Source organism: Theropithecus gelada, chromosome 5, assembly GCF_003255815.1.
Source record: "Theropithecus gelada isolate Dixy chromosome 5, Tgel_1.0, whole genome shotgun sequence".
Lineage (NCBI taxonomy): Eukaryota > Metazoa > Chordata > Mammalia > Primates > Cercopithecidae > Theropithecus > Theropithecus gelada.
Genome location: NC_037672.1, coordinates 68,695,788 through 68,767,876, shown reverse-complemented (window position 1 = coordinate 68,767,876; position 72,089 = coordinate 68,695,788). Strand labels below are relative to the sequence as shown.

General features: G+C 36.0%; 1 protein-coding gene across 1 annotated transcript; it reads left to right on the top strand.

Annotated features, from left to right (window-relative positions):
- Positions 1-52,710: 52,710 nt before the first annotated feature.
- Positions 52,711-70,815, top strand: ALB (albumin). Its single transcript, XM_025386817.1, has 15 exons — positions 52,711-52,878; positions 53,582-53,639; positions 54,776-54,908; positions 56,747-56,958; positions 57,513-57,645; positions 58,465-58,562; positions 60,151-60,280; positions 61,575-61,789; positions 63,212-63,344; positions 64,437-64,534; positions 65,724-65,862; positions 66,672-66,895; positions 68,092-68,224; positions 68,839-68,906; positions 70,650-70,815. Exons 1-14 carry the CDS (start codon positions 52,800-52,802, stop codon positions 68,878-68,880), a joined length of 1,827 nt encoding a protein of 608 aa, XP_025242602.1. The 5' UTR covers positions 52,711-52,799; the 3' UTR covers positions 68,881-68,906; positions 70,650-70,815.
- The last annotated feature ends 1,274 nt before the right edge of the window (positions 70,816-72,089 follow it).

The following is a 72,089-nucleotide window of genomic DNA, read 5'->3' as shown; positions in this document are numbered from 1 at the left end:
ACAAAATAAAAGAAGGATGAGTTTAGATCAGAGAGACAGTAACTTAAGAACTAACCAATATGATCCAAATGATACATTTTTGGAACTTAGCTTTTATTTTCCAAGGGAAAAATATTAAATTAATTTCTTCTTTCTTTCTTCCTATTCTTGCTCATTTTGTTCTTGTTTTTGTTTCTCTCCTCCCCTTCTTTCTTCTCCTTCTCCCACTTCTTCTTCAGTTATAGCTCTGAACACAGATAAAATAATGGTTATCTATAGAAGACTGAAGAAGCTATGGTATCCATGTCTTTGTCAGCATGTACTGCATTGTTGAAACACTGAATTTGCTGTAAGGTTTAATGAACTGCTCTTGCAATAACAGGATGTTGAATGTTGAAAGACAAGTGATTAAGTTAGATCTGGGTTTGAATTCTGGCTTATTTATTAACTAAGCCTATGGCCTTGGATAAGTTACCTAACCTCTCCAATGCTCAATTTTCTTTTTTGCTGTGAGGGTAAAATAAAATAGTACATGTGAAAGCTAGTGCTTGGCACATGATAAGTGCTTAGTAAATGCTAGCCGTTTATTATAATTTTCCATATTAAAGCACTATGGGATACTTTTTCTGTCACATAAAACATTGTTGAAATGCCTGCCATATATTAGTGCCTCGAAGTCCAAAGGTAGAGGAACTGAGTGTTTAAAAATTACTGTGGCTGTGGAGTCAACATGATATAAAAAAACAAACATTTGGATAAACACCAAGAAGCCAGATATGGTTGAAACGTTGACTGGCTGACAAAAATAATTTGGGTTGCTTAATGGTGCACAAAGGTAATGCAAAACACTCTCTTTAGATGTGTAATATCTTCACCTTTAATTTCTTTCTAAAGTACCTAAGAATTGGATTTTTTTCCCCAATAATAACTGTATGGGTTATACTCACTTTGAGACATTTCTGATTCCTACAAGTAGAAGAAAAAAAATTTTTACAGTGCTATTTTCTCTTTTATAGAAATTATATTACTTATAAATTTCTTGCCTTATTAGTTATATACCACTTAAAATGCATTCGATGTTTAAATAATTGTCTGCAAGAAGTAGCAGCAATTCTGCAGGACTTTTGGCCTGTATTAAAACTGGATAGCTTTCTATGCACAAGCTTCTGTACTAAGTGGTAGTCAAAGGTCTGTATAGTTAGCTCAATTCAGTTCCACGAACATAAATTGGGATCTTACAATGGGCTAACAGAATGGGCATCCATGAACAAAAGGCTGCATGTTTATGTGTGAATAAAAAAAGCAGACCATATCAACTTAAGCCACTGTTGGTGATACTGTCTTAGTAAAAGAATGACAGCAATATGCTAGATGCCTGTTTAGCCGCCAAAATCCCATTCTCAATCTGATTACAATTGCAACAACTTTTAACTTTTTTTTTTTTTTTTTTTTTTGAGACGGAGTCTCGCTCTGTCGCCCAGGCTGGAGTGCAGTGGCGCGATCTCGGCTCACTGCAAGCTCCGCCTCCCGGGCTTATGCCATTCTCCTGCCTCAGCCTCCCGAGTAGCTGGGACCACAGGCGCCCGCCACCTCGCCCGGCTAGTTTTTTTCTATTTTTTAGTAGAGACGGGGTTTCACCGTGTTCGCCAGGATGGTCTCGATCTCCTGACCTCGTGATCCGCCCGTCTCGGCCTCCCAAAGTGATGGGATTACAGGCTTGAGCCACCGCGCCCGGCCCAACTTTTAACTTTTTATAAGACTTTAAGTAATACTTAAAAAACTGTGGGCTGGGCGTGGTGGCTCACACCTGTAATCCCAGCACTTTGAGAGGCTAAGGCGGGCAGATCACCTGAGGTCAGGAGTTCGAGACATGCCTGACCAATATGGCGAAACCCTGTCTCTACTAAAAATACAAAAAATTAGCTGTGAGTGGTGGTGCGCGCCTATAATCGCAGCTACTCGGGAGGCTGAGGCAGGAGAATCGCTTGAACCTGGAAGGCAGAGGTTACAGTGAGCCAAGATCATGCCATTGCACTCCAGCCTGGGTAAGAAGAGTGAAACCCCCTCTCAAAACAAAACAAAACAAACAAAAAACCAACAAAAAAACCTGTGGCATTATTATTACTATTTTACAAAAGATTACTTATTTGAATACATGAATTTAAAAAAATTCTCTTGCAGATCCTTAGAAGGGGTAGACATTATCTGGATAAGCCTATTGCACTGCACAATTTCCTAACAGATAATTAGTATATACATTTTTTGGTTAATTAAAGCTAATATTTCTAAATAACTCCAAGCCTTTCTTTTGAATAGTCTGTGGTATTTTTCAACTTATTTTCTTCTTGTTATTACTTTCTTTGTAAACTTGTTGCTTTTCTCTAATTCTAATTTCCATGAAGCTTGTGCAAATGAATTAGGTCCTTTAAATATTGCTGCTAATAAGGCACATTTCAAATGAACATTCTAGTTCTCTTTGGATGGTTAGCTACTGATTCAAAGCCAATAATGTTAAAATAACATTAATTAATGCAGTCTTTAACTTTGCCTAACAACAATGTGACGTGAGAGAGAAACTGATGCTCCCAGGTTTTACATCAGACGACAGGCTCAGAGAGGTTAAGAAACTGTTCAAATTGCAGAGCAATTTAGAGCAGAAGAGAGATTAGAATTCAACTTCTCTTACTCCCTACTAAACTGCTTTTGTATACCCAACATAATTTTCTCGTCATTTAAATAGTGTTCCAGAGCGTTCCCACATACTGCAGAGAGGAATAAAGATTTACATATTCCAAAGTGTTAGGTCTCTCTGTCAAAATGTATTTGCATCATTTGTCTTTTAAATCCTTCATAAAATGTGTTTAGGAGAAACAATATTGCTTTAACTTTGTAAAAAGCCATCTGGAACTCTTGGTATACAGTTGTGTAACTAAGTAAACATTGGAAATAATTTGTAATTTGAGATCACCAAGTGGAAGAAAAAGATCAGAAAATTACATTAAGAAAATCTGTAGGATCTATTTTTGTTTTTTTTAAAAACACTATTTCTCTATAGGATTGCTATAGCTACATTATAGAATATCTGGTAACTTCAAGGGGGAAAATTTTTGGTTCAATTTTACAAATGTTATCACATTACAATTTTTTTTCTAGTTTATACTCAGAACCCATTATATCTATTTTTTTAAAGTATAATTATATATACAGTGAATATATAATTTCCATTCTGATTTTTTACTTACTATGATAACTATATTTTCAAATAGAAAATTCAAAAGAAAAAGTTAAATTTTGAAATACTTTTTAAAATAATAAAAATGTGAGTCAATTATAAATCTAAATAATGACAGTTTTAAATGTGAAAGACTTCAGTTTTTGAACTAAAGTACAAAAATAATTATAATATTTCCCTTTCCAAATGAAAAAAGTTTTTTTTAATGCAAAGCATTTAACAATGAAAACCATGGATCTTTAAATTTTATCTATGTGTATGTTTTAAAGACAAGGTCTCACTCCATCACCTAGGCTGGAATATAGTGGCTGGTCATAGTTCACTGAAGCCTCCAATTCCTGGGCTTAAGCAATCCTCTTGCCTCAAACTCCCAAGTAGCTGGGACCTACATAATGGGACAAAATATTCACAAACTATACATCAACAAAGGTCTAATATCCAGAATCTAGAAGGAGCTTAATTCAACAAGCACAAGAAGACACAGACAGACATTTCTCAAAAGAAGACATGCAAGTGGCCAACAAATGTATGAGAAAATACTCAACATCACTAATCACCAGAGACATGCAAATCAAAACCACAATGAAATACCATCTCACACCAGTCAAAATAGCTATTATTAAAAAGTCAAAAAATAACAGATACTGGCGAGACTGCAGAGAAAAGGGAATGTTTATACACTGTTGGTGGGAATGTCAATTAGTTCAGCCACTGTGGAAAACAGTTTGGAGACTTCTGATAGAACTAGAAATTGAACTACCATTTGACCCAGCAATCTCATTACTGGGTATATTCTCAAAGAAAAACAAATTATTCTACCAAAAAGACACATGTATTCATATGTTCGTCACAGCACTATTTACGATAGCAAAGAGATAGAATCAACCTAGGTGTCCATCAATGGTGGATTGGAAAAAGAAAATGTACATATACACCATGCAATACTATGCAGCCATGGAAAAGGACAAAATTATGTCTTTTGCAGGAACATGGATGCAGCTGGAGGCCACTATCCTAAATGAATTAATGTAGGAACAGAAAACCAAATAGTACATATTCTCAGTTCTAAATCGGAGCTAAACATTGGGTACTCATGGACATAAAGATGGCAACAATAGACACTGGAGACTACTAGAGGGGGGAATAAGAGAAAAGAGCAAGGGGCTGAAAAACTACCTATGGTAGCTTTGGGATTAATCATACTCTAAACCTCAGCATTATGCAATATACTCAGATAACAAACCTGCACATGTACCCCCTGAATCTAAAATAAAACTGGAAATTATTTTTTAAAAAGTCCAACAGAAGAAGGTGAGTTATAGATGAAACGATTATATGCATCTGTATGATGCACATTTAAAAAATTTTCTCTACTATTGTGTAGTTTTGCAATTTTTAAATAAAAAGTAGAAAAAAAAATCAATGCCACTTCCAACTACCAAAAAGGATTTCTTATAATAATCTTGAAATCTAGTCTTAGTGGAGAAAGAAAAAGAATTTCCAAATTGTGTAGCTCCCATTAACATACGAAGAATCAGGTCTGGGAGCTTAGGTTGTTGCAGTTCTTCCCAGCTTTGAAATGGTACTGCCTCTAACGATGATGGCTAGGCCATGAAGTTTGCTATTCTAGGAGAAAAGAGGGGTTGGAAGAAAGAGGAAAGCCTGAATCTGCCTGTTCTGTCCCCAGGTGAATGATAAGGAGAGATAGTAAGAAAGCAATGAGATATACATGTCTTGACTGCTTCTCTTCATGCTGAAATCCTGTGGGAAAGAAGTGCTAAATCAGTTGAGGACATGGGAACATTTATTCTGGTGAGTGGATGTTGAGGGCAGAGGATGTTTGTCCCATTCCTTTGGTGTGCTGGGTGTTCATCACTTTGCAGGGAGACATGTATGGAGCAGCCCCAACAAAATAAATGGGTGCAGCAATGTGAATGTGCAGAGACAGGGTGTCTTTCACGCTCCTGATCATTCTTCTCCAAAATCTGTCTGACAGAGAGTAAATTGTCTGACATGGGTCCTTGCCAACCACTCGTCAGGAGCAGTATGCATCTGAAGACAAGGACTAGTGCAGACCTACCACTTTCCAGAGTGCCATGAGAGCGTATGAGCCCTCGCCATCCATGCAGCTTCATGCCACTCAGCAAAAGTTTCTAGAGGTGGGAGTGACTTGAAAGTAGATACTTAAACAAAATAAAACAAAAAAGACTGAGTTTTCACACTCTTTTAAGAGTCTGAGAGATAAAGATACCACAATTCAAAAATTAAAATTTTATCCCTTTTGCTGCTACTCAGTGGGGAGATAATGCGTGACCATTTATGGTAACCAAAAAACTAAACTTTTATTTTGCATCTGACTGTGGTGAGAATAAATGTTTAATGCCACTAAAGTAATATTCCGCCTTAATGCATTTGTGTTGCTGTAAAGGAAAACCTGAGGCTGGGTGATTTATAAAGCAAAAAGGTTTATTTAGTTTATGACTCTGCTGGCTGTAAGGTTGGGCATCTGGTGAGAACCTCAGGCTGCTACTATTCATGGCAGAAGGTGAAGGGGAGAGATCACATGGTGAGAGAGAAAGCAAGGGGTGTGGGGAGGTGCCAAGCTGTTTTAAACAACCAACTCTTGGGAACTAACAGAACAAGAACTTACTCATTACTTCAAGAATGACATCAAGTCATTCAGAAGTGATCTGCCCTCCTGACCCGAACGTCTCTTATCGGCTCCCACCTCCAACACAGGAGACCACGTTTCAACATAAGGTTTGGAGGAGAAAACATCCAACTGTACCATGTACATACTCAGCAATTATTCCAAATAATACACAATGATTTACCAAACAAGTAAGCCATTCTCTAATCCAGACCTCTGGGAGTCCATTCTAACTTCCCAGAAATTCTTATTCTTCCAAAATTGTTCATGTTCAAGTATATTTATGTGTGAGAGAGACTGTTATTTACTCACCAATAACCATTCTCCGTTCTTCCTTTAATCATCGACTCCTTAGTTTTATCTAGGCACATCTGGTGAATGATTGCATTTCTAGGCTCCCTTGGATCTAGGTTTGGCTATGTGACTGTGTTCTACTCAATGGGATGAGTAAAAATAATGCTTGCCTTTTCTGGGTTATTTCTTTAAAAGGAATGGTCCTGGCTGGGTGCAGTGGCTCACGTCTGTAATCCCAGCATTTTGGGAGGCCGAGGAGGGTGGATCACGAGGTCAAGATCGAGACCATCCTGGCCAACATGGTGAAACCCCGTCTCTATGAAAAATACAAAAATTAGCTGGGTGTGGTGGCATGCACCTGTAGTTCCAGCCACTCAGGAGGCTGAGACAGGAGAATCCGTTGAACTTGGGAGGCAGAGGTTGCAGTGACCTGAGATCATGCCACCACACTCCAGCCAGGGTGACAGAACAGACTCCATCTCAAAAAAAAAAAAAAAAAATCAAAAGGAATGGACCTATTTTTTTTTTCTCCTAGAATTTTCCCCTCTTTTCACTAGCGACAGGATGGAGAGAGTGGAACAACTATTTTGAGTCTAGAGATAGGTATTATCATGTCAAGGATAGCTGCCCTATCAGTCTCAGACTGCTTGTATCTGAATGTAACATTAGAGGAAAATACGTTTGAATCTTATTTAAGCTACTGTATTTTGAAGTCTTTTTCGGACAGAGGATTAGTACTGTAAATAATATACATAAATATATTTACAAAAAACAAAAACAGAAGCACTCTATGGTACTATCTTCTATCTTATTTTCTCTCTCTTTTTTTTTTTTTAAAAAAAAACAGTCTCACTCTGTTGCCCAGGCTGGAGTACAGTGGTGTGATCGTAGCTCACAGCCTCAACTCCTGCGCTCAAGCAATCCTCCTGCCTCAGTCTCCTGAGTAGCTGGGGCTACAGGTGCGTGCCACCATGCCTGACTAACTTTCTAATTTTTTGGTAGATATAGAGTCTTGCTATGTTGCCAGGATTTGTTTTGAACTCCTGGCCTCTAGCAATCTTCCTGCCTCAACCTCCTAAACTTCTTGGATTACAGACGTGAGCCACTGTGCCCAGCTTGTTTTTGCTTGTTTTTTTACCATTAATTTCAGTTACTAAGTAGATAGTTTTTTAAATCAATAATATGCTTTAACATCTTTTTCTAGATTTCTTTTTTATACTTATTCTACCTGGTGTCTCCAGAAAATTCTCCACATTCCATTTATTATTTCAACAAATGTTTATTGGGAGCCTATTATGTTCTCTGCCTCCAGTACCAGCTCTGACAGCACATAGGCAGACTGGTGACTAATGTCCCCAGAAGCAATCTCTTCAACTAGTGAGAGATGGGGTTGGCGATAGTTCTTAAGTGTCTCCAGTGGTGTGAAGTCTCAGGTGCCCACAGTAATGACCCACTCATTAGCACACTCTTAATTTCTTCTCTTCCTTGCCTCATTTTCCTATTTCCTTACTCTGCTTTCAGGGATTGCCTTCCAAATAGACTCCTTCTACCCAATTCTGGTTTTGGAGTTGGTTTTGGAAGAAACCAAACCAAGACAATAGTCAAGGAAGTTTATATCTCCGTGAGAGTCTTTTGAATAGAAACCTAAATCTTGTGAGGCAGGAAGCCTCAGGAATATTTGAAGGAGGAGAAACTAGCAAATCCAAAGGACTTGAGGTGGGAACATGCTTGGCAATTTTAAAGAATATTAAGAAGGTCATGTGGCAGGAGTGGGGCATGTGAAGGCAGAGAGTTAGGAGATGCCTTCAGAGAGCTAGGCTGGGGCTGATCCTTGTGGGTGATGATAGAGATTTTGTATTTTATTCTCAGTGTCATGGGAAAACATTGGATGGTTGAGCTGGGCATTAATGTAATATGATTTAAGTTTTAAAGTATTCTGGAAAATAAGTGTAGCATATTGAGCATACACAATTTTCTTTTGCATAATAAACATATAAAGACAAAGATAACTAGAAAAGAAGTGACAACACGGAAGAAATATTCAACAAAGTTTTGAAATCTAGAAATATAGAAAAGACCTAACAGATTTAACAGACTAGAGATAGTTGAAACCTAAGAGAACTGGGGGAGAGAGGCTGTTATAGGTTGAATTGTGTCCCCTAAAAGAAGATGTGTTGTCACAACCTCTGCTATCTCAGAACATGACATTATTTAGAAACAAGAGTCTTTGCAGATTTAGTCATTTAACATGAAGTCATTAGGTTGGTCTTAATCCAATATAACTTATGTATTCATAGAAGGAAGAAATTTGGATACAGAGACAGACATGCACCAAGAGAAGATGATGTGAAGAAACACAGCAAGAAGACATGTGAAAATGGAGGGCTGGAATGAAGCATCTACAAGCCAGGAAATGTCTGAGGCTACCAGAAGCCAGGAGAGAGGCCTGGAACAGATCCTGCACTAGAGCCTTTAAAGAGAGCATGGTCCTGCTGACATGTTGATTTTGGACTTCTGGCCTCCAGAGCTGTGAGAATAAATTTCAGTTGTTTTAAGCCATCCAGTTTGTGGTATCTTATTATGGCAGCCCTAGCAAACTAATATAGACTCCAATAAAAATTCAACTCGTATATGCCATGGAATTTAGTATATCATCAGAAATGAGAGAAACTGGTAACTTTATAGGTGAATATGAAAGATGATAGGGATAACGGAAGGATTAAGTGATAATAAAAGAGCAGTTAGCTCTTCAGATCTCTGTTCGATTCTGTGCCTTTAGGTGATGACCCTTCCCTTACTACAGCAGGAAACAAGATTTATTCAATAAAGTTGTTGAACCAGAAAAATCTCTGGACTCAGGAGGAAGAAAAATGAGACACCATATTGAAAATAGGGAAAATAAATAAAGACAGTATTTTAAATAGTGAGATGTCAGTTCACTCTTCTCCACTGATCTCCAGAATGTTGGCTACCAGACTTACATATATCTAAGCAGCCAATCAGGGAAACTTATTGTCTGAGGAAACCAGTGGAACTCTGTAAAAAATAATAAAATATCTGAAATCTACTCATCTTGCAGCAAAGCCCACAGTCAATAAGTTTCACACAGCTTACACATTTTTCAAATAACATTTACTGTCTTATTTTTAAGTATGTATGCAAAACCAAGGATCACTAGACATTAGAGAGGAGTCCTTTATGCCAGAGATGGAGAACAAAACAACATAGAAACAAAATTCAAAAGAAACAGAAAATGCCAGTAGCAAAAGAAAACAAAACCAAAACAAAAATTTACGTTAATCTTAAATATCACAGAAGAATCTATGAATCAGAAACAGGAGGCTTTACAAACATGAATCGTTACCTAAGAAATAAAGAATAAACCAAAAATATGACAGAAGGAAAATTTTGACAGAATTTCAGCTGGAAGATAAGGAAATTGCCCAGGAAGTAGAACAAAAATACAAAGACGTAGAAAATAGGAGGGTAATGGGAGGAAAATTTTAAGAAAACTAGAGAATTCTACAAGAGCTTTAATATCCAGAATATAGGATTTGCAGGAAGAAAAAAAGGGAAGGAATTACCAGTGAAGCAATTCAAGAAAGTTTCTTAGTGTGGAAGGACATTTAATTACTCTTTGAAAAAGACCAATTTTGGATTCAGTACAATGATTGAAAAAGTCCCATAGTAAGGTACTTGATGAAATTCTAGTATGCTGATGACAGAGATTCAAAAGCTGCTAGCAGGAGTAGCTACATAATTTGTTCATTCCAGTACAAAATCAAAATATGGAGGCTGCATGTTCAAAAGTGATTAAGAACTTGAAACCGGAAACAGCAGAGCTCTAAACCAAGCATGGGCCGGTTATGGATGCAGAGCCCTCTGCTGTTGCACAGGTCACACAATCATGAAGTGACCCAGGCCCCCAGGGAGAAAAAGTATCTAGAAATCAGGATATTTCTCCCTTTCCCATCGCTCTAAGCTGTGATTCTTACTTTACTCAGTATATAGAAACAAACAGAAGAGGTACTTCCTCATCTTTCCAACCCCCAAATTACCAGCTCCCTGCCCTTATTTCTGCAATCTGGTTTCTTTCCTTAAATGATTGAACTGTCCTGGTTTCTGTCTAAACTCTATTCTTCAGTTTGTATGTGGGGATCCCATATCCTCTAGCCTATTCAAGATTTTTCTCCTTCATTTAGCCCTTCTCCTGCATCATCAATTTTGTTTTTCTTTTTGGATTATTTCCATCAGAATATAAATATCACCACCATCTTTGAAAGTACTCACTTTGCCCAAGACCTCTTTCTCTGTTTCCCTTTATAGCAAAATTTATTAAAAGAGCTGTCTCATTCATTCATTCATTCATTCATTCATGTAGAGCAGGGGGTCTTGCTGTGTTGCCCAGGCTGGTCTCAGATTCCCGGCCTCAAGCAGTTCTCCTGCCTTAGCTTCCCTAATAGCTGGGACTGCAGGTGTGCACCACCACAAAAAAGAGTCGTCTTTACCCACCTCCACTTCCTCTTCTTTGCCATTCTGTCCTCAATGCTTCAGTCAGGCTGAAACATGTGTCACTCCACTGAAACTACTGTTGTCAAAGCCAACAGTGACCCCCCATCTAATCAAAACCAATGATCAAATCTGAGGACTTATTTTCCTCAAACTTTCAGGAGAATTTGAGATTATTGATTATTCCTTTATCCTGAGTTTTTTAAACAGGACACCACATGCTTCTAGTTTTCCTTTGACTTCACCGCTCCTCTGTTTCCCTTGCTGACCCCTGCCTTATCCCAGAGCTTGGATTGTTGGTGTAATCCAGAGACCAGTCCTTAGTCTTCTTTGTTCTCTCTACTTTTTCCATCTAATCAATTAACTTTATCTCATGGTATAATCCCCATCAATACATTGCTGTTTCTTATATTTAGGCCTTTAGCTCCAGATACTCCCTTTAGTTTAAATCTATACGTTCAAATGCCTATTTGGAGTCTACTTGAATGTCTAATAGGTAACTCAGATATAACATATACAAAATACAACCCAATTTTCTCTTAGAAATCTCCAGTCTTACCAATCCAATCAAATGACTCCATCATTGACACGGTTGCTTCAGTCAAAACTCTAGTAGTTATCATTGATTCCGCTCTTTCCCTCGTATGCCACATGAAATTAACCACCACCCATTAGGTCATATTCGTTCCAATTCCCAAATATATCCTGATTACTGATTTCCCACCACTCCTGTCATGACCCTGGACTCTCCCAGTACTGTTGCAATAGCTCCCTAACTCTCCCTTCTTCGTTCCTGTGTTGCCTCATTACTATCCACTCCACATAATGACTAGAACAATCTTCAGAAAGCCCTATAGTATAAGGAGTGTGTTTATTATCCCCTTTTACAGATAAGATAACTGGAGCTGAAAATGCTTAGGAAACGTCCAATATCAGACAGCTAGTAAATAGTAATATAAAATTTAAATCTAGATGCTTTCCTAGAGTGCCCTTTCCCCTCCTGTGTTTTGACATTCTTTAATCTTTGTGTCTGCAGTGCCTATCTCTGCACACTGAGTAGCACCTGACACACAATATGCACTGAATAAATTGTTGAATTAATTAGTGAATAATACTTGGCCATAGGTGCTATTCAAAAACCATATTCAATAAATGGTTTTTATGTGAGTGTCTTAGAATATATGCTCCGTAGAAGGTAAGATTTTAGAGGAACCATTTTATTATACATCTCATTCACATTGAACCTTTTTTTTTTTGGACACAGAGTCTCACTCCATCCCCAGGCTGGAGTGGAGTAGTGCACTCTTGGCTTAGTGCAACCTCCGCCTCTCAGGTTCAAGTGATTCTCCTGCCTCAGCCTCCCGAGTAGCTGGGATTACAGCCGTGTGCTGCTATGCCCAGCTAATTTTTGTATTTTTAGTAGAGACTGGGTTTTGCTATGTTGGTCAAACTGGTCTCAAACTCGTGACTTCAAGTGATCCACCCGCCTTGGTCTCCTAAAGTACTGGCATTATAGGAATGAGCCACTGTGCCTGACTCCATATTGAACCTTGAATTTGCTATTGTGTTGGGAACAGGCCCTCAAATCTGGCCATAAACTAGCCCCAAAACTGGCCATAAGCAAAATCTCTGCAGCACTGTGACATGTTCGTGATGGCCATGACACCCACACTGAAGGTTATGGGTTTACTGGAATGAGGGCAAGGAACACCTGGTCCACCAAGGGTGGGAAACAGCTTAAAGGCATTCCTGAACCACAAACAATGGCATGAGCAATCTATGCCTTAAGGGCATGTTCCTGCTACAGATAACTAGCCAGAGCCCATCCCTTTATTTTAGCCCATTCCTTTGTTTCTTGTAAGAAATACTTTCAGTTAATCTACAATCTATAGAAGCAATGCTTATCACTGGCTTGCTGTCAATAAATATGTGGGTAAATCTCTGTTCGAAGCTCTCAGCTCTGAAGTCTGTGAGCTGATTTCCCAACCACATGCTGTATTTCTATGTGTGTGTCTTTAATTCCTCTAGCGCTGCTGGGTTAGGGTCTCCATGACCAAGCTGGTCTCAGCAAGAGGCACCCAACGTGGAGGCTCGAACCCAGGTCAAAGGGTCACCAAAGCAACAGTTGGAGAATGTGGAACTAAGCTGGAGGACACCCGAGTACTCTTAAGCAAACCCCATGGTGAGTAAGAAGGGGAGCTCGGAAGCATCAGGGTAACAATGGGACAAGTGTGGGCTCTGGTTCGTTCCACCTTGGAACCTTTTCACACTGATGATGAAGAAGAAGGAAAGTATAACAAAGTAACAGAAGAAGTAAGAGAGCAAGTTTGTTTGCCAGCTAAAGCTAAAGCAGCAAAGGAGTAAGAGGTTCATCCCTACTCTTCTGTACACCCTCATTATTTTGGGAAAAAAAAAAAAAAAAAAAAAAGAGTGGCCTGATCCTCCAGATATTTCTTTTCTGGAGGACACTGGGTGAAAAGTAGTTGCCCCAGTGACTGTTTGAGCAGCACCTTGAGTGACCGCTGTCAGTTCTATTCAGGCAGGAATTCAGCAAGCTAGAAGAGAGGGTGATTTAGAGGCTTGGCATTTCCCTGTTAGAATACATCCTATAGATCAATGCGGAAATATTATAGCTACATTTGAGTCTTTTCCTCTTAAATTACTCAAAGAATTTAAACAAGCTATTAATCAATATGGACCAGGTTCTCCTTTTGTCATGGGACTGTTAAAGAATGTTGCTGTTTCCAGCTGGATGATTCCTACTGACTGGGATGCTCTTACTCGAGCTTGTCTAACTCCTGCTCAGTTCTTACAATTTAAAACTTGGTGGGCAGATGAAGCTTCCATTCAGGCTTCTCACAACGCCCAGGCCTAACTTCAAATTAATGTAACTGCAGACCAGCTTTTGGGGGTCGGCAGCTGGGCTGGTTTAGATGCACAAGTAGTCATGCAGGATGATGCCATAGAACAGCTTAGAGGAGTGTGCATTAGAGCTTGGGAAAAAATCACTTCAGGTGGAGAACAATACCCTTCCCTTAGTGCTGTAAAACAGGGGTGAAGAGAACCATACACGGATTTTATAGCTCGATTACAGGAGTCTCTTAAAAAGGTGATTGCAGATTCAGCTGCTTAGGATGTAGTGTTGCAGTTATTAGCTTTCAACAATGCTAATCCAGATTGCCAAACTGCTCTGCTGCCTATTAGAGGGAAAGCACATTTAGTTGGTTATATCAAGGCCTGTGACGGTATCAGAGGTAATCTGCATAAGGCTACTCTGCTAGCCCAAGCAATGGCAGGACTGAGAGTGGATAAAGGAAATCCTCCATTTCCTGGAACTTGTTATAACTGTGGGAAGCATGGTCATACTTAAAAAGAATACAGAAAAAACCAGCGAGTCTGGCTGCCAGATAGGGCAAAAAAGAAAACTGCTGAGCCTGAAATATGTCCAAAATATAAAAAAGGAAAACATTGGGCTAATCAGTGTCACTCTAAGTTTGATGAAGTTGGGAACCTGATTTCAGGAAATGCCACAAGGGGCCCATCTCAGGCCCTGTTCCAAACCAGGGCATTTCTGGCTCAAGCCATTCCCTCACCCCTGAACAAGACAGATGTCCCCCGCCACAGCCGGTAGTGCCACAGTAGATTTGTGCTGCACAAAAGCTGTGAGCCTTCGGCATAGGGAACCCCCGCAAAAGGTCCCAACAGGAGTCTGTGGACCCTTCCAGCGGGGACGATAGGATTACTTCTAGGAAGGTCTAATTTAAATTTAAAAGGGTGCAAGTACAAACAGGAGTCATTGATTCAGATTACAGTGGGGAAATTCAAACTGTTGTATCCACTTCTGTTCCCTGGAAAGGAGAGCCAGTAGAGCATATAGCACAGCTCCTGATTGTGCCATATGTGGAAATGGGGAAAAGTGAAATTAAACGAACAGGAGGATTTGGAAGCACAAATAAACAAGGCAAAGCAGCTTATTGGGTGAATCAAATTACTGATAAACATCCTACCTGTGAAATAACTATTCAGGGAAAGAAATTTAAAGGTTTGGTAGACACAGGAGTGGACATTTCAATCATTTCTCTACAGTACTGGCCGTCCATGTGGCCAATTCAACCCACTAAATTTAACATAGTTGGAGTTGGTAAAGCCCCTGGAGTATGTCAAAGTAGTTGTATTTTGCATTGTGGAGGGCCTGATAGACAACCTGGGACTATTCAACCAATTGTAACTTCTGTACCTATAAATTTATGGGGAAGAGATTTATTACAATGAGGAGCACAAGTTCTAATTCCAGAACAATTATGTAGCCCTCAAAGTCAACATATATTGCATGAAATGGGTTATGTCCCTGGTATGGGACTGGGATAAAATTTGCAGGGTTTGAAGGAACCAGTGGAAGAGGAAAGACATAGTTCCTGCCAAGATTTAGGATATCATTTTTGATGGCAGCCATTGTTAAGCCTCCAGAACCTATACCTTTAAAATGGTTAACAGATAAGCCAATTTGGATAGAGCAATGGTAGTTAAGTAAACAGAAACTAGAGGCTTTAGAGGAATTACTTACTGAACAATTAGAAAACGGACACATAGCTCCAACATTTTCCCTTTGGAATTCTCTAGTTTTTGTAATGAAGAAAAAATAAGGTAAATGGAGAATGTTGACAGATCTTAGAGTCATTAATTCAGTTATACAACCTATGGGAGCATTATAGCCAGGATTGCCTTCTCTTGCTGTGATTCCAAAAAATTGGCCTTTAATAGATTTAAAAGACTGTTTCTTTACTATCCCCTTAATTGAGCAAGACTGTGAATGGTTTGCATTTATAATTCCTGCAGTAAACAACCTGCAGCCTGCTAAGCGTTTTCATTGAAAAGTATTGCCACAAGGCATGTTAAACAGTCCAACAATTTGCCAGACTTATGTAGGGCAAGCAATTGAACCTACTTGTAAAAAAATTTCACAGTGTTACATTACTTATATGGATGATATAGTTTGTGTTGCCCCCATTTGAAAACTGTTACTCCAATGTTATGATCACTTGCAAAATTTGATTTCTCATGCTGGTTTAATAATAGCTTCAGACAAAATTCAGAATACTACTCTTTAATACTACTTTGGGACCTTAGTAAATGACATTACCATTGTGCCACAGAAAGCAACCATACACTGGGATCAATTGAAAACATTAAATGACTTTTAAAAATTACTAGGGGACATTAATTGGATATGACCTGCTCTAGGCATTCCTACCTATGCCAGGAGTAATCTATTTTCTATCCTTAGAGGAGATCCTAGTCTAATTAGCCCTTGGCACTTAACAAAAGAAGCTGAGGCAGAGTTACAGCTGATTGAAAAGCAAGTCCATAAAGCTCAAATAAACAGAATAGATACAGAGAAGACTCTAGATTTGCTAATTTTTCCAACTCAGCATTCACCTACTTGTGTTATTGTTCAAGAGCAAGATCTTGTAGAGCAGCTTTTTCTTCTACATACTAATTCACAGACTCTAACTCCTTATTTGGATCAAATTGCTACTATGATAGGTAATGGGATAACTCGGATTGTTAAATTACATGGATATGATTCTGAAAAAATTATTGTCCCTCTCACAAAGGCACAAATACAGCACGCTTTTATAAATAGTCTTACTTGGCAAACCCATTTAGCTGACTTTGTGGGTATTCTGGATAACCATTTTCCTAAAACAAAACTCTTTGAATTTTTGAAATTAACTAATTAAATTCTCCCTAAAATAACTAACTTTAAACCAATTGAAGGTGCTGAAAATGTTTTCACAGATGGGTCTAGTAATGGTAAAGCTTCTTATTCTGGCTTGAAAGGTACAGTTTTTCAGAGACCCTATACTTCAGCTCAAAAAGTGGAGCTTATAGCTGTAATTGAGGTATTGACTGCTTTTAATATGCCTATTAATGTGATTCCTGATTCTTCATATGTGGCTTATTCCACACAATTAATTGAAAATGCTCAGTTATGATTTCATACAGATGAACAACTAGTGACTTTATTTATCCAATTGTAAACAGCAGTCAGGAGTAGAATGCATCCTGTTTACGTCACTCACATTAGGGCTCATACACCTCTTCCAGGACCTTTAACTGAAGGGAATCAAATGGCTGATCACCTAGTTGCTACTGCAATATCTAATGCTAGACACTTTCACAATTTAACCCATGTTAATGCCTCTGATCTCAAAGGTGGATACAGTATTACCTGGAAAGAAGCTAAAGCTATTATCCAGTGATGCCCAACTTGCTAAATGGTACATTCCTCATCTTTTACAGGTGGAGTTAATCCTCGAGGATTGGAACCTAATTCTCTTTAGCAAATGGATGTTATACGTGTTCCCTCATTTGGGAGACTAACTTATGTACATGTATGTGTGGACACCTTTTCTCGCTTTGTGTGGGCTACATGCCAATAGGAGAGTCTTCTGCCTATGTTAAACATCACCTTTTGCAGTGTGTTGCAGTGATGGGCATTCCAGCTTCTATTAAAACAGATAACGTCCCAGGCTATACTAGCCAAGCTCTAGCTACATTTTTCTCTATGTGGAATATTCAACACATTACTGGTATCCCATATAATTCTCAAGGACAAGCCATAGTGGAAAGAATGAATCTCTCCCTGAAACAGCAGTTACAAAAACAAAAAAAGGGGGAGAATAGAGACTACAGGATACCCCATGTGCAATTGAATCTAGCATTATTAACTTTAAATTTTTTGAGCCTGCCTAAAGGCCAGATGTTATCAGCAGTTGAACAGCATCTACAGAAACCAGCTGCAAAGACAGAAGCAGAACAACTGGTTTGGTGGAGAGTTCTTATAACAAAAATCGGGAAATAGGTAAAAATATCTTTGGTTAGAGGTTATGCTTGTGTTTCTCCAGGACCAAATCAGCAGCCTGTTTGGATACCATCAAGACACCTGAAACCTTATCATAAGCCAGATGCTGAGTAAGAGATTCCTGAAGGATACTGAAGACCCCCCGGTCGCAGCCATGTCGAGACTGACACTGAGGAGGACCCCAGCTGTCACGAGCAACACCTGTCAAACACAGACACCCACTTGGGGACAGATCAAGAAGCTGTCACAGATGGTGGAAGAAAGCCTGAGGAAAGTGGGACAACCAGTCACAATGAGTAATTTAACGGTAGCTATGATAGCGGTGATCACCATTGCCATGAGTATTCCTTCAACAAGGGCTGACACAGAGAACAATTATACTTATTGGGCATATTTATCAATTTTGGCTGGCAATAATGCCTGGATATAATCACTCTATGACACAGTTACATATGCTTTCGGGTCTCAGTATTTACCATAATAAATCTACTCCTGTAATTGAGGTATACCACCCTCGAAAACCTATTTGTAAACAAAATTGAACCTGGTCAGAAAAAATGAACGTCCTTGTTTAGGAAAATTGCATTGCAGAACAGACAGAGGTGCTGCACAGTGATTCCTATGGAATCATTATTAATTGGTCCCCTAAGGGGATGTTTAGCTTGAATTACACCTCTTGGTCTGCGTGCCACAGCTACACTATGTTCAGCTGGTCTGAACAAAGTGGTCAGATAGTAGAAATGATAAGAAATATGGCAAGAGTTCCTATTATCTGGAACCATGGCAGTATAGTGGCACCGCAACCTCAAGTGATATGGCCTGCTGTAGGAGCTAAACATAAGGATTTGTGGAAACTATTAATAGGTCTTAATAAGATCAATATTTGGGAAAAAATGTCCTCTAGAAGGACATTTTACAAACTTGTCTTTGGATAGTGCAAAATTAAAAGAACAAATATTTAAAGCATCCCAGGCACACCTGACCTTAATGCTAGGACCTGGAGTACTTGAAGGAGCTGCAGACAGATTAGCAGCTAGTAACCCATTAAAATGGATAAGAACACTTGGAAGCTCTGTGATTTCAATGATGATTGCTTGTCTTTGTAAAGAGTGCAGATGCAGATCCCGACTCCTGGGAGAAGTAGCTCACCATGACAAAGCTGCCTTTGCTTTTATCACCTTGCAAAACAAAGAAGGGGTATATATTGGAAACAGGCCCCCAAATCTGGCCGTAAACAGGCCCCAAAACTGGCCATAAACAAAATCTCTGCAGCACTGTGACATGTTCATGATGGCCATGATGCCCACATTGAAGGTGGTGGTTTTACCAGAATTAGGGCAAGGAACACCTGGCCCACCCAGGGTGGAAAACCACTTAAAGGCATTCCTGAACCACAAACAATAGCATGAGTGATCTGTGCCTTAAGGACATGCTCCTGCTGCAGATAACTAGCCAGAGCCCATCCATTTGGGCCCATCCCTTTGTTTCCTGTAAGAGATACTTTTAGTTAATCTACAATCTATAGAAACAATGCTTATCACTGGCTTGCTGTCAAAAATATGTGGGTAAATCTCTGTTTGAGGCTCTCAGCTCTGAAGGCTTTGAGACCCCTGATTTCCCACTCCACATGCTATATTTCTGTGTGTGTGTCTTTAATTCCATAGCGCTGCTGGGTTAGAGTCTCCATGACTAAGCTGATCTCAGCACTATTACATAATAGTATTTATTATGCAGTAGTATTGAATTTGCTACATTTTCTTTTTTTTTTTTTTTTTTTTTTTTGAGACGGAGTCTCGCGCTGTCGCCCAGGCTGGAGTGCAGTGGCGCGATCTTGGCTCACTGCAAGCTCCGCCTCCTGGGTTCACGCCATTCTCCTGCCTCAGCCTCCTGAGTAGCTGGGACTACAGGCGCCCACCACCACGCCCGGCTAATTTTTTGTATTTTTAGTAGAGACGGGGTTTCACTGTGGTCTCGATCTCCTGACCTTGTGATCCGCCCTCCTCGGCCTCCCAAAGTGCTGGGATTACAGGCATGAGCCACCGCGCCCGGCCGAATTTGCTACATTTTCTACTCATGACCTTACCTTGGCTTTCTGTCTCACCTGTGGAAAAAATCGAGATTCTGTCAGTCATCCATAGGACATGATATGGTCTGGTCTCCTTAACTCTGACTTTGTTTCCTACTACACTCCCCCTTGGTCACCCTGTTTCAGACATACTGACTTCCTCAATGTTGTTCCAATGCATTTGGCATGCTCCTATCGCAGAGCCTTTGCACTCATTCCCTTTGCTTTGAACACTCTTTCCCTACTATCTATGTGGCATCTACCTTGTCTCTTTCAAGTCTGCTGAAATACTGCATTCTCATTGAAATCTATGGCTTATTTAAAATTACAATGTCTCTGTTGCCTGTACTCCTAATCTCCTTTAACCTGCTCTAACTTTTTTCCATAGTACTATTCACCTTCTAAAATATTGTATAATTGACTTAACTGTTTACGTTAATGTTGTCTGTCTACCATGCTAGAATGTAAATTCCATGAAGGTAGGAGCTTGTGTCTTTTCTTAATAGGCAGTCAGTGCTGGTTGTGCATCCCTAATCAGAAAAGCCAAAATCTTATGTGCTCCAAAAGTTTTGAGTGCCACCAACATGATGCTACAAGTGGAAAATTCCATGCCTGACCTCATGTGATTTGTCACAGTCAAAACTTTGTGTAATCACACAATTACTTTTTAAAATTGCATAAAATTACCTTCAAGCTATGTGTATAAGGTGTATATGAAACATAAATGAGTTTCATGTGTAGACTTGGATCCTATTCTCAAGATTTCTCATTATACATATGCACATATTCCAAAATCTGAAAAAATCTGAAGTTTAAAATACTTCTGGTCCCAAGTATTAATATTTCAGATAAGGGATACTCTACTGGTATTATTTGTTGAATGAATGAATAAATAAATAAAGTTGTGAAACAACTTGAGAAAGGTATTTCATTTATGTAGTATTGAGAATTTGTATTTATAGTACTCAGATTATTAAGACTACATGTGAATACTTGCTCATTTATAGATAAATAACATATACTTTAAAATGATAAAATATGTTTATGAAGTTTGGAATAACATTAAAGGTTACTAAAAATAAATAGGACTATTATTGTGACTTGATTATCACAGTTAGCTCTTACATTATAAGAAAGTCCTTACTGTCCATACATGATTATTAAAACCAAGTTTTTGAAATTTTTTTTTTTTTTTACAAGGACTCTCTTCTTTAGTTTACCTCCTTATAGCGAGATAGAAGTGCTTGATGTTTTCAGGACTATTTTGCACACCATAAATTTCTCAAACTCTGTTTTGTTTGAGAACCTACATGGTTCTGTGAATTTCATTAAAGCTAAAGTGGTCATTACTTAGAAAGGGAAATTTTAAACTTATTTTGAACCTGTTCTTTGGTTATTGATCTAAGATGTTATTTTAAAAACATTTCTAACATCAGTATGTAAACATATTGTATTTTACAGATTTAGACCCTAATAGAGACACAGATAAAAGCAGTTTTCTATTGGTATATGTTTATTTTATAGATTCAAATTAAAATAATTAATAATATGGTTAATCATGAAGACCAATAAAGTCATGTGATTGAAATTCATGAATGACAGTTGCAGTGCTTTTCTCAGCCTGCTTCTCAGTTTATGTCTGGAAGGGCTTTGGTTGAAAGACAACAAGAAAAATAGTTGGAATGGTTCTATTAAAAATGACAATAGTTAAAAACAAAACAAAACTAAAGCAACCTGACTTGCAACCTGAGAATAACATGATTAATAGGAATAGTAGGATAATTTTATTTCATAACTACCTCACCAACAACATCTAACAACTATTTATATTATTATTATTTTTGAGACAGGGTCTTGCTCTATCACCCAGGCTGGAGTACAGTGGCACGATCACTGCTTACTGCAGCCTCAGTCTCACGGGCTCAAGTCATCCTCCCACCTCAACCCCCCAAGTAGCTGAGACTACAGATATGCACCACAATGCCCAGATAATTTCTAATTTTTTTGTAGAGATGGGGTCTCCCCATGTTGCCCAGGCTGGTCTCAAACTCCTGGGCTCAAAATCCTCCCACCTCGGCCTCCCAAAGTGCTGGGATTACAGGCATGAGCCACCACACCCAGCCCATTTATATCATTTATCATAAATATGTCAGACAAGAAACAATTCAAATATATAGTAAGTGATAAAACTATGATGGTTTCATGTGCTACTTGTTGGAAGTTCACTTGTCTTTGCACATATGGTTGTTATAATTTGATAAAAGCATGGACTAGGCAGATATGCTTAAAACTTGACTGACATTTACTAGAGTATGGCACATGCATTTTTCTGAGTACCAATTTATATCTTCCCTTTCCCCAAATCCCTCAACTAGGACTCACAAAATTCTTAAACTTGTAACTTGAGGATATTTTTTTTCCCACCCAGTATACTACTACTGGAAAGGGTGAGGGTGAGAGGGTGGTGTGGAAATATGATTTGGATCCATAATTGAGGAGCAAATTTCCCCACCTCTAGGAGGTGAACTACTCATGTCTGGAGAAGAGGGAAGAGTAGGAATGACACAAGTCACCACCTGCCCTTTCCTCACAACCGACCAAAGCAATGACTTCCATCCCCTGATGCAACACTAAGAAGCTGCATGGGACCTGAGTGAGTTTCAGTTTGAAATTGTCTACCCACCTGGGACAGCAGAAGAATAGAACAACTCTTTTATTTAATTATTTAATTTTTTTATTAGGAAAAGGGTACATATTTGGAGAGATTAAGGTAATGAACCCCTATGTACCTAGAACAAATATTTTAAATATAATTGTACATAGTTGGATATGCTCAGTTCAAAATTTTAGAAAAACACATTTTATGACGTTCAACTTTCCTAAGCACCGACATTTTCAAGAAATTCAAATGTATGTATAGATATTTTCCTAGATTTATTAAAAACTGAGCTTCCTTGGCCATAGAAGTTAATGTTTTCATCATCTCTGAAGTCTCCAACTTGGGTATGTATACACACACATGTTTATTATATGTGTATTATAATACATATAATTGAGGTGGAACATACATACGTATTTATACATGTGTATATATATGTATGCATACATGGAGTTTAAGCTATATATACTTTTAAAGAAGTAGAGCAAATCAAATATTTGCAGATATCTGAAGCACCCCAAGGTTCCACAGAACATAACTTGAAAAACACTATTCTAGGTACTGGGTGCTACGGCGATGAATAAGATATGATGTAGCCTCAGAGAACCACATGATCTCAGAGCCACTGTTCAATAAAATGTACATCAATGTAGCTCATTGGCTAGTTTCCAACTAGAATAAAAATTGTTGCTTGTGCAAGCAGCAAATTTTCTTTTGTTTTTCCTCAATTTCTTTAACATCATTTCTATCACTCTTCAGTGCTTGTAGAATGAAAAATATCATGTGCAATGATTGAGATTTAATGTTGAATTTTAAAAGTGCAAAGATAGAAGTAATTTGTGAAGGATGATGCTGAAGTTTCTTATTCTATTCAGTCACTGTAACCAGTGTGATTCAAGATTGGTTGATGTATGGACCATGGCCAGCAGCAGCTTTTTTCAAAAGTAGAAGACCAGAAATTTTCATCCCTGTCAATTATATAAGAAGGAATCTAAAGTATGTGATTTTGGACACCATCTTTCCTAATATGAGACATACTTTCCTAGGACTCATACAATGGTAAAATAAAACTTAACAGTTCTTAGATTCACAAAAACTACTTTATGTCTTAAATATTTGTTCAGTTTTAATTTCAATTATATTTGAATGAATAATACATTAACATGATTTGTATTATTAAACGAAAGGTATATATTGCATAGTCATCCATCTCTCCTTCCAGGAGTTAACCAGTATTGTATTTTCTTGTGCATACTTCCAGATACCTTTTTTTAAAAAATTGGGAACCAGTCAATATTTATATGTCCTTCCCAACATGCCTTCTTTTTTCTTCTTTTTTTTTTTTTCCTGAACAATATATCTTAGAGACTATTTCACATGAATTTATAAGGAGTATTCTCTCTCTCTCTCTCTCTTTTTTTTTTTTTTCCTACAGGGCATAGTATTACATTGAATTGATATATTGTGAATGACATTTAGATGATTGAAAGATCATTTTAAAATCAGGAGCAGGTAATTCTCAGTGTGGAATGTAGTAAGAATACAAAAAAGAAAAAACAAATACTAAGAGATGTCTCATTATCCCGCTGATGATTTTAGGCATAGGAAAGATTGAAATCTACTCCCCTAGAACAATAGGGGGATCAAATATGTGATCACATTCATCTGGTGGGTACAAAATGGCAAATAAATACTGGTTATTTTCCATTGGTACTCCCTGCCTGCCTGGCTAGATATTTTAAAATCCCACTGAATATCAAACTTAGAATTAAATAGGTCAGTGAGAAGAATTCTCTTCATGCAAGTGAGGAAAACATGCATATTAAAAAAGGGAAAGTTAGTAACTTTTGTAGTTTGTCTGGAAGTAAATGCCAGAGGTCTGTTTGAAATAAAGGAAATGTGGCAACTTTGTTGAGAGTACATGAAAATACTGGGACCAAGAGGGGAAAAGGCCGAAGGAAGGCATGCCTGTTCCAGATGAGTTCTTTTTTTTTTTTTTTAGTGAGCGGGAGCCGCTGGCATGAGCCCTTAAACTTGGTTATATGTGACCTCTACTCCCTGTGGTTAGAATTTCATGGCCAGAGTCAACAAGCTGTGGATGAGATTGTTAAAGTTTTGTAGTAGAGCAGAGTAGACAAACATGCCTGGGTGAGTTCTCTGGGATAAGACACGTTGTGACGATTCTAGATGATTTTTCCATGTGACATTGGACTTAGTGATTAAACTGTTGCCAAAGAGACTGTTACCTCCTCATAGGTTGGGCCGCTGTGCCTGAGACCTGTCCAGAACACTATGTTCTTGTCAGAAGGCAGTCCAAGAAGGACAGTAGGATGATCAAAATGAGAGTGACTCTGTAGGACTTCTTTTATTTTTTGATTTGGAGCTTACCTAAAGAGAAGTGATTAGCATTTAGCTTCTCCAATCTGCCAAGTATGTAAAGTTCTAAGTTTTACTGCTGTGGAGTACTTTCTTGTCTTTTTTCCAGTATTCTTGAATTTAATTTTATTATTCCATAGGATTCTATAGTGTACTATCCATATAGCATACTATCCTGTGTGGATATCTCAAATCTTGTGTGGTTAAACATGCAAAAATTCAACCTTCTGTATCTAATATAACATTCTATGAGGACCATACTTGGCTATACTCAGATATACTAGCAGATGAATTTACCAAATAGGGTTATCCTACCCCCACTTCAGACCCATAAGCTGGCATATGAGTTTAGTGCACAGGCCTCTCGTTCATTCAGTAAGATGTGATTATAAATTTTCAAGACACGATGCTATAGATCCTAAAAGAACTCTCTCATTACCATGCAATTGTTTGTTTCTGCTCCACAGGGGCCTCTGCATAATACTGATGATGGGTACTTTGTGAGGGAGTCTTCCTAAGAGTTCCAAATGGGGAGCAGTACAAAGCTGTTTTTGGTTTTCTCCTCAACCTATCTGATTTTCCATCTTACATCTTATTTCTCTGTTTGGGGATAATAGATCTCAGTGACATTAGCAATGTATTCATTCTATTGTCATTCCTTTTGATTTTCTCTTTTGCTTCTTCTATTCTTCCTCAGGAAAGGCTCTCCCATTTTATTCCTGGAAAGAACTGAATGGCCTCATTCTCATTCAGAGTTCTATCTGATTTATAAGGTCTGTAAAATTAAAAAAAAAAAAAGACACTTTCAGTTGAGACCATTTAAGTTATGCTTTGATATGTAGATGAACAAGATTAAGGAGTAAAACCTTTCAGCAAAAATTTATCAAGATTATTGTGTCACTTGAAAATTTGATAATGTTAGATGAATATTAACATTTCTTTCTCTTTGCATTTCTGCTATACCAATTTTATTCCTCCCCAAAGGATTGAATAGGGAGAAGATCATATACAAGGAATCAAAACAGAAAAAAAATTTTTTAATTATTCTTGTTAAATATATACATGTTTTAATGTTCATGTCTATTTATCTGCCTTTGCCTTCCTGCCTTCAGTAAATTGGCTTTCTTTCCTATCATTTACTTCTTTTGTATCATACTACTCTTCACCCAGTCTTTATGAATATTACTTCTTTTATCTCATCTAACTCATGCCATCTCTACATTCCCCATGTCATCGTATCTATTCCCTTTTCCCATTAGTATGATTGAATCCTCACTCTTCTCATTCCAAGCCTATTTCTTATCTATTTTATATGTTTCCTTGCCGTAAACAAAACCTGACTCTTCTGTTCATTACTGAGCACTTATTAAACATCAATTATGTATAATCGTCTCCTTTTGGAAACTTGTATTCCACCAATCTGCTGACTTTTCACTTCCTTAAAAGAGCCTGTCATGCAAGTTGATCGAGTGATTCAGATTACGAAAGACTCTCATTTCTAGGCTGCTTCCCTTTCTGTATTAAGCACAGGGTCCAGAACTTTATTAGAGTTTGGATTTTATTTTATATGCAATGGAGAACCATTATGAATTTTTGAGTGGAATGTGGGTGATGAATGCATATAATATTATAGGAAGATATTCTGGGAGTAACGTACAGAATTGCTTGTTTGAATTACATGTCTCCATTAATACATTACCACAGTAAAACAGAAATGAGAAAAAGAGGAGAGAAAATAGACCAAAAGAAAAAAACTACATGACTTTTTAAAAATATGGGTATAATTAACTTTATTTGCCTATTGATGTTGTATATTGACTGATAGTAATCATTAAAGACAAACTGACATCAAGCTCAATAAATTTAAACTTTTGGCAATTTTCTTCATTTAAACAGTACTACTATATCAACCAAATCAACACCAATTCAACCAACTAAATGATTTCTTGACTGAGTCAACAGGAGACAAAGCAGCCTTTGGGTAAAAGATAAAAATACGAGTTGTCAGCAAATAAGAAAGTGAACGGTTGGTTCAAGAAGATAAGGAACTAGAATAATGGAATTTTGTTCAGATCAACATAAAAGAGGCTAATCAAATACCATCAAATGTGTCCTTTCATATGCATGGAACATGTAGCAAATTCAATCCCCTATTGGGATTGAATATGGTGACTTGAAAAGTTTCAGTTTCAGAGTAGTGATGGGGATAGTAATAACGTGGAATGAATTGAAAAAGAAAGTGGTTGTCAAATGGATGTCAGCATCAGATAACTGTGTGTACTGTACCTGTGGATAAGACAGATTCTTTGTTTAAACCCTCATTAAAGGAAAAAAAGATAACTAAATGCTGTTAGAGTTTAACGTGCTATTTATTTTCTCTTTAGTATTCCTTTTTTAAAGTTTTTTTTTTTTTTTTTTTCTTCTTTAGAGATGGTGTCTCACTCTGTCACCAGGCTGGAATGCAGTGGCATAATCATAGCTCACTGCAGCCTCAGGCTCCTGGGCTCAAGTGATCCTCCTGCCTCAACTTCCTGAGTAGCTGGGACCACAGGTGTGTACCATCATACCCAGCTAATTTTCAAAATTATTATTTTCTGTAGAGATGGGGTCTTGCTATGATGTCCAGGCTTGTCTCAAACTGCTGGGGTCAATTGATCCTCCCACCTTGGCCTCTCAAAATGCTAAGATTACAGGTGGGAGCCACTGCATCTGGCCTCTCTTTAGGATTTTTATTCCAAGGTAAATAGTAGTGATCATAGCTCAATAATATTATTAATATTCTGAACATTATCAATGTTTATAGGAAATTAATTCTATTTAATTAACTGATTTAAACTTTATTTGCCTTAGTTTATTAAGGAGTTACATTTTCGTTATAAAAATATGCCTTCGATATTTTAATGAAATTTAACAGAAAAACAGAATTACACTACCAGAAATTTGTTTAAGTACTCCTCTGCATTTCAATCAAGGATATCATAAAGCAAAAATGAAGTTTTATTATATTTATGATATTATAATAAGATATTTTAACATTAATTTCAAATAGGTGTGACTCAAGGTCATATAGGACCATTCTTTTTAAGAATAAAATGGAAAGATATAAAACATGTCTTTTATATATAAGGTAGGTGAGAAAAAAGATAGAAAATATGAGGTTTTTTAGTCCAGAGATTATTTGGTTTGGTCTGTACTATTCCATTCAATTTTTTACCCGTCAGATTTTCCATTCATGGGCCAACACCTATTAAACAGCATTTGTGTATGTCCAAGGGTTTGTTTAACTTAAAGAGATACAAAATATACACGTTTTCCAAACAAAAATGGCTGGTTCAAAGTTCTATGACCAGTGACATGTAAACTGAAGCAATCAGTGCACGTCTGGATGCTCTGTTAAAATTTCAAAGGTTACCATGCGTGGGCTTTAGAATTTGTTTAGAGAAGCAGGGATAACCTTGACTCTCTTTCAGCAGAAGTACAAGTTTATTAATGTAAGACTCAGTACTACTATTCACAGTTTAATCATTTATGTTTTTACCTTAAGGTTCAAGTAGTTACATATTTCCACTATAGGTTACTTGATTCTTAAAACTAGGTGACTATATTTTTATGTTTGCTTTTACCCCATGCTCCATTATTTTAAGTTGTTCTTTTTGGAGTTTAATTTTAATTAAGCTTATTCAACTCAATGTGAGATGGTCGAATGCAGCTAATAGGATGTTTAACAGTCTCTGTAGAAAGAGGATTGGGCTTGTGACTTGATTGCCAAACTCAAGTTTAGGGTTTTTCTTGTTTAATTTCTTAATTGTTGAAAGACAAATAGACCTTAATTTTTTACATAAACCAGATACTTCCCTTTGAATTGAAGAAATCTCTTGTGCATTGGTTAAAGAAGTTTAATCTTTCAATGAAAACATATCAAAGATAATTGGTTGAGGTCGAATCTCATCAAAACTCATGTAACAGGTGCTTAATATGCAAGAACATTTACTCAATGAGCACCTCCTACTGCTTATTCAGATTTCCTCTTTCCCATTTTTAGTGTGATACGTTCTCAGTTTTCTTTTAAGGTTTCTAAAAGATAGATCTGCATTTCTACTTTATAATATATATAACCAAACCACAATTGTTACTATCTCTTGATTTAATCATCCTTTTACCTGCCATAAAAATAGTTTTGTTTTGTAGATGTTGCTCTGAAATATTTTGTTTGACATCTATATTTAACATACATATTTACTGGTTATTTTGTCAGAAGTTGGTAAATCTTCCTACTCTTCCATAGGTTATCTATTTTAGATATTTTAAATGAAGACTAGGATAATAGACAGCTAGTAATTCCCAACTCAGAAGAATTAGGTTTTTGTCCTGACTCTGCCACTCACTAGCATTTTAATCTAGGACAAGTTTGTTCTTGTCTCTGGACTTTCCTCATTGCCTTCCAGTGCTGTTAGAAGAATTATATTTGACATTATACAAGGAATATCGTTGCATTAACATATAGCAATATTATAATCATTGTAAGTTCCTGAAATAAAAGACTCGTGCCTGTTTAATTAAATTATGTGGATCCTGTTTTGAGCTAAAAATACTCATGATCTAACAAATGATTTATTTTTTGTTTGTGAGTTTAAATAGTAAGACTTAAAATGTAAAAAAAGAAATAATAATCAGTCATGTTTGTAACTAAAGATAATATTGAACAGAATAAAATTAAATAAAATATCAGTTTGTTTCAGATAATTCAGGTAGTGATTTGTCATGTAGAGGATCTAATAATTTGGTTCTGAAGGCAGCAAAATGACCAATAAAATAATAGGGGTAACCTTTCTCTTTATTAAGTATATTTATTTTGATTTAGGAAGACAAAGCAGAAGAAAATTGACTGTCTAAAAATGAATTTTATATATTTTATATTATTATTATTATTATTATTATTGCTTGAGACAGGGTCTTGCTCTGTCACCCAGATTGGAGTGCAGTGGCATGATCATGACTCATGGCAGCCTTGATCTCCTGAGTTCAAGTGATCCTCCTGCCTTAAACTCTTGAGTAGCTGGCCCTACAGACACACACCATCACGCTCAGCTAATTTTGTAATTTTTTTTTGAGACTGGCTCTTGCCATGTTATCCCAGCTGGTCATGAACTCCTGAGTTTAAGTTATCCTCCTGCCTCAGCCTCCCAAAGTGCTGGGATTACAGACATGAACCACCACACCTGGCCATGTTTTTTTTTTATATTATTAATTCAGCAAACACTTGTTGAATAATCTACTCACTCATTTAAAAAATACCTATTGTATACTCAGTATTCTACCCATTTGGGATACAGTGACAATCAAGACAGGCAAAGTACCAAACCACAAGAAGCCTACAGTCTAGAGTAAGAAGTGTTTTACAATTAAGGGCGGGGAGCTGGATCCATTGAAGGCCTTCAAAAGGTAGGGTGAAAATTTAAATAAAATTCAGACTCTAGTAAGAAGACGGGCCAAGAAGTCTGAATTCTTCATTGGACCTCCATTTTCAAGATATAATAGCAAATATTATAATGTTGAACAGAATTTCAGGGTTACAATGTTATTTTTTTCCAAAGATAGGTTACTTTTGATGACATTATCAATTAAATTAGCAATGCCAGGAGTCTTGGGTCACATTTGTTTATAGATCTTTGACAACAACATGTTTGTTCAGCCCTGCCCCATGCTCTTGTTTAATGTGTAGGGAAGCTGGAAGAGTTCTATGAGTCTAACATAATTAGTTGTCCATAATGAATAAACTACATGGACTTTGTGAATCTTATGCATGCAGCAGAGTAGAGTGGTTAAGAGCATGAATTTTAAAGCCAAACTGCCTGGGTTTGCATCCTGACCCTATTCATTACTTACTAGGTGTGCACCCTTGAACAAATTAAACTACTTAGCCTGATCCTTCAGGCTCCTCATCTGCTAAATAAACATAATAATAGTACCTACCTCGGTTGTGACGATTAAATACATGCATATGTGTAAAGTGCTAGAAACGGGCCTGTTCCATCATAAGTGCTATTTAGGTGTTTCTTTCAGGGACTAAGGCTCATTTTCCTTGCCTTATGTTACCCAGTTTTGACTCTTAGGAACTGGTTAGGATTTAGAGATGGAGGGGAAAATCCATACTTTACAATAGTTTCAGAGGAATCAAAATTGTGGAAAGCACCTTATAAATCATGTGGTCTAGTCCCTTCATTTTATACATGAGAAAATTGAGATCCAAGAAATTGAGTTACATGTCTAACATGAATTTAAATAGTCTCCCATTAGGCAGGTAAATTCAATGTAGCTTAACAGTGTTGGTCACCGTAATTCAGCTGCGATCATGAAATATCCAGATTATTTGAGCCACCTTGGATTATAAAGACCCACTAAATTAAACTGAGATCTACGATCTTCAGTGTACTCAAGGCTACAAATGGGATAAGAAAACTCAAGTAAAATTCAAGCTTCCTGATTTTAATTTATGATCATAATGTACTGTACTGAGGGAAGCACATATAAAAGATACGTGGTAACAGTTGTGTTGTATTAAGGGAGAGCATGTCTATAAAAGTATTTTTTCCTAAGGTTTTATTATCTGTTAGCTCTTTGTTGGTGTCGGCTGAGTTTCTTTTTGATCTCAGACAATGAGTTTACTCTTATGTCACTCTCTTATGTTCAATGACATATCTGTGATGACAGATAAAGACCTGTCTTTAAAGATGCATGCACAAGTGTGACTGTATGTTTTGTAAGTAAAGCAGTTATGCAAGAATGTAACTTTTCTTTTCTTTTTTTTATTTTTTGAGACAGGTTCTCACTCTGTTGCCTAGGCCAGAGTGCAGTGGTGCAATCTTGGCTCTCTGCAACCTCTGCCTCTTAGGTTCAAGTGAATCTCGTGCCTCAGCCTCCTGAGTATCTGGGATTACAGGCATGTGCTATCACACCCGGTTAATTTTTGTATTTTAATAGAGATGGGTTTCACCATGTTGGCCAGGCTGGTCTCGAACTTCTGATGTCATGTGATCTGCCTGCCTCTGCCTCCCAAAGTGCTGGAATTACAGGAATGAGCCATTGTAGATTAACAGCAAAATTAAGAGGCAGATACAGGGATTTCCCATATTCCCTAGCCCCTACTCCATTATCAACTCTCCCCACCAGAGTGATACATTTGTTACAGTTGATGAACCTGCATTGACACATCCTAATCACCCAGAGTCCGTAGTTTATTTTAATTAGGGTTCCCTCTTGGTATTGTGCATTTTATGTTTTGGGCAAATTTATGACATGCATCACCATTACAGTATCATGCAGAGTAGGTTCACTACCCTAAAAATCCTCTGTGCTCTGCCTCTTTATCCCTCCCTCCCTCCTAACATCTGGCAACTACTGATTTTTTTTTTTTGCTGTCTCCATTTTCTAGAATGTCACAGAGTTGGAATTATACAGCACATATGTAGCCTTTTCAAACTAGCTCATTACATTTAGTACTATGCATTTAAGTTTCTTCCATGTCTTTTTATGATTTGATAACTCATTTCTTTATTATTATTAATAATTTTTCATTGTCTAGATGAACTATAGTGTATCCATTCACCTACATCAGGACAATCTTGCCTCCAGGATTTGGCAATTATGAATAAAGCTGCTATAAATACACATGTGTAGATTTTGGTGTGAACATAGCTTTCGACTCCTTTGGGTAAATAACAAAAAGCATGATTGCTGGTTCATATGGCAAGAGTATGCTTAGTTTTGGAAAAAACTGCCAAACTGTCTTTCAAACAGGCCGTACCTGTACATTTTGCAGTCCACCAGCAACGAATGAGAGTTCCTGTTGCTCCACATCTTTGGCAACATTTGGTGTCAGTGTTCTGGATTCTGGCCATTCCAGTAGGTGTGTAGTGGTAACTCCTAGTTATTTCAATATGTATTTCCCTGATGACATATTATGCGGAGTGTCTTTTCATATTCTTGTTTGCCATCTGTGTGTCTTGTTTGGTGAAGTATCTGTTAAATCTTTGATCCATATTTTAATCAGGTTGTTTGCTTTCTTATTGTTGTGTTTTAAGAGTGTTGTATGTTTTGGATAACAGTCCTTTATCAGTTGTTTTTTGGAAATATTTTCTCTTAGCCTATGGCTTTTTCATTTCATTCTCTTGATAGTGTCTTTTGCAGAACAGAAAATTTTAATTTTAATGAAGTCCAGCTTATCATCTCTTAATTTATGTTACACCTTTGTTGTCATATCTAAGAAGTTGTTGCCAAAGCCAAGGTCATCTAGAATTTCTCCTATGTTATATTATAGGAGGTTTATAGTTTTGTGTTTACATTTAAGTCTGTAAAGTGTTTTGAGTTAGTTTTTATGAAGGGTGTAAGGCATGTACCTAGTCATTTTTTCTATATGAATGTCTACTTGTTCCAGCACCATTTGTTGAAAATCTCTTTTACTCATTGCATTACTTTTGCTCCTTTGTCAAATATCAGCTGATCATATTTCCATTCATGTGTATTTGCATGTATGTGACTCTTTTTGGGCTTTCTATTCTGTTCCGCTGATCTATTTGCTTAGTCTTTTGTCAATACCACATTGTCTTGATTACTGTCAATTATATTTAAGTCTTGAAGTTAGGTAGTGTCAGATCTCTGATTTTGTTCAGCCAACCCAGAGTTGGCTATTGTAGGTCTTTTGTCTGTCCATTTAAACTTTAGAATAAGTTTGTCAATATCAACAAAATAATTTGCTGGGATTTTGATTGTGATTCCTAACTTGATTCTATAAATCAAGTTTTGATTGTGATTCTTAAGAACTGACATCTTTACAATATTGAGTTTTCTTATCTATTAACATGGAATATCTTTTCATTTATTTAGTTATTCTTTGATTTCTTCAATCAGAGTTTTGTGGTTGTTCTCATATAAATCTTGTACATGTTTTATTAGATTTATATCTAAGTGTTTCATTTTTTGAAGTGCTACAGTAAACAATATTGTGTTTTTAATTTTAAATTCCACTTATTCGTTGCTGATATATATGAAAACAATTGACTTTTCCATATTAACCTCGTATCCTCCAACCTTGCTATAATTGCTTTTGTTTTCCTAATTCTTTTGGATTTTCTGCACAGATGATTATGTCATCTGCAAACAAAGACAGACATTTGCAACAATGTTGAAAAACATTGTTGAGGTGACATTCTTTCTTTGTTCCTGAAAACTTTCCTTAAACTTTTGTAAGTCAAATTCATTTCCATTTCGAACCTGCGTAAAGTGGAGAAATATTCACCATCAACAGTTTGGTGTCCCCTTGCTTTCCTTGAGTTGATTCATCTAATGCCAAGACATTGGGTGAGGGCTCATTGGTCCCTTGGTTGTTTGTCTATACAGTTCTCTGCTGAGATGTGAGTCATTGCCCATCTGGTTCTCTATTCTCTGTCTATGCAGTTCACCCCAGAGGTGTCCCTCCATCTTGTTGGGCAGTCGCTTTACTGCTGTTCAAACTCTCTATTCCTTTTATACCTAGCTTAAGGATGTTGAATCATTTGGTTACTTCTCCTGATTTTTGTGAATTTGCCTAAGGTTGGGACAGTTTAAGACATGAGACATGGTCATTTTCTTTGTGGGGTCTTGTCTTGCCCCTTTCCTGAGGGCTTTCCTAGAAAGGACTCTCTTTTTCTCTCAGAGGATACTATTGTTTTTCCTTGCCTTTCCTATGCTATTCCAGAAAAAGAGTCTTTCAAACAAGCCCCTTCTCTTCAACCACCATTATTGTTTTTAAAATAATGTCAACTTTTAGTTTAGATTCATGGGGTGTATGTGCAGGTTTGTTACATGGGTACATTGCCTGAGGTGTGGGATATGAATGATCTTGTCACTTAGGTTGTGAGCATAGTACCCAATAGTTAGTTTTCACCCCTTCCCTTCTTTTCCTCCCCTCTTTCTTTATCCCCAGTGTCATTGTTGCCATTTTTATGTCCACAAGTACCCAATGTGCTTCTCAGTGAGAATGTATGGTATTTGATTTTCTGTTTCTGCATTAATTCTCTTAGGATAATGGCCTCCAGCTGTGTTCATGTTGCTTCAAAGGACATGCATAATTTTATCCTTTTTTATGGCTGTGTAGTTTTCCATAGTGTATAAGTATCATATTTTCTATTTCTTTTTAAAAAATATTTTTTCTTTTTATTTAACTTTTATTTTGGTATATGCACAGGTTTTTTATATAGGTAAACTTGTGTCATGGGGATTTGTCATACAGATTATTTTATCATACAGGTAGTAAGCCTAGTACACATTAGTTATTTTTCCTTATCCTCTTGTTGCTTCCAACCTCCACCCTCCAATAGCTCCCAGCGTGTATTATTCTCCTCTATGTGTTCGTGTGTTTTTATCATTTAGCTCCCTCTTATAAGTGAGAACATGCACTATTGGTTTTTTGTTCCTGCATAAGTTTGCTAAGGATAATAGCCTCTGGCCTCCAGCTCCATCCATGTTTTTGCAAAGGATGTGATCTCATTTTTTATGGCTGCAGAGTATTTCATGGTGTTCTACATTTTCTGTATCCAACCTACCATTAATAGGCACCTAGGTTGCTTCCATGTCTTTGCTATTGTGAACAGAGCTGCAATGAACATACAAGTGCATGTGTCTTTTTGGTAGAATGATTTATTTTCCTTTGGATATATATCCAATAATGAGATTTCTGGGTTGACTGGTAGTTCTACTGTTAGTTCTCTGAGAAATCTCCAATCGCTTTCCAAAGTGGTTGAACTAATGTACATTCGCACCAACAGTGTAGGTGTTCCATTTACTCTGCAGCCTCACCAGCGTCTGTAATTTCTGACATTTTCTTAGTAGCCATTTTGACAGGTGTGAGATGGTGTCTTATTGTGGTTTTGAGTTACATTTTTCTGATGATTAGTGATGTTGAACAGTTTTTCATATGTTTGTTGGCTGCTTGTTTGTTTTCTTTTGAGAAGTGTCTGTTCATATGTTTTGCCTGCTTTTTAAAAGGGTTACTTGTTTTTTGCTGGATTTATTTATTTATTTATTTAGAGATGGAGTCTCAGTCTGTTGCCCAGGCTGGAGTGCAGTGGCATGATTTTGGCTCACTGCAAACCTCCGCCTCCCGGGTTCAAGCAATTCTCCTGCCTCAGCCTCCTGAGCAGCTGGGATTACAGGCGCCCACCACCACGCCTAGCTAATTTTTATATTTTTAGTAGAGATGGGGTTTCTCCATGTTGGTCAGGCTGGTCTCGAACTCCTGACCTCAGAGGATCCTCATGCCTCAGCCTCCCAAAGTGCTGGGATTACAGACATGAACCACCACGCCCGGCTTTTTTTGCTTGTCAAATTAAGTTCCTTCTTGATTTTGGATATTAGACTTTTGTTGGATGCATAGTTTGCAAGTATTTTGTCCCATTCTGTACATTGTGTTACTCCGTTGACAGTTTCTTTTGCTGAGCAGAAGCTCTTTAGTTTAATTAGGTCCCGTTTGTCAATTTTTATTTTTGTTGCAATTGCTTTTGAAGACTTTGTCACAAATTCTTTCCTAAGGCTGTTTCTTTCCTAAGGATTCTTTCCTAAGGATGTCCTGATTGGTGTTTCCTAGGTTTTCTTCTAGGATTCTAATAGTTAGAGGTCTTACATTTCAATCTTTAATCTATCCTGAGTTAGTTTTTCAGAGATCATATTCTTACTACTTTCCTCCACATCTGTTTTTCTCTCCCCATCCTGATAGGTTATTTCTAGCATCTTCTCAGATCCTTTTCTCTTTCTCAAATATTTCTCCCAAACATTCTGCTTATGTCAAGAATGCTTTCAGTTTCTCTAGGAGCTTAGGTTTTAGAAACTAACATAAAAAAAAAAAAAAAAAAACAACTTTTGTTCATGCTTTTCATGCTTTACCTCCCTTCTCCAAAGCATGTAGCACACACTGTCAACAGGTTGATGACAAAAATTAACATTTTCTGAAGAAAAAAAGAGAATGTATTGGATCAAGAAATGTTACCCCATCATATAGTTATTAATATTTATTTTACTTTGTGAGGTTGGGTTGGCTTCAGTTTGTGTGTTTTTGTAACTATCCAGATGACAGTGATGGCAGTGTCAACCCCAAAGATTTTTGGAATCCTATAAAGTAAGGGAATCCTGAGGGTTTGTATTGACTTTTTTTTCATTAATATGTCTTAGTTGTCCATATTTTTCAGGTACATGAAATATTTTGATATGTGTGTACAATGTATAATCATCATATCAGGATAATTGGGATATCTAACACCTCAAACATTTATCTTTTCTTTGTGTTGGCAATATTACAATTTTTCTCTTCTAGGTGTTTTGAAATATAAATTATTCACTTTAACTTCTTACTGTAGTATCAAATACTAGAACTTGTTCTTCTACTTAATTGTATTTTTGTATTCATCAAAGACATTTTTATGTTATATTAAAATAGAAGTTAAGGATCTTTAGAGAAATGCTATCTACTATGATGCTATTTTTTGAATGATAAATGAGGATTATTTAACAATGAGCCCTAACTCATTTTGAAAAACAATTAGTGCTAGATATCAGAAAAACTTATGAATTATACATAGTAAATACCATCTTCTGCATTTGTGGTGTAAACTGAGACACTGAAAAGTAACTCACCCCAAGTTTAGTGACTGACCCAGTGGCTGACCTGTTTTAACATTTATATGGAGGTGTCTGCTATGAACCTAGCACTATTCTAAGCACTGTCCCTGAAATTGTTTTCAAGTCTGTGTGTAATATGACACTGATTGCAATTTCTAAGGGACTTTTTCACATTGGAAGAGGTAAAGTAATTTTCCCAAGTACTGTAGAAAACTGACATTATAATCCCTAGTTTTATTTCACCATATTGTTTCTTACAAATGTCTCTCCACTGATATGTTATAAACGGGCTCAGCAGAATATGTGGGATATAACAATAAAATATATTTTTAGTATTTCCCAAAATTAGATCACTGTCGTATTTAAGTGAATGATTCTTATATTAATCATTGCAGCTTTTAGAGCTGTAAACTGTCACTTGCATTACAGAATGATGAGATTCATTTGTTGATTCTCTGCCCATGAAATCTCCAGTTAATACACAAATGACAGACTCAGCATTTCTCCTTCTCCCAGAGATAGGCTAGTTCTTGAAGGTCATTTTTTTGTGTGTGTAGACTTTCTGTAATTCATTTGCTCAGAGTATACTTTTCAATGGACATAGTTCACTCCTTGTTGATTAGAGTTGTAGAGTATTTGCTGTCTGCCTGAGTTTTGCAAATTATCAGTGGTAAAGGATTAAAGTGTAAACATAAGGTCATTGGCCTTCGAAGTGGTGGATGGGCTGATATTACAGTTTAAAAATATTTAAATGAATTTATTCTTTAATATATTGAAGGATTTCTACAGGGCATATTTTTTAGGCAAAAGAAATGAACTATGATCAGAGGTGATTCTAAAGTGTAAGGTGTTGGATCTTCTATATATTAAATTTTGAAAGTGCTATGAATGAATGGAAATACATCTTGCTTGTTACTCTATTAAGCTATCACAGTCTCCTATCTTGTATTAGAGATTTTTGTGGTGTGTCTTTGCTTTTAATTTGCAAAATCTGTGTAAGGAATTAATGTGCATATTAATAGTTTTGTGTTTCACAAAGGCTTAAAATTGTTTTTTTCTTTTTTAAAATTATACTTTAAGTTCTGGGGTACATGTGCAGAACATGCAGGTTTGTTACACAGGTTTACGTGTGCTGTGGTGGTTTGCTGAACCCATCAACCTGTCACCTACATTAGGTATTTCGCCTAATGCTATCCTCCCCCTAGCCACAAACTCCTCGACAGGCCCCGGTGTGTGATGTTCCCTTCCCTGTGTCCACGTGTTCTCATTGTTCAACTCCCACTTATGAGTGAGAACATGCAGTGCCTGTTTTTCTGTTCTTGTGGTAGTTTGCTGACAATGATGGTTTCCAGCTTCATCCATGTCCCTGCAAAGGACATGAAGTCATCCTTTTGTATGGCTGTATAGTATTTCATGGTCTATATATGCCACATTTTCTTTATCCAGTCTATTATTGATGGACATTTGGGTTGACTCCAAGCCTTTGCTATAGTGAATAGTGCCACAATAAACATACGTGTGCATGTGTCTTTGTAGTAGAATGATTTATAATCCTTTGGGTATATACCCAGTAATGGGATTGCTGGGTCAAATGGTATTTCTAGTTCGAGATCCTTGAGGAATCTCCACACTGTCTTCCACAATGGTTGAACTAATTTACACTCCCACCAACAGTGTAAAAGCATTCCTATTTCTCCACATCCTCTCCAGCATCTGGAGAGTCAGTTAAAAAGTCAGTTTCCTGACTTTTTAATGATGGCCATTCTAACTGACATGAGATGGTATCTCATTGTGGTTTTGATTTGCATTTCTCTGATGACCACTGATGATGAGCTTTTCAATATGTTTGTTGGCTGCATAATATCTTCTTTTAAGAAATGTCTGTTCATATTCTTTCCCACTTTTTGATGGGGTTGTTTATTTTTTCTTGTAAATTTGTTTAAGTTCTTTGTAGATTCTGGATATTGCCCTTCATCAGATAGATAGGTTGCAAAAATTTTCTCCCACCCATTCTGTAGGTTGCCTGTTCATTCTGATGATAGTTTGTTTTGCTGTGCAGAAGCTCTTTAGTTTAATTAGATCCCATTTGTCAATTTTGGCTTCTGTTGTCATTGCTTTTGGTGTTTTAAACAGGAAGTCTTTGCCCATGCCTATGTCATGAATGGTATTGCCTAGGCTTTCTTCTAGGAATTTTATGGTTTTAGGTCTTATGTTTAAGTCTTTAATCCATCTTGAGTTAATTTTTGTATAAGATGTGAGGAGTGTCTGCATATGCCTAGCCAGTAAAACTGTTTTTAAAACAATGTAAAATCTCAGGATTTTACATTGAGTTAACTGTTTGTCCAAATCAAACACAACTGGAAATCTATCTTGTTCTCTGCGCAGATTATTTAACTCTTAGTGTCAAGATACATAAGCACCTATATATATATCACCAAGATAGGTATTATGTCTCTAAATCAGAGTGTGATGTGATTATCCAATAATGGTTCATGGGGATAACCAAGTGATATTAGAAAAAAATACTAATTTGGAACTCAGTAGGACTGCAAATAAGTAAAAATGGAAGCCTGGAAACTGAAAACAAATTCAAATTAAGTTTTCCTATCAAGGTAAACTTAGCTTTTATTTTGTTTCATATATGTATAAGCAATTAATAATAACGTAGTGAGTTTGCCCCATATATTTCACCATATATTTAACTCTCTTAAGTACTGTTGGTGACAAAGAAATAAAATAACTGGGAATTTTAGCCTCTACTGTCTTTAAAGTGCTTATAAGTTAGTTGTAGAATGATAATAACAGTCCTAACTCTGCTACTAACGAGCAACATTACATTGCATAAGTGTCTGAGTCTACTTTTCTAGACTTGTACATCACAGATGCTCTTGATTTTCCTCCTACTTTTCACCTTCTCCATTTCACTGGCTTCCTCTGGCCCCTCCTCCACCCTCAGACCCCAAATATAGTATGGAAGTTTCCGCCCTCAACTTTCATCTTTTTGCTGTCTACATTTTCCTCCTGGGTGACCAGATGATCTCTTTGAACACTATCTATGTGCTATTATTTTCAAATTTTTATCCGTTGCCGGAAGTCCTCCCATGAATTCTAGATTCATATATTGTGCAACATCACATTTCTACCAGGATGTCTAACAAGTATTTCAAACTTAACAAGGCCAAACAGAACTAGTAACTACCTTCCTTAAGCCTAGTGTATATCCTCCCATTTCCCCCTTTCCATGTACCCCCCATTCCCCGGCCTTTTCTGTTTCTGTAAATGGTGACAACATTTTCTCAGTTGTTTAGGTCAAACCTAAGTCATTATTGAATCTTTTTTCTTTCTTACACCTCACACCTAATTTTTCAGTGATTACTGACAGTGCTGCTCACAAAATATATTCACAACGAAAACATTTTCAGAATAGTCAGGCCACTGCTGACCACTTTGCTTGCTATTACCATCATTCAGATCTCAATGAGAGTGTTACTTCCTCAGACAGCCCTTCTCTGACACCTTCAGGAAAGCTGTAGCCCTTCACTATCATACTCACTCTCAGTACCTGATTTTATTATCATCTTCAACTTATCAGTACATGGAAGGTTTATTTATTTACTTGTTAATTTGCTGTCTTCTGCACTGGAATGTAAACTCCTTCAGGTCAAAGAATATGTACAGTCTATTCAATGTTGAATCCCCAGCACTTAGAATAGAGACTGGCACATGGTAAGTAATCAAAAAAATTTGCTGATGGTTTGGTTAACTGGCCTTTATATTTTAATCTGTAAAACAAAGAGAATGAAACCAATGATCTCTAAGGACTTTTCCAGGCCTAAGATTCTTTTCTATTCTCTTAATACTGGATTGGTTTGAATAATGAGGATAGCAAAATGTCCAAGTTGTGCCCATTTTCTGAGACCTAGTTAAGTCACACCTCTAACCACTTGAACCCATAGAACTTTCTTCCTTCCTGTGTGAACAACCGTAGAGTCTCTATGTTAGTTCACGGCTAGCCAAATACCTTTGCCTTATTAGTTAAGTGCCCTCGCATGCATATTTATAATTGCAATTTCACTTGAACACTTTTGAAGTAAGACCCTATGCTGGTCCCCCCTGTTTTTCTTACGGCATTAATGATAACACTAGGTAAAATTCGTTGAGTGTCAATACAAGGAAGGCAATGTTTATACTTGATAAGCATTAACTAATTTAATTCTTACAGCTACCCCATAAATTAAGATTATTATTTATTCTGAAGAGAGAATATCAAGGCACAGCGTGTTGAAGTACCTTGCCCACACAGCTAGTAAGAAGTGGAGCTGGTATTCAAACTTGAGAAGTCTAATTCCAAACTAATGCTCTTAATCAATGCACAGTAATATTTCATGTGGTACCTAACTCGGACACTAGAAATATGTGGGAAGTAGAACAGACACTAGATATTCATTTGAGTGTGCTCAGTGAATAAATAAGAAATAAACAAAAATGTGCAGCAGTAGTTCTATGAAGTGACTGTATATCTCACCCAGAAAATCTCTAAGTAGTTATTACTGGAAGGACTCTCATTCTCATGAATACCTTGTTTTATTCTGATTGCTGCCTTCACATGACTTGCATTTGTATTTATCATTCCACTTCACTCTGCTTCTGCTTAATCCAGCAGTTTTGCATCTGAGCAACCATCTGTCTTTAAACAAATTCCACAAATGTAATCATCAGTACAGCTAAACCAAAAACAAATTCAAACCTAATCTTCCCAGAAGATCAGAACTTGGTGTAGGTTAAAAAGACTTTAAGAGTTTTCAAGAGTATTCTTTTTACATGTTTTCTAGCAGTGACAAAGTAATAAGTAAAAAGAATATCAGTTAAAATATAAAATAATGCTTTGTGTGGCTATTTAAAAGATTGTAGAATAGGCTAGGTGTGGTGGCTCATGCCTGTAATCCCAATACTTTGGGAGGCTGAGGCGTGCGAACCACCTGAGGTCAGGAGTTCAAGACCAGCCTGGCCAACATGGGGAAACCCCCATCTCTACTAAAAACACAAAAATTAGCGGGGCCCGTAATCCCAGCTGCTCAGGAGGCTGAGGCAGGAGAATCGCTTGAACCCAGGAGGCAGAGGTTGCAGGGAGCTGAGATTGCGCCATTGTACTCCAGACGGGGTGACAAGAGAAAGACTCAGTCTCAAGAATAGAATAAAGCAATATGAAACAGTAGATTTCATCTTGTATTTATTGTGAGACTCTGAAATTAGAAATAGTCATGGATGTTTCTCATTCCCAACATGGTTGCCAGTGTCTGTTTTCTTCTTCGGCATGTACTGCCCCATGGACTAATGATCTGTTTTGCTGCTGTGGGTTACAGGAAAGGTACAAAGCAAGGCCTTTATGACACTTAGAAAGCCTATTTAAGATAAACAAATAATAAAGCACAAGACGAAAAGGGTACACCCTCATCTCAGGTCGCAATTCAGTCTCCCTCCTCCCCCAAATTTTCTATTGCCAATAACAATGAATGTAGCTTTGTCAACATAATAATAGTTTTGAGGGACTGTCAGAGAATAGTTGTCCTAATTTTTTGAAAGGCATCATAGCATATATGTATCTTGAACGTCTCTTTGCTGTTTTGTTCACTAGCTATTGACCTTGGGCAACTTACTTAATCTTAGCTACTTTATGTTAACCTCAGTTTCCTCAATTGTAAAATGCAGTAATGACAATGCTATTCTAGTAAGATTTCCAGAAGAGCAAATATGCTACTGCTGGTAAAGCACTGCTGAGAACAGGGACTGGCATGTTTGAAGGCATTTTATAAGTGCTTGTTAAACAAACAGAGTGTCCCCTGCTGTCCTCTTTCCCCTCACACACTCAGTGGTTCAGTAGAGTTAATACAGTTCTAATCCAAATAAATACACTTGAGATTTTAGTGTTTGCAGCTTTATAATGAATAAATGCAAAAATTCTATTATTGTTATTTTCAATTACTATTGGCAATAAACTCATGGACTTTTATTATACTTTCATGGATATCAAGGAGTAGATGGACATCAGACTGGAAATGGCTTATTTGTTCATTTATTTATTTATTCATTCATTCATTCAATCAACAAATATTTATAGAGCACTTGCTACATGCTAGGAATGTATGTGATTACTTATGTGAATCTTAAATTTGCTAGAGACGGGGATATAGCAATCTTTCTTTGTTTTTTCATAATACAATCACTTGGAAAGTTTTTACTCACTGAATTTAATTCATAGGTTTAATTACTATCTACTGTCTAGTACTGAACTGAGATTTTGTGAAGAATACAGTGAACAGGGCAAATGTTTACTCTTATAAAATGATTACAATTTAATAAAATCTTATAAATTCAAGAGATATAACTAAGAATGAAAACAAAGTAATAGAGATCATCAGAAGACAGTGAGAAGAATGTAAGCCTGGGAAAAGAGAAGGTCTGGAGGTGTGCTCTGGAGATGGGAAGATTTAGATAGATACAAAGCAGGGGAAATCATCATGGTGGGAGAAAGTCCAATAAGCAGAGATTTGCGTCTGAAAATGAACATGACCCCCTAGGTAAAAGGAAGATGACCTAATAGCACCTTGCACATCTTCTCATCTATTATGGCATTTAACACCTTGTAGGCTTGCAAAATATGTTACAGGGAGTATTACTGAGTCAATGGGAAAATTTATTCATGAAAGAGAATAACAGATTATATTATGGAGGTCATTTCTTCATATATTTGTTCATTTGTCTCCTCACCTATTTAACAGACATTGAACACACACATGCCAGTCATTTGCAAGCCACTGGGGATATTGCTGTGATAGAGAAAGACAGAGCTTCTGCTTTCAGGGACATTATAAACTAGTGGAATCAGATTACAGAGCATGTTGCTTTTTTTTGTTTGTTTGTTTTTTAATATGGAGACAGGGTCTTGCTTTGTTGCCCAGGCTGGAGTGCAGTGGCATGATTATAGCTCACCACAGACTTGAACTCCTGGCTCAAGCAATCTCCCACCTCAGTCTTCTGAGCAGCTGAGACTACAGGTGTGCACCACCACTCCTGAGCAATTTAATTTGTGTATGTGTGTGTGTGTGTATGTACAGACAGGATCTCACTTTGTTGTCCAGGCTAGTATCAATCTCCTGGGCTCAAGCAGTCCTCCCAGTTTGGCCTTCCACAGTGTTGGGAGTATAGGTCTGAGCCACCTTGTCCTGCTAGATTACAGAACATTTTGAATACCAAAGCAAGAAGCTTGGCATTTATTTAAAATGTTATGGGGAACAAATAAAACATCATAAAGAGAGGAAGTTTTAGTATTCATCAGAGTAGATAGGGAGTAGAAGTATGATCATTAATTCAGAGTTTATTGTAATAACTCAGGTGTGATTTGGTGAGAGCCCGAACCAAACTGGTGTCGGTGCCCTGGTGAATAAGAATAAATGTGAAAATGGGTCAAAACAATTTAACTAACAGATAGATCAAAACTGTTTAGGGACATATTGGATACTTTAAGTTAAGGAGAAGAAACTATTAAAGGTACTCCGAAGCTATCAAATGGTGTGGCATGAAAACTTATGGTATCGTAAGCCAAATGGGTACATTTTTGAAAAAACTTAGATGGGGGTTATGGAGGGAAAATGGCCAGTTGACTAACAGCACACTGACATACCGAAGTGATGTCAAGTGGGTTTCATGAGGAGGAATGGATTTCCAAGTTTTTTTGACAGTGACCTGAGTAAAACGCAGATTTTACATGATGACCTGATATACACCTGTATAACAAAACTTTCACAAAATGGTACTAATCCCACTATAGGCAATTTATCCTGATCAATTCTATTCTATTAATTTTATTTTACTAAACAATACTGGCCATGACATCCTAAATTTATTTCATGACCCTGTTTGAAAGTTGTTCTAAAGATAGTTGAAAATTAGGAACTTTCCATAGTAGGTGTGTTGTAGAAATTTTGACAATGAGGCCCTTATAGAAGAAAGATCAAGGCTAATCCAGATTTTGGAGTTGTGCCATATGACATTAGGAAATAAGCTTGAGTTCACAGGGTATAGAGGTTTTTCCTAGATGATCATGACTACAAACAGAACAGTTTCTAACTCATGGATAAATTAGTTACGTATACCCCAGGATGTGGATGACAAAGAATACTAGAAATAGCATGAAATATCATCACTGACTATTTTTTTTTACTATAAAATGTATGTTTTAGTTTAAAAATAAAGGTACCTGTGTTAATATTTAACTACACTGGATTTTTCCTAGTGAGTAAAGCAGTATCCCCAATATCCTCCTCCCCGTGCTTGTAGGTACATTTCATATTTGATATTTTCTATGATTATGAACAGTTTTAAGGTACAGTAAGATTGAAAGAAAGAATAACCCTTGAATGGACAGACTTGTGACTGTTAGTTTAATTTGGCCAATCAAGAAGTAACTGCACCAATGTAGTAAGTGGCCATGAGCAAGTTTCTCTACAACAAAAAACATTGCTTCACAGAGTGGTTGAGTCACTGGAAACATTTTCATATTTAGACTCTTTTAGCATCCCCTTTATCTACTCACCTAAACCAAACACAAAATAATATCAATGGGAATTAGTACTGGGTTGGGACTTGGATTTGAGTGGGGAGGCCAAAGAAGAGCCAGCCATAACAGCACATTGTAAGTATTGAGTAACATTCTGGGCAATGAATGTGGTGTGGCTGCTGGGCCAATAGGGTATATCTTTGGGCTATTTAAATAGACCCTGTTTTGGCTAGTGACTAGAATATTTTTAACCTCTTTGGTTGGTCAGGATTGATGTAAGGCAGCTTCTGCTAGCCTGTTTACCTTCGTGGTATCCCTTTACTCTAATTTCTGGATTGCATTCTAATGAGAAAAGACAAATGTAGAGGATGCATGGTATCAAGTTGCTCATGGACATTTACCATATGGGTACAGTTGACTCTTGATCTGACAAATTAAATTGACAGTCAATGAAAGTTTCGAATGGCTTCTGTATCCAAGGCATGAGCTGGATCTAGTGTTAGATATAGTGAGGATAAGCCATAGTTAGTGCTTTCAAGAAACTTATTATATTGGGGATGTAGGATATAAATTGTAGCATTTATTTTGTATGCAAACATTAATCTAAAAACCTCAATGATCCAAATAGAAAAGGAAAAAAGCTTTCTGAACAGTCAAACAGAGATTCCAAAGTTCAAGCACCAAAGTTCAGACCCTAACAGTTATTTACAAGGGTCAGTTAACCTTTTGTTCTAGTGGGATAGGACTCCCATGGTGAGATTCGAAGAACTGTGGAACCACTGTTTCAGGTTCTTTTTCCACTTTGTCACCCGTTTGAAATTCCATCCATTAGGAATTAACTGGCATGACGGCAGTCCCTTCTACAATAAAATGCCTCCATTCTAGAAAGGTTAGATATGGGGGAGGAAATGGAGTGTTGATGAGATTAGGAGCATGGGGTTGAGATGAGAGGTTTTGTGAGATTTTGTGGAATTAGCTTAGTAAGATTTTTAATCTTTAAGACCTACCCGAGTTTGCCAACAGGTTAAGAAAGGGAAGTTTTGGTATGAGATTTATGTTAGAAAGGAGGCACATGGAACTTAGAGGCTGAGTAGTAGTTGGAAAGGTGGGACCCCTAAGAGATAGATGTTTGAGGTTTACAGAAGGCCGTGGAATGGGAGAGAGAAATGATCATTTTCATGCTTAGTTTTGCCTGGAAACCCAGATAATTGCGAACTCTGCTTTTTTTTTTTTTTCTGCCTGCCAACCTGTGTTTCTTTTCTTTCTTAAAGTTCTATAGGAAGTTTCATTGTCTTTGAAGCTGGGATCTAATTCTTTGCTTGGATCTTTTATCAAACATTTAGAAATTACACATCATCATATCCTCCTTACTTTCTTCAGTCCTCTGCCAACTCATTCCATTTCTCCAGGAAAAGGTATCTTCACAAGCAAAAATAAACACAGTGAATACAAATTTGAAATTTGAAGTCTGTTGGATTGTATAGGTAGCTAAGGAAGTTAGAGCTCACACAGCTTATTTACACATGAGATTGTCCTTGGATTTAGAGCTTCTCCTCCACTGCTTCTTTATTATCCCAGGAGTACCTTGTATTCTACATGCATATAATTTATAATGTTTCACTATAATTATCTTATTTTCCTGTCTCCCTTGTTACATTGTGAGCTCCTTGAAATCAGCTCCTTAAAATAAGTATGAAACATTGTCTTATGGATTGTGCCCTGTCAACAAGAATGCTGTTGTTAAATAATTAGCACGTTTGTTGATGCTGGCCAATATTTGCTTTTAGATGTCATCACTCCTGATATGCATTTTTTGTCAATTTTCCATGTAACTGCAGATATAACTTTGGACTCATCAACACAGCCATTTGCTTTCAAGACGTTAAATGCTTTAAACACAGCCATTTGTTTCTAATACATTAATAACTGAAAAAATAAACAGTATAAATTTAAAAATTAAAATTGAATCAAAGTAATACTTATCTGTATTTTATCTAGTAACTTAATTTATTGCTGTTAAATACACAGGATGTGTCACTACTGTAAATCAGAAGCATTTTGGAAAAAGAGTGCCATTGTCAACATCATATGTTACTAAAATTAGTTCTTTATTTTATTTAAATGCAAATTTTTGTTGCAATATATTATTGTTAAGTGAATGATTTTAGCAAACCAAATTTTCAAAGTATTATTCTAACAAAACATTTTTATTCTTTTCAATATCTGCATAATGAAAAACAAATACTGAACAATTCAATGCTTGTATACCCAAAAATATTTTACAATTATTTTGACAGCATTTACATTATGTAGTTTATTATAATTAGGCTAGAGATGAATTTCTAGAGAAAAAGTGAACATCTGCCAATTATTTATGTGATATACTTCTTAAAACTTACACTTTTTTTGGATCAAGTCATTCATTTATTGATGTCAGCGCACACATAGCTACTTGGAAAATTCATGAGAATTTCAAGGCTTAAATTCCAAGCTTCAGCTGGGTTATGGGTTTAGAAAGTTTTAGCTAAGAACTGGCACTAAAAGATTACAAAACCTCTCACAAAGTCTAAAGCTATAGAAGACATCAAGGAGAAAAAATAAAAACATTTTAATAAAAACATTCTAAACTCTATCTACTAAAATTTCAACATGAGACTATTTTAGCTATACAATCTTAGTTGTTTTACAGAAGGTTTATAAAGTTCAATTTTGTAACTTTAAACTTCTTTTAAGTAACAAGTTTCTTGAATTTCATGTTTAAAACATAGAATATGAATAGACTCAAAGTGCATTCATTTCTGTTTAATTTCCATCTGTGGCTATCCTTATGAGACAGGATTATATTAATTTCAATTTATATGTTTATAGATTCTATTCATTGTTAATTTATTAAGAATGAATAAACATGGATTGCAGACATTAGCTGTATTTTTCTTGCATTTGAAAAACTTGATAAAAAGATATGAGAAAGTCTCATGAATATAGTTTAAATAAGTTTAAATGAACTTTTTATTCTTTAAAAATATTAAGCTGAACTAGCTAGAGCATAATACTTGAGGAGTAATTGTGAGGCTTAGGAATGAACAGGCTCTCAAACTTGAATCCTAATTGCCTAACTTGATATATTCTTTCCTACCACTCAGGTCCTTTTCTCATTTGATAAGACTGTCACATTGAAAACATGGAATTGCAGAATGTTCAAGGTGGAAAGATCCTTAAAGATGATTTAGTCCAACTTGACCCGTATGGCATAGAGATATATGCAGATGTGCATGTCCAATTCTGCAGCTAGATACGGACACTGAGCTGGAGTAAACCGCACAGAGAAGAACTGAGGAATGTAAAGTAAAAGGTTAGGAAATTCGAATGTATATAAATTCCAGAGGCCCAGTGTAACATGAGGAAAGTCAAGGAGAGGGACTCTTTCATCATGTGAGATTTGGGGGCAGAGGGACTTAAAAGTTTGGACAAGCCAAAGATGGTGACCTGGGGTGGATTTTATGATGTAACCGTTTTTTCTCCTCATTCCCTATGAAATCTTCAGCCAATTCCATATTTCTCACTAATTCAAGTGAATATCTGGGGGGGATTGGGTTATGGAGGGAAATGAGGGAGCAATTGCTTGGATTACATTCCAATTTTTTATTTGCATTACAATATCTACATAAGTTTATACACTTTTATTAGCATTATAAATACCTATATAAGTTTATACACTTTTGTTCTAACTTTTTTTGGGGGAAATGTGTCTCCATAAGTGAATAAGAAGTTAAATTACTGATTATGTTTCAATTGGTTAATTTGATGCTTAACAGTCTTTCACTTTTCCACTCCTCCGTATTTTGTAGAAAGCAATGCAAGCTGTTCATGGTAGGAAAGATCTGCATATGTTCATTTTATAGTAGAAAAATGGTTAGATTTTTCTGTCCCTAATTTTCTCTCCAAATGAATCCAAATTTCCTGTATTTTGGAATGACTTTGGGTAAAGTGGTTGTTTATATAGTCTCTGATAAAATATTGAGGATATTATTAGATATTGTTACATTTCCATGAATATGTTTCCCTTTAAGAGAAAGAGAAGTATAACCTATCAGAGTGGGAGATGGCATAAAAGCTGGACTAAACGAATTGCTAGATGGAGGGCAAACCTAGTGTGAATGACTCAGTGAGAAGCTTCGGGAGTCCTGAGGGTAGCAGAAGGGTGCAGATTTAAAGTGACAGAGTGGCCAGAAAATGGGAGACTGGTTCAGAGATATTTCATCTACCTAAAAACTGTGCCTTTTCCATCCCATCAAAGTGAATGCAAAACAAAGAACAAAAGGGTTAAAGGCTCAGGTTTAAATCCCAGGTATATGTACATTTCAATTGAGGTATTTTTTTTTTCTTTTCTAAATGATCAGTACACTGTTTTTCTTTCTAAAGAAAATACTTTTCTTAACTACTCTCTATTTTTAAACTTCTCCCACAAAGATGAGAAAACATTTAAAAATCATTGGGGCTATTTTTCTGTTTACCGAGTAAAGAGAATCTCTAAACCATATTTATAACTCTTACTCTAAATATTTGCATTTACCCTCATGCCAGAACCCGTTGATGACTGACTAAACAGAGTTTCAAAGTTTGAAGAACAGGAAATTTAGAAATAACTAACAATTATGTAGGTTTATTTCTCTCAGTATAGAATGTTCATATGGAATTAATGCCAGAGGTTTTCAGAGAAAAATGCAGAAATTTTTACTTTGCAAATCCAGAAGGTGCAATTGTTCAAGTATTTCTTAAGTATGCAGATATCATTGAGAATTAAATATTTTAATTTCTAAACTATCTATTAATCTTTTAGTAGGATGCACATATGCAAAATGCCTTATTCGTACTGTAAGAAAAGATTCTTTTAGGTTTCATCAATTTTGTTTTAAAGCTGGGGCTCTTCATTAGATATAGGAAAATCAATTTGAAGCTTCTATTCAGTCATGATGACTTTGAGATTTTTTTAGGTTTCTTTGTATGTAACAATATATTACAATATAATATTGCAGTGAAAACTAGATGGACTAATATTATTCTTTTCATTTGTTAAATTAAAAAGTATGCACAGAGTATATGCATGAGTGACAAAGGCCTGAATTTGTCAATTAGTAGCAATTATATTCAACAGTAAGGATTTTATGTTTGGGTAGGCCTTTCCCAAGGACTTCTATAAGGAAAAACCTAGGGTTGGTTACTGACTTCTAATAAATAATGCCTACAATTTCTAGGAAGTTAAAAGTTGACATAATTTATCCAAAAATAATTATTTTCTTAATTTAGAAAGACAGAATAGTTTCTTTTTTCTTTTCAGATGTAGGTTTTTCTGGCTTTAGAAAAAAATGCTTGTTTTTCTTCAATGGAAATAATTCCACAGGCACACTTGTTTTATGTCTGTTCATCTGTAGTCAGAAAGACAAGTCTGGTATTTCCTTTCAGGACTCCCTTGAGTCATTAAAAAAAAATCTTCCTATCTATCTATCTATCTATCTATCATCCATCTAGCTTTGATTTTTTCCTCTTCTGTGCTTTATTATTTAATTAGTACCCATTTCTGAAGAAGAAATAAAATGACATAAGATTATAGAAAATAATTTCTTTCATTGTAAGACTGAATAGAAAAAATTTTCTTTCATTATAAGACTGAGTAGAATAAATAATACTTTGTTAGTCTCTGTGCCTCTATGTGCCATGGAGAAATATGACTGCCAGTTTTGACTGACTTAGTTATTTAAGTAAAATAACTGGCTTAGTACTAATTATTATTATGTAGTATCAGAGAAAGTTGTTTTTCCTACTTGTTGAGCTCAGTAGTTCTTCATATTTTGAGCAAAAGAGCAGAGGTAGGATAGCTTTTCCAAGGTAGAGATAAGAACCTTGGGTAGGGAAGGAAGATTTATGAAACATTTAAAAAATTATTCTTCCCTTGCTTTGTTTTTAGACATAATGTTAAGTTTATTTTGAAATTAAAAACAACATAAAAGAACATGTGATTTTTCTACTTATTGAAAGAGAGAATTAAATACAAAACAGGGACGGAAAGAATCCTATGCCTGGTTAAGGTCAAGGATTCCCATAACCTACAGGGAATTTGGGGTCAGCCTGTCCCATTGTATATTATGGCAAAGATAATCGTCATCTCATTTGGGTCCATTTTCCTCTCTATCTCTCCTTAACTGAAGATCCCATGTGATATACCCACACTGAATCTAAATAGCCTATCTCAGGGCCCGCATCACATGTGGGCAACAGCAGGAATGGTAACAGGGAATTTCTAAGTCCTATCTTACTTGTTATTGTTGCTATGTCTTTTTCTTAGTTTGTATCTGAGGCAACATCAGCTTTTTCAGACAGAATGGCTTCAGAATAGTATAAAAGACACAGAAGCCCTAAAATATGTATGTATGTATAGGTGTGTGTGCATGCATGAGCACTCGTGTGTAAATTTTTCATTATAGATAAAAGCACACTTGAAATTAGCAATAGATGCAATTTGGGACTTAACTCTTTCAGTATGTCTTATTTCTAAGCAAAGTATTTAGTTTGGTTACTAATTACTAAACATTGAGAACTAAATTGCAAACACTGAGAACTAAAACGTTCAAATGGGAAATTACAGTTAAAGACCATGGTAATGAATAAAAGATACAAATCGTTTAAACTCTTATGTAAAATTTGATAAGACGTTTTACACAACTTTAATACATTGACAAGGTCTTGTGGAGAAAACAGTTCCAGATAGTAAATATACACAAGGGATTTAGTCAAACAATTTTTTGGCAAGAATATTATGAATTTTGTAATCTGTTGGGAGCCAATGAAATGCAAAGATGAGTCTAGTTAATAATCTACAATTATTGGTTGAAGAAGTATATTAGTGCTAATTTCCCTCCGTTTGTCCTAGCTTTTCTCTTCTGTCAATCCCACGAGCCTTTGGCACAATGAAGTGGGTAACCTTTATTTCCCTTCTCTTTCTCTTTAGCTCAGCTTATTCCAGGGGTGTGTTTCGTCGAGATACACGTAAGAAATCCATTTTTCTATTGTTCAACTTTTATTCTATTTTCCTAGTAAAATAAAGTTTTAGTAAACTCTGCATCTTTAAAGAATTATTTTGTCATGTATTTCTAAAATGGGATAGTATTTTGTATTTTTGAAGTCTTACAAAGTTATCTTATTAATAAAATTCAAACATCCTAGGTAAAATAAAAGGTCAGAATTGTTTAGTGGCTGTAATTTTCTTTTGCCCACTAAGGAAAGTGCAAAGTAACTTAGAGTGACTTAAACTTCACAGAACAGAGTTGAAGATTGAATTCATAACTCTCCCTAAGACCTATCCATTGCACTATGCTTTATTTAAAAGCCACAAAACCTGTGCTGTTGATCTCATAAATAGAACTTGTATTTATATTTACTTTCATTTTAGTCTGTCTTCTCAGTTGCTGTTGATATACACTAAAAGAGTATTAGATATTACCTGTTTGAATATAAAACTATAAATATCTAATAATTTTAAAAATAGTATTCTTGATAATTGAATTATTCCTCTGTTTAAAGGCAGAAGAAATAATTCACCATTATCCTGACTTTTTCTGTAGGAATCAGAGCCCAATATTTTTAAACAAATGCATAATCTAAGTCAAATGGAAAGAAATATAAAAAGTAACATTATTACTTCTTGTTTTCTTCAGTATTTAACAACCCTTTTTTTTCTCCCCTTCCCCAGACAAGAGTGAGGTTGCTCATCGGTTTAAAGATTTGGGAGAAGAACATTTCAAAGGCTTGTAAGTTAAAATATCGATGAATCAAATTTAATGTTTCTAATAGTGTTGTTTATTATTCTAAAATGCTTCTATTTCCTTGTCATCAGGTTCAGATTCTAAAACAGTGCTGTCTAGTAGAGTTTTCTGCATTGAGGAAGATATTCTGTATCTGGGCAATCCAATAAGGTAGTCACTGGTCACATGGCTATTGAGTACTTCAAATATGACAAGTGCAACTGAGAAACAAAAACTTAAATCGTATTTAATTATAGTTAATTTGAATGTATATAGTCACATGTGGCTAATGGCTACTGCATTGGACAGTACAGCTCTGGAACTTGCTTGGTGGAAAGGACTTTAATATAGGTTTCCTTTGGTGGCTTACCCACTAAATCTTCTTTACATAGCAAACACTCCTGTGCTGAGTTGGGAATATTTAAATATTTTTTAATCTAGTAAAAAATGAGAAAATAGTTTGTTTTTAAAAAGTCTACCTAATCCTACAGGCTAATTAAAGAGATGTGTGGGGATCAGGTGCTGTGGTTCACACCTGTAATCCCAGCACTTTGGAAGGCTGATGCAGGAGGATTGTTTGAGCCCAGGAGTTCGAGACCAGCCTGGGCAAGTCTCTGAAAAAAAAAAAAAAAATTAGTCAGGCATGGTGGCACGTGCTTGTAATCCTAGCTACCTAGGAGGCTGAGGTAGAAGGATCGCTTGGACCTGAAGGGTCAAGGCTACAGTGAGCCACGATTGTGCCACTGCACTCCAGCCTGGGTGACAGAGTGAGACCTTGTCTCAAAAAAGGAAAAGTGTGGGATTTGTTTTAGTTTTAAGTAATTCTAAGGATTTTTAAAATGCCTAGTCTTGACAATTAGATCTATTTGGCATACAATTTGCTTGCTTGATCTATGTGTGTGCATCTACTGACACACGCATGCATATAAACATCAGGGAACTACCACCCTCTTTGCCTAGGAAGCCACACATGCCTATCTAGGCCTCAGATCATACCTGATATGAATAGGCTTTCTGGATAATGGTGAAGAAGATGTATAAAAGATAGAACGTATACCCATACATGATTTGTTCTCTAGCATAGCAATCTGTTACATATTAAAGTTTTATCACACTACATTTTTCTACATCCTTTGTTTCAGGGTGCTGGTTGCTTTTTCTCAGTATCTTCAGCAGTGTCCATTTGAAGAGCATGTAAAATTAGTGAATGAAGTAACTGAATTTGCAAAAACATGTGTTGCTGATGAGTCAGCTGAAAATTGTGACAAATCACTTGTAAGTACATTCTAATTTTGGAGATTCTTCCTGCTGTTTGAAGTAATCCCAAGCATTTCAAAGGAATTTTTTTTTTTTTTTTTTTAGTTTTCTCAATGATTATTAAACGTCCCCATTTGTAAGAAACACTCAAAAGTTGCTCATAGACTGATAAGCCATTGTTTCTTTTGGGATAGAGATGCTTTAGCTATGCCCACAGTTTTAAAATCATTTCTTTATTGAGACCAAACACAATAGTCATGGTGTATTTAAATGGCAATTTGTCATTTGTAGATACCTCTTTTTAAAATTTGAGGTTTGGTTTTCTTTTGTAGAGGCTAATAGGGATATGATAGCATGTATTATTTATTTATTTATCTTATTTTATTATGGTAAGAACCCTTAACGTGAGATCTACCCCCTTACATTTTTAAGTGTACAATCCGTTATTGTTAACTATGGGTACACTGTTGTACAGCTTCCTCATCTTACTTTATTAAAACTTTGTGTCCATTGATTAGTAACCCCTCATTTCCTCCTCCCCCAGCCACTGGAAACCATCATTATACTCTTTGATTCTATGAGTTTGACTATTTTAGCTACCTCATATAAGTGATATCATGTATTGTTTATCTTTTTGTGACTGACTTATTTCCCTTAGCATAATGCATTCAAAGTCCAACCATGTTGTTGCCTATTGCAGTATTTCCTTCTTTTCAAGACTGAATAATATTCCAGTGCATGTGTATACCACATTTTCTTTATCCAGTAATGTGTTGATGGACATTTAGGTTGGTTTTCTACATCTTGACTATTATGGATAGTGTGGCAATGAACACAGGAGAGCTACCATCTCTTAGAGATGATAGCATGGTTTTTGTCACCAGAAAACACCAACTGATTTCTATGCTAATTTTGTTACCTGGGTGGAATAATAATACAGCTGTATATTCCTCATTTTAGATATCTTTGTATTTTTACATACAATAAAAAAGTAGAGTACTTAGTCATGTTGAAGAATTTTAAATTTTTAGTATTTCCAGATCAATCTTCAAAACAAGGACAGGTTTATCTTTCTCTTACCACTCAATCGATATATACTTCTTGTGGGCAAGGCGAGTTTTTATCACTGGAGCCTTTCCCCTTCTTATTATGTACCTCTCCCTCACAGCAGAGTCAGGACTTTAACTTTACACAATACTATGTCGCTACATAAGAATTCTTAAAAATACATAGAAAAATTAATAAATTCTGTCTAGAGTAGTATATTTTCCCTGGGGTTACGGTTACTTTCATAATAAAAATTAGAGATAAGGAAAGGACTCATTTATTGGAAAGTGATTTTAGATAACATTTCTAGAAGAAAAATGTCTACATCTTAATAGTCACTTAATATATGATAGATTGTGTTACTCCTCAGTTTTCAACAGCATATACTAAAAACTGGCCCTCTAGAAAGGGGGCAGATGAAATGAGAAACTATTTGGATGTTTTTTTGCCCTAGGTGAATTCACATGCTGCTTAGAAGCTTATTTTCCCTTCATTTCTGTTATAATGATTGCTCTTACCCTTTAGTTTTAGGTTTTGAAATAGGAGTCATATAACTTTCCTTAAAGCTATTGACTGTCTTTTTGCCCTGTTTTATTCGCCATAGTTATAGTGTGACAGTTAATTTTTATGAAAATTATATAGAGATGGTTAAATCATTGGAAACTCTAAACCTGGGTTGGGAGGAAAAGTGGATTTCTAAATAATTTCCTCACCAAGCTTAACCAGTATATTAAATCCTTTCTACTGTTCTTTGGCTATAAAGAAAAAAGGTATTGTCCAGCAACTGAAACCTGCTTTCTTCCATTTAGCATACTCTTTTTGGAGACAAATTATGCACAGTCGCAACTCTTCGTGAAACCTATGGTGAAATGGCTGACTGCTGTGCAAAACAAGAACCTGAGAGAAATGAATGCTTCCTGAAACACAAAGATGACAACCCGAACCTTCCCCCATTGGTGAGACCAGAGGTTGATGTGATGTGCACTGCTTTTCATGATAATGAAGCGACATTTTTGAAAAAGTAAGTAATCGGATGTTTATACTTCAAAATTAAAAAGCATGGAGCAACTCCATAGGCCAACACTCTATAAAAATTACCATAACAAAAATATTTTCAACATTAAGACTTGGAAGTTTTGTTATGATGATTTTTTAGAGAAGTAGTATTTGATACCACAAAATTCTACACAGCAAAAAATATGATCAAAGATATTTTGAAGTTTATCGAAACAGGATACAACCTTTCTGAAAAATTTAAGATAGCCATATTTAATGTATTATGAAGATATTTATATATAGTTGTCATAATTGATTTCGTTTTAGTCAGCAACATTATATTGCCAAAATTTAACCATTTAGGCACACACACACACACACACACGCACACACAAACTTAACCCTTTTTTCCTCAGACTTAAAGAATGTCAAAGACGAGACCATCATGTGCAAATTGAGCTTAACTGGTTAATTAGATATATTTGGATTTTGGAGGTTCTGGGGAGAATGTCAATTGCAATTATTTCTGTAATACTGTCTGCTATAGAAAAGTGACTGTTTTTCTTTTTCAAAATGTAGATACTTATATGAAGTTGCCAGAAGACATCCTTACTTTTATGCCCCAGAACTCCTTTTCTTTGCTGCAAAGTATAAAGCTGCTTTTGTAGAATGTTGTCAAGCTGCTGATAAAGCTGCCTGCCTCTTACCAAAGGTATTGTGCGAAAGAAGAGAAAAAAGGAGTTCATAATCCAACCTGATTTTGTCCATTTTGTGGCTAGATTTCGGGAAACTGAGTGTCTGATATAAACTTCCTGACATGGCCAAAAAAGCCTTCCTCTTATCTTTCTTGAAAATCTTTCATCTTTGAAGGCCTACACTCTCATTTCTTCTTTTAAGATTTGCCGATGATGATCTGACAGAGGTCATCACTGTGCATGTGTTTAAACATTTCACCACTTTTTATGGCAGTGATCACTATAGTGAAACACTGAAACTTGGTCAAATTGCACAGCAAGGGGCCACAGTTCTTGTTTGTCTTTTCATGATCATTTTTATTAGGGAGGGAATTCAAAGTGGAGACTTTTACTGCATCTAGATGCCTAAGTTCAGGCATTCATTCCATAAATATATATTATGGAATGCTTTATTTTCTTTTCTGAGGAATTTACTGATGTTGATGGAGGAGAGACTGAAATGAATTATACACAAAATTTAAAAATTAGCAAAATTGCAGTCCCTGGGATATTAGTGTACTCTTTCTCTGACTTTTCTCCCACTTTTAAGACTCTTTTCCCTGGCAATGTTTCCAGTTAGTTTCTAACTGCGTAGGTAATTCCACTATGACCAGAATGATCCAATGATCTTTCCTTTTCTTACAGAACAAAATCGTTATTCACCAAAAGGAGTACTTGGGAATTTAGGCATAAATTATGTCTTCAAAATTTAATTTGGCAGTTTCATCTGAGTTTATGGAGGGGTGTTTTATGTAGAATTTTTCTTCTAATTTTCACCAAATTATTCCTTTTTGTAGCTTGATGAACTTCGGGATCAAGGGAAGGCTTCGTCTGCCAAACAGAGACTCAAGTGTGCCAGTCTCCAAAAATTCGGAGACAGAGCTTTCAAAGCATGGTAAATATTTTTGAACATAGTTAACATCTTTATAATGATGTAAATGATAATGCTTCAGTGACAAAATTGTACATTTTTATGCATTTTGCAAAGTGCTGTCAAATACATTTCTTTGGTTGTCTAAAAGGTAAAACTCTAATAGAGGTAAAAATCAAATATCAATGTCAATTTGACATTATTTTTAATCTTTTCTAAATAGTCAAATAATTTAGAGGATACTATCCTTTGTGGCCTAAAAAAGGGGACAGATATTTAAATTCTATTTATTTATGAAAACTTGGACTCTTATTCTAATGGTTCATTATTTTTATAGAGCTGTAGGCATGGTTCTTTATTTAATTTTTTTAAAGTTATTTTTAATTTTTGTGGATACATAGTAGTTATACATATTTACGGGGTATATGAGATATTTTGATACAAGTATACAACATATATAATCCCTTTATTTAATTTTATCTTCCCCCCAATGATCTAAAACTATTTGCTTGTCCTTTTTTGTCTTATAGTTAAGTTCAGTCGCCAACTAAGCTGAAGTTACTTCTTATTTTTGCATAACTCCAGCTCTGATCTTCATCTCATGTTTTTGCCTGAGCCTCTGTTTTCATATCACTTAGTTGGTTCTGGGAGCATACTTTAATAGCCATGTCAAGAAAAATACTAGCTGCCCCCTCACCCTCACTCCTTACCTATTAGTCAACAGCAAATCAACACAACAGAAGATAAAATGAAAATAACAGACGTTATGCATGCTCTCTAGAAACTGTCAATTGAACTGTATTTGCTCATCATTCCTACCATCTACACCACCAAAATAAACCAAGTTTGTAAACAAAACAACCCCAACATAAAATTATACACAGATAAACAGGCAATGATTGATTTTTGGGAAAGAAGTCTTCTTTACCCGATTTTGGCAACTGTGAAATGACTAGAGAATGAAGAAAATTAGACGTTTACATCCTGTCATAGAGTTTGAAGATAGTGCTGGATCTTTCTTTTTATAAATATGATCAATAAAAACTCCCTCATTCTGTAGAAGTTATAAGATTTCTTTTCTAAGAGACCTTTAGAAGTCAGAAAGAATGTGTTTCAATTGAGAAAAAAGATAATTGGAGTTTGTGTAGTACTTCCTAGATTATAAAATGCTTTTGTATGTATTATCTAATTTAAACCTCAAAAGAATTCTTCAATTTAGCATGTTGTCATGGCACTGCAGAGGCTAAAGCTCAGAGAGGCTGAGCCCTCTGCTAACAAGTCCTGCTGCTAACAAGTGATAAAGCCAGAGCTGGAAGTCACATCTGGACACCAAACCTGATGCTTCTCAGCCTGTTACCCCTTTTAGAGTTCCTTTTTTATTTCTGCTTTTATGACTTACTAGATTTCTACCCACCACACACACACTCTTAAATGGATGATTCTGCCCTAAGGAAAAATGATTACCGTTTGGTTCAGAACTAGAACTAATGAATTTTAAAAAATATTTCTGTATGTCCATTTTGAATTTTCTTTTGAGAAATAGTATTTGCCTAGTGCTTTCATATCAAATATTGCATGATAATACCATTTTGATTGGCGATTTTCTTTTTAGGGCAGTAGCTCGCTTGAGCCAGAGATTTCCCAAAGCTGAGTTTGCAGAAGTTTCCAAGTTAGTGACAGATCTTACCAAAGTCCACACGGAATGCTGCCATGGAGATCTGCTTGAATGTGCTGATGACAGGGTAAAGAGTCATCGACATTCTCTTTGGTAGCTTGCAAACTCAAGTTGGTAGAATGGATGCGTTTGGTATCATTAGTGATAGCTGACAGTGGGTTGAGATTGTCTTCTGTGCTTTTGTCTGCCCTATCTTCAATCTTTCCGTGCCTATGGTGGTGATACCTTTCTGTTTTTAACCTGGCTATAAATAACCTGATAAACCCATTCACTGATTTGTAACTCCTTTCACTCATGCTCTAACTGTAAATAAAGGCTTAAACTGAAGTAGAACAGTTACAAGGTTCTACTTGGCAGAACATCTGCAAGGTAGATGTCTAAGAAGATTTTTTTTTTCTTTTCTTGAGACAGAGTTTCACTCTTGTTGCCCAGGCTGGAGTGCAATGGTGTGATCGTGGCTCAGCGCAACCTCTGCCTCCTGGGTTCAAGTGATTCTCATGCCTTAGCCTCCCATGTAGCTGGGATTACATGCATGCGCCACCATGCCTGGCTAATTTTGTATTTTTCGTAGAGGCGGGATTTCACCATGTTGTCCAGGCTGGTCTCGAACTCCTGACCTCAGGTGATCCACCACCTCGGCCTCCCAAAGTGCTGGGATTACAGGCATGAGCCATCGTACTCGGCCTAAGAAGATTTTTTGAGGGAGGTAGGTGGACTTGGAGAAGATCACTACTTGAAGATATTTTTGGAAATAACGTATTTTTCTTCTCTATATTCCTTCCCTTAATTAACTGTCTTTGTTAGACGTGCAAATATTTGGAATGATATCTCTTTTCTCCAAACTTATAATATTTTCTTTCTCCCTTTCTTCAAGATTAAACTTATGGGCAAATACTAGAATCCTAATCTCTCGTGGTACTTTCTGGAAAATTTAAGGCAGCTATTTTATGTATGTAAGCAGGGTCTATGGCTATGATCTTGACTCATTTTTCAAAAATCTTCCATATTTTATTTGGTTATTTGGTTTCAAAAGGCCTGCACGTAATTTTGGGGAGATTATTTGGAAAAACAGCATTGAGTTTTAATGAAAAAAACTTAAATGCTCTAACAGTAGAAACATAAAATTAATAAATAACTGAGCTGAGCACCTGCTACTGATTAGTCTATTTTAATCAAGTGGGAATGTTTTTGTAGTCCTATCTACATCTCCAGGTTTAGGAGCAAACAGAGTATGTTCATAGAAAGCACATGTGTATGGTCTTAGAATACAATGAATATGTTCTGCCAATTTAATAAAGGTCTGAGGAGAATGTATAGCAATGTCAATTCGTGTTGAACAATTTCCACCAACTTACTTATAGGCGGACCTTGCCAAGTATATGTGTGAAAATCAAGATTCAATCTCCAGTAAACTGAAGGAATGCTGTGATAAACCTCTGTTGGAAAAATCCCACTGCCTTGCCGAAGTGGAAAATGATGAGATGCCTGCTGACTTGCCTTCATTAGCTGCTGATTATGTTGAGAGTAAGGAGGTTTGCAAAAACTATGCTGAGGCAAAGGATGTCTTCCTGGGCATGTAAGTAGATAAGAAATTATTCTTTTATAGCTTTGGTATGACTTCACAACTTAGGAGGATGGTCTAGGCTTTTCTGTGGAATTGCTACAATTTCCCTGCTGCCCAGAATGTTTCTTCATCCTTCCCTTTCCCAGCCTTTAACAATTTTTGAAATAGTTAATTGGTCAAATACATTATCGTAAAATAATATATGCTCATGGCAAAACTCAGCATTCCTTACTCCTTAGGGATATTTCTGAAAATATCTCTAGAAACATTTTGTGTATATATAAATTATGTATACTTCATTCATTCATTCCAGGTGTAGTTCTTGAACATCTATGTGTGTGACTACGTATTGCCTGTCTGTCTGACTAATCTAATCTAGTCTATCTATCTAATCTATACAATGGTAGCAAAGAAGTATAAAAAGAAATATAGAGTCTGACATCAGGTGCTTTATATTTGGTGAAAAGACTGGAAGTTCAGTATAATGGCAATATGGTATGAAACTCAATTACAAAATAAATGTTTATATATTATCAGAAAGTGTGGTGATAAAGTTTACATTTTTGTTGTTGGATTATGATAACATGCTATGCACTAAATAATATTTCATAAAATTATGTACCTTACAAGATTTCACTCATACAGAGAAGAAACAGAGTATTTTAAGAACATATCTCTACCCATCTATCAAAAGCCTTTTGAGATGTAGTTTAAATCAAACAAAATATTAATAAAAATAACAGATGTCATTCATCAAAGACTTCATATGTGCCACGCAGTGTGTGCTTTTTGTAGATTATGTCATGTAGTTATCATAATCCACCTTCTGGGACAGATAACATTTTTTTTTTTTTTTTTTTTGAGACAGAGTTTTCCTCTTGTTGCCCAGGCTGGAGTGCAATGGCGCCATCTTGGCTCACCGCAACCTCTACCTCCCAGGTTCAAACGATTCTGCTGCCTCAGCCTCCCGAGTAGCTAGGATTACAGGCACGCACCACCATGCCTGGCTAATTTTGTATTTTTAGTAGAGACAGGGTTTCACCATGCTGGTCAGGCTGGTCTAAAACTCCTGACATCAGGTGATTTGCCTGCCTCAGCCTCCTGAAGTGCTGAGACTACAAGTATGAACCACGGCGCCCAGCCGACAAATACTATTGTTATCTTGTTATCTCCATTCTATCGAGAAGGAGACAAAGGCTCTGATCATTTAAATAAGTTGCCTAAGGTGATGCAGTAATATAAGTGGCAGAGCTAGGAATTGAGCCTTGGTAACTTTAACTCTGGACCCCAAGTCCTTAGCTACTAAGCTTTACTGCATGGGGTTTAGTCAAATTAAGACTTTTGGAATATGAGTTACTTTTGAGGTTAGCTTTGTGATTTTTTTTTTGGTGCTCATTTGTCCAACAAAGTCTATTTTATTTTCATCTTAATTAGGTTTTTGTATGAATATGCAAGAAGGCATCCTGATTACTCTGTCGTGCTGCTGCTGAGACTTGCCAAGGCATACGAAGCCACTCTAGAGAAGTGCTGTGCCGCTGCAGATCCTCATGAATGCTATGCCAAAGTGGTAGGTTTATTGTTGGAAAAAAATGTTGTTCTTTGACTGATGATTCCAATAATGAGAAAGAAAAATAATGCAAGAATGTAAAATGATATACAGTGCAATTTAGATCTTTTCTTGAGATGGTTTCAATTCTGCAATCTTAAACATGATAGAAAAAGTAGCCTTAGAATGATTAACAAAATTTAGACTAGTCTAGAATAGAAAGATCTGAGTAGAGCAATCTCTGTGAAATTTTGATCTTTTTTTCTCTTTTTCACAATCCTGAGAACAAAATAACTTAAAGTAAATTTAACTGTTAATTAGAAGATACTTAACTTAGATGTAAAGTGAGTTAACCTGATCCCAGGACTAATCAAGTACTAGAATTAGTATCTTCAGGCAAATTATAGAACCTGTTCCTTTAGAAGATTTTCAAATCTTTTTGAGAATGTTTAGGAGTAGTTCTACAGGAAATTAAGTTAGGAGAGGAAATCTGTTCTGGAGGACTTTTAGGGTTCCCACTAGCATATGTAATGGTTTCCAAACTATTCAGAATCAGATAAAACTCATTTTTTCCTCTGTCAAGAAGCTACTAGATGCCAGGCACCATGCATGACCAATGACCAAGGTAAAATCTCTCATTTTGGAGAGCCCAGAATCTAACTAGAAAGGTGAACTAATAATAATAATATGTATAATCATAGCCATAACTTATTAAACTTTTATGACACGCAAGGCACTGTTTAATTTCATTAGCTTAACTGGTTTACAGAGCAGCTCTATGAGACGAGTACCATCTTTGCCCTCTTTTAGGGATAAGGATTCTGAAACGTGGAGATGGTAAGTAAAATTGCACAATTGAAGAATGAGTTAGATAACTTGGCTCAAATACTGGTCATTGAACTTCAGAGCCTGAATATTCTTAGCCACTTACATGATGCAAGCTCACCAAATAAATCGTTTGAATGTAATGTGACAGCGTGGCATTGATATTCATCTGTTTGTGTGGCTTTGAGTAGAAAGGAGAAAGGATATCATTCTGACCAGAGGGGTGAAAAACAACCTGCATCTGATCCTCAGGCATAATACTATCAACACAATTCTTCTATGTTTCAGTTTGATGAATTTCAACCTCTTGTGGAAGAGCCTCAGAATTTAGTCAAACAAAATTGTGAACTTTTTGAGCAGCTTGGAGAATACAAATTCCAGAATGCGTAAGTAATTTTTATTGATTAATTTTTGATCAATTTGTAATTATTTAAGACTTAATATATGAGCCACCTAGCATAAAACTTGTAAGAATGAGAATACTTTACATATTTCTAATCACTCTTTGTCAAGAAAGATAGGAGAGGAGAGATAAAATAGTTGATGGGGTGGAGAGGCCTATATTTGAATGTAGTCTAAAAATTGTTCTCTTAAGACTGGAAGTATGTAGACTGGGAGGGTAAATACGAAATCTTGGTATATCAAACTGAGGATGTCCCTTGAAGGTTAAGAAATAGTTAATGGGCAAATAGAACATGGCAATATTTTGTAGAGCAGGAAGTAGTAGGCCTTGAATAGCAGTCGCTCAAAAAGTAATATGTGAGCTGAACACAAAATGTAACAAATGAATTTAGATTCATGTTTGAATATTAAATTCAGGTTGTTTGGGAGATGCACCTAGTGTCTGATGGTTAAACTTTGTGTTTCTGTGGAATTTCCCTCCATGGAAGAGACAGAGACAGAATGGCTTGTGGACTAATGTCCCAATTCAATAGAACCTTATCTATGAAGGTTAAAAACAAGAAGAGATATGTTATACAGTAGATATTTATTGTGTGGCTCATACACATAGTGCTCTTCTGATTATTGGTTTTAGGGATAATAACAGTGAACAAGACATAGTTTCTTTCCTCAAGTAGATTACAATCATAGATTGACTTTTAATGATGACTGGCATTCTTAATACATGATTATTATATATTAGGTACCATGTCAGATTAATTATAATACTTTACTGCTTTTAATTTAACCCTTGAACTATCCCTATTGAGTCAGATATATTTCCTTCCATTTTCTACTTGTATCTTTCAAGTTTAGCACATGCTGATATATATGAAGCTCTCTCCAGGTTTTATTGAAAGAAGAAATTAATAAATTTATTAATGTCACTGAAGTAGGTAACTCACTTTCCCAAGATTATACAAGTAGTACAGGTGGAACTCAAAGCCAGGTTTGACTAGTTGTTCAGGAGAAAGTTTTCTCCCCTCCACTAACCCACTACTCTGCAGATGGAGATAATATGATGAATGGAATATAGGAACATCTTAGTTGATTCCGGCCAAGTGTTCTCTGTTTTATCTACTATGCTAGACAGTTTCTTGCCTTGCTGAAAACACATGGACTTCTTTTTTTCAGGCTATTAGTTCGTTACACCAAGAAAGTACCCCAAGTGTCAACTCCAACTCTTGTAGAGGTCTCAAGAAACCTAGGAAAAGTGGGTGCCAAATGTTGTAAACTTCCTGAAGCAAAAAGAATGCCCTGTGCAGAAGACTATGTGAGTCTTTAAAAAATATAATAAATTAATAAAGAAAAAATTTTACCTTTAGATATTGATAATGCTAGCTTTCATAAGCAGAAGGGAGTAATGTGTGTGTGCATATTTGTGTGCGTGTGTGTGCATGTATGCATGTGTATTTGTGATATTGGCAGCCAGGGTCCCAAAGATTATATATATATATATTTTTAATATTATATATTTTTATATATTTATTATATATAAATATATATTATATATTAATTATATAAAAATATATATTATATATTAATTATATATAATATATAATATATTAATTATATATTACCAATACATTATATATTGATATATTAATTAGTTATTAATAATATATAATATTGCATACTATATTATTTTAAATATAATTAATATTATATATTAATATATTATTAATATATATTAATATATAATTAATTATATATTAATATGTTAATGCAATGCATTATTATATAAACTAATTAATAATATGTATTAATAATATATTGATAATATACAATATATAAATAATATATTATATATAATAAATATGCATATTTATTATATATAAATACATATATGTATATACATTTTGAGATGGAGTCTGGCTCTGTTGCCCAGGCTGGAGTGCAGTAGTGCCATCTCGGCTCACTGCAACCTCTGCCTCCTGGGTTCAAGCGATTCTCCTGCCTCACCCTCCCGAGTAGCTGGGACTACAGGCACGTGTCACCATACCCAGCTAATTTTTTTTATTTTTAGTAGAAAATTTTCAGCTTTGCGTCTTTTGAATTTCTGCTCTCCTGCCTGTTCTTTAGCTGTCCGTGGTCCTGAACCAGTTATGTGTGTTGCATGAGAAAACGCCAGTAAGCGAGAAAGTCACCAAATGCTGCACGGAATCCTTGGTGAACAGGCGACCTTGCTTTTCTGCTCTGGAACTCGATGAAGCATATGTTCCCAAAGCGTTTAATGCTGAAACATTCACCTTCCATGCAGATATGTGCACACTTTCTGAGAAGGAGAAACAAGTCAAGAAACAAACGTGAGGAGTATTTCATTACTGCACGTGTTTGTAGTCTTGATAGCAAGAACTGTCAGTTCAAATTAGCAACATTTTCCTGAAGTAGTGATTATATTTCTTAGAGGAAAGTATTGGAGTGTTGCCCTTATTATGCTGATAAAAGAACCCAGAAAGAAATGAGTAACTTTTTAAAGACAAAATCCTCTGTTATAATATTGCTAAAATTATTCAGAGTAATATTGTGGATTAAAGCCACAGTAGAATAACATCTTAGGCCATGTTCAGTAGAAAAAGATGAACAATTAACTGATAAATTTGTGCACATGGCAAATTAGTTAGTAGGAGCCATAGGATAATTTATTTCTAGATGTAAATAATTATTTTAAGTTTGCGCTATGGTGGACCCACACATGAAACAAACCTCCAAGCTGTGACTTTTGAGAATGAGACTTGGATAAAAAGCATCTAGAAATGCAAGCCCTGAAGCTCAACTCCCTATTGCTATCACAGGGGTTATAATTGCATGAAATTTAGCTATAGAAAGTTGCTGTTATCTCTTGTGGGCTGTAATCTTGGTCTAGGCTTAAGAGTAATACTGCAAAACCTGTCATGCCCACACAAATCTCTCCCTGGCATTGTTGTCTTTGCAGATGTCAATGAAAGGGAACCGGCAGCTCCCATGAGTTTGGATAGCCTTATTTTCTATGGCCTCCCCACTACTAGCTTTGAATGGAGCGAAGTTTAAGAACCAACTATAAAGATTCTCATCTTTATAGATGAGAAAAATTTTAAATAAAATCCAGGATAATTAAACTTTTAAAGATCGTTTTTAGCTCTTAAGTAGCTGTAAAACTCAATATGACATAATGTGGCACTTCCAAAATCTGAATAATATTGCAATGACATACTCTTTCCAGAGATTTACTGAAAAGAGATTTGTTGACACTACATAACGTGATGAGTGGTTTATACTGATTGTTTCAGTTGATCTTCCTACCAACTCCATGAAGGTGAATTTTATTATCCTCATCAGGCAGATGAGAATATTGAGACTTGCAGTGGTATGCCTGAGCCCCAAACTATTCAGAGTTGTGTGGCTCCAAAATTTGTAATCTTAAATGATGGGACTACCATCCTTATTATCTCCATTTTCTTATATGTGAGTAATGTTTTTTCTGTTTGTTTGTTTTTTTTTTCTTTCTTCCATTCAAACTCAGTGCACTTGTTGAGCTCGTGAAACACAAGCCTAAGGCAACAAAAGAGCAACTGAAAGGTGTTATGGATAATTTCGCAGCTTTTGTAGAGAAGTGCTGCAAGGCTGATGATAAGGAGGCCTGCTTTGCCGAGGAGGTACTACAGTTCTCTTCATTTTAATATGTCCAGTATTCATTTTTGCATGTTTGCTTAGGCTATGGCTTAGGGATTTATATATCAAAGGAGACTTTGTACAAGTGGGACAAGGATCTTATTTTACAAACAATTGTCTTACAAAATGAATAAAATAACACTTTGTTTTTATCTCCTGCTCTATTGTGCCATACTATTAAACGTTTATAATGCCCGTTCTGTTTCCAAATTTGTGATGCTTATGAATATTAATAGGAATATTTGTAAGGCCTAAAATATTTTGATTATGAAATCAAAACATTAATTTATTTAAACATTTTCATGAAAAGTAGTGGTTTGTGGTTTAGTTGATTTTATAGGTTAGTGGGAGAATTTACATTCAAATGTCTAAATCACTTAAAATTGCCACTTATGGCCTGACAGTATTTTTTTTTAATTCCTTTGGGAACAACTATGTCCGTGAGCTTCCATCCAGAGATTATAGTAGTAAATTGGAATTAAAGGATATGATGCACGTGAAATCACTTTGCAATCATCAATAGCTTCATAAATGTTACTTTTGTATCCTAATAGTAATGCTAATATTTTCCTAACATCTGTCATGTCTTTGTATTCAGGGTCCAAAATTTGTTGCTGCAAGTCAAGCTGCCTTAGCCTAAAAACATCACAATTAAGAACATCTCAGGTAACTATATTTTGAATTTTTTTAAAAAGTAACTATAACAGTTATTATTAAAATAGCAAAGATTGACTGACCATTTCCAAGAGCCATACAGACCAGCACCAACCACTATTCTAAACTATTTATATATGTACATATTAGCTTTTAAAATTCTCAAAATAGTTGCTGAGTTGGGAACCACTATTATTTCTATTTTGTAAATGAGAAAATGAAGATAAACATCAAAGCATAGGTTAAATAATTTTCCAAAGGGTCAAAATTCAAAATTCAAACCAAAGTTTCAGTGTCGCGCATTGTCCTATTTTGACTTATATGACGTGACACACAGAGCCATCCAAGTAAGTGATGGCTCAGCAGGAGAATACTCTAGGAATTAGACTGAACCATATGTAAGAGCGCTTTATAGGGCAAAAACAGTTGAATATCAATGATTTCACATGGATCAACCTAATAGTTCAACTAATCCTTTCCGTTGGAGAATATGATGGATCTACCTTCTGTGAACTTTATAGTGAACCATCTGCTATTACATTTTCAATTTGTCAACATGCTGAACTTTAATAGGACTTATTTTCTTATGACAAAAGGGCCCACTTTAAAATGTAGATCTTTGAACATAAACATGTTTCACCCACTTTGTTTATAATATTTTGGGAGAATTGAAAAACAGAATAACAACAAAACATGTTTTTGTTAAAAATAAGTTATTCAACTACTTTAAAAAAAATAGAGATCGGGGGTGGGGTGGTATCTCTATATGGCCCAGGCTGGTCTCAAACTCCTGGGCTCAGGCAATCCTCCCACCTCAGCCCCACCCAAAAAGTTCTGGGATTACAGATGTGAGCCACCATGCTTGGCTTCAATTACTTTTTAAACATGAATTATTTTCATATTTTCCAATTTGACTGTGATGTCTATTCCACTACTATGATTTAACTTCCTCTTTGCCCATGTGATAATATCTGCATATTATGCATTCAGGCATGAAAGAAACTTTGAATCTCCACAAATTTGGTCGTGTGAAAATGTGACTTGTTTTGGTGCTCAGTGGAAAGATTTTCTTCATAGGGTTCTAACTTTGAGAAGATACGTTTTTGGCCAGGCGCGGTGGCTCACGCCTATAATCCCAGCACTTGGGGAGGCTGAGGCAGGTGGATCATGAGGTGAAGAGATCTAGACCATCCTGGCCAACATGATGAAACCCCGTCTCTACTAAAAATACAAAAATTAGCCAGCCGTGGTGGCACGCACCTGTAGTCGCAGCTACTCAGGAGGCTGAAGGAGGAGAATCGCTTGAACCCGGGAGGCAGAGGTTGCATTGAGCCGAGATTGCACCACTGCACTCTAGCCTGAAGACAAAGCGAGACTCTGTCTCAAAAAAAAAAAAAAAAAAAAAAAAAAGAGAAGACACCTTTTTGCTTGAAATAACTTAGATGAGAAGTAGGGGTTGAGTAAATAACTCCAAGGAGTGATGATGAAAAGCCTCTGACTTTGAAGCTTGAGGAGTCTGATGGCACCAATAGTGTTCCCTTTCACCAATGGTGAAAAATGAACTTAACATTTATTGGTGTGTCCCCTTGTCTACCCCCACAGAAGGAAAATTCAGCAGCCATAAGTCTAAGGCAGGCTTAACTTGTTTTCACTTATTGCAGAAAGATGATCTAAGTAATTTGGCATTTATTTTAATAGATTTGAAAAACACATGCCATTTTACAAATAAGACATATTTGTCCTTTTGTTTTCCAGCCTACCATGAGAACAAGAGAAATAAAATGAAGATCAAAAGCTTATTCATCTGTTTTTCTTTTTCATTGGTATAAAGCCAACACCCTGTCTAAAAAACTATAAATTTCTTTAATCATTTTGCCTCTTTTCTCTGTGCTTCAATTAATAAAAAATGGAAAGAATCTAATACAGTGGTCCAGCACTGTTATTTTTTAAAGGTGTGTTGCTATCCTGAAAATTCTGTAGGTTCTGTGGAAGTTCCCGTGCTCTCTCTTATTCCACTTCAGTAGAGGATTTCTAGTTTCTTGTGGGCTAATTCAATAAAACATTAATACTTTTCTAAGTTATGAATTATGAACATTCAAAATAATATTTTGACATTATGATAATTCTGAATAAAAGAACAAAAAGTATAAGTAAGGAATATAAAACATGACTTTTACCTTAGAAAAAACAATTCTGAAATTCATACGGAATCAAAAAAGAGCCTGCAGAACCAAAGTAAGACCAAGCAAAAAGAACAAATTACCTGATTTCAAACTATGCTATAAGGCTACAGTCACCAAAACAGCAAGGTACTGGTATAAAAATAGGCACATAGACCAATGGAACAGAATAGAGAACCCAGAAATAAATCCACATACTTACAGCCAACTGATCTTAGACAAAGCAAACAAAAACATAAAGTGAGGAAAGGACAACCTTTTCAACAAATGGTGCTAGGATGATTGGCAAGCACATGTAGGAGACTGAAGCTACATCCTCATCTCTCACCTTATACAAAAATCAACTCAAGATGGACAAGGAACTTAAATCTAAGACCTAAAACTATAAAAATTCTAGAAGATAACATTGGAAAAACCCTTCTAGATATGGGCTTAAGCAAGGATTTCATGGCCAAGAACCCAAAGCAAATGCAATAAAAACAAAGATAAATTGCCTGGACTTCATTAAATTAAAGAGCTTTTGCATGGCAAAAGAAACAGTCAGCTGGAGTAAACAGACAACCCACAGAGTGAGAAAAATAATCTTCACAATCTATACTTCTGACAAAGGACTAATATCCAGACTCCACAATGAACTCAAACAAATCAACAAGAAAAAAAAATCCCATCAAAAAGTGGGCTAAGGACTTGAATAGACAATTCTCAAAAGAAGATATACAAATTGAAAACAAACATGAAAAAATACTCATCATCACTAATAATCAGAGAAATGCAAATCAAAACCACAATGTGATACCACCTTACCACTGCAAGAATGGCCATAATAAAAAAAAATAAAAAAATAGTAGATGTTGGCATGGATGCAATGAACAGGGAACACTTCTAGTCTGATGGTGGGAATGTAAACTGATACAATTACTATGGAAAATAGTGTGAAGATTCCTCAAAGAACTGAAATAAAACTACCATTTGATTCAATAATCCCACTACTGGGTATCTACCCAGAGGAAATTAA

Excerpts from the sequence above, each read along its gene's own strand:
- ALB (XM_025386817.1), top strand. The coding sequence starts at position 52,800 with ATGAAGTGGGTAACCTTTATTTCCCTTCTCTTTCTCTTTAGCTCAGCT. Across the intron at positions 61,790-63,211 it reads AAGGATGTCTTCCTGGGCAT|GTTTTTGTATGAATATGCAA; the intron begins GTAAGTAGATAA and ends CATCTTAATTAG. Across the intron at positions 64,535-65,723 it reads GAATACAAATTCCAGAATGC|GCTATTAGTTCGTTACACCA; the intron begins GTAAGTAATTTT and ends TCTTTTTTTCAG.